The 72,089-nt window shown below is 37.1% G+C and overlaps 1 protein-coding gene across 1 annotated transcript; it reads left to right on the forward strand.

Annotated features, from left to right (window-relative positions):
* Positions 1-30,943: 30,943 nt before the first annotated feature.
* LOC145045997 (uncharacterized) lies at positions 30,944-33,038 on the forward strand. The gene is made up of 4 exons (XM_078994281.1): positions 30,944-31,150; positions 31,267-31,845; positions 31,964-32,177; positions 32,260-33,038. Exons 1-4 carry the CDS (start codon positions 30,944-30,946, stop codon positions 33,036-33,038), a joined length of 1,779 nt encoding a protein of 592 aa, XP_078850407.1.
* The last annotated feature ends 39,051 nt before the right edge of the window (positions 33,039-72,089 follow it).

A 72,089-nucleotide genomic window follows, 5' to 3' on the forward strand; every position in this document is an offset into this window, starting at 1 on the left:
TGTATGGCTGACATGAAATATCACATAGTTATGGCTTTGTTTATGCACTCATGTTTGTGTGTGATAATAGCTGATGAAAATAGGATTTTTCAAGCTAAACAAACAAACAACTAAATCCATATCATTATGACGTTTCTAATTTTCAAAACAATTTTAAAAATCATATGCTAACAATGGATTTTCAAATGAAAGGAGTTTTATTCTAAAATTCTTCAAGTTTTTGAAATTAGTAAAAATATGATAAATAGAGAATGCCTTACGGGAAGTTTGAATGGTTGGTTTAATAAATTTAGAGCTTAATGGTTTAAGCTATCCAGACACATCACCACAGCTTGGTTGAGGTTGCTACGATGTGGTGACCTGGTCAAGAACCATTAGTTATGTTGGTTTGCGGTCACGATGTGGCAAAGGATGCCACAACGTGGTGACTAGCTGGGTTGACTTTTGAATTTTAACTTCGATCAGGGTTTTGACCAAAGTTTGACCTAAGGGTATTTTGGATAATTTTTTGAGACAAGGTCATTATTTTTTGTATATATCACCCGTAGAGTTAGTATGCAGTGTTGTGGTGTAAACAAATGGTTTTAATCTGGATGATATCTAAAAACAATGATTTTACTTGATAAAAAATGAAGTTTTTTCCTTGATTTTTGAGATGTTACAAGTTGCTACCAGAGCCCTGGTTTGAGTGAATTGGATGAACATTCGTGTGAGTCCAGACTCAACCTAAGGATATGTGAAAGTTTTGAACATTCGTGTGTGCATCATAGTTGTACATAAAAAAGATTCTGTAGACTGAGAATGTTTGATTTAGCTTTATTTCCTATTATTTTTTGATAAAGGGATTACAGTAGAGTTAAGTATTTGACTGTCTGTGGGATCTAACGTTATATATGATTAGCATGCACAAGGGGCTATAAGGTTGGTGAAAGTTTCATAAGTGGGTGCAGTTCATAGATGGTTAGTGTGAGGAATGATTAGCCACTCTTGAGAGAGTGAGGATAGGATGAATGTGTATCCTAGATGCTTGGGCCTAGAAGTCAGGAATTTCATATGAGGATCTGCTTGATTTTATTGTGACTTAGTGCCAGTCGACTCTACTGCTTGGATGTTGCTTTCTTTGTGCTTTGTGGGACTTATATGGGTGAGACTTAACTATAAAAATGAATCGTTAAATTACATGCTACGAATTTTAAATAATCTTAGAGTGAAGGATTTGGTCCTATTGCGCAACTCTTGTTTGAGTTTGACCATTGTAAGGTTGAGTCTTTTAGTCGAAAGATTAATTAAATTTTGTTGAATGTAATTGTATTTATGAAGTTGTTAGCGGACATTAGTACGGGGTTTTTCAGCAACTGATGGTAGGGGAGGTGGGGAATCCTAGGAGATCCTAGGAAGTACATTAGTGTGGTTGCTACACTATGTAGCTGGTGTTGGAAGTACTATTATGAGCATATGACTTAGAGGATTCAGGATGATTTTTTAGGAAATAATGGATGGGTGTAGAAGGTAGTATTGGGCCCGTACTATTGGAAGCACATGATCCATACTCGAATCAAGGGAAGTCATGAGGATTCTAAGGATCTTGTTGATGGTAGATGGCATGGTTGGTAGCATGATTCGTGACAATGTTACTGTATGTGCAGATCTTTTGGTTATGGTTGTTCAGGACGAGGATGAGTTTGGTGATTGTTTGGGCCTTAGTGGCTATGTTATTTTGGGTTTGAATGGTGCAAACATGGGTGAGTTAGTCGATTTTGAGGTCTCGAGGGCCTTGCTTGAGATAGTGTCGGTTGAGTCGTAGGACTCAAGAAGGAAGCGTTTGTAATGATTGGCTCGAGGATTATAGCCAGATGCAGAGTAATTGGCAGATGGATTGGAATGTCACTATATTCGGCAGAGTATAAGTTCTTCTAGTTTTCCATGTTCAGAGGAGAGAGAGGAATACATGTAATTTTCAGTTGTGATGTAAACCCAACATGGGGCTCGATTGATGCGGTCTCTAACGGTAGAACGACAATATAGGAATACAAAAGGGAATTTTATGGTATGGTTGCCTTGAAATGAGATCAAGGGCTTTCTTAGGGTTTAGGTGGGGCAGGTGCTAGCTAATGGTTGCAGGTGATCAGGGAACTAAATCAGGAGTGACAACCTTGTTTTCTCTAATGCATTTCGACTATGAGAATGATTCCATTTGTATTTATGAGTGTCACTTGCGATGAATTGATGGTTTGGATTTGGAGGCGAGGAGTGTATGTTTCTGGATAGGAATTTGGTGTTTTACTTGTGCATTTGCCTAAAATTCTTGTTGTTAATAGTGGTTATAATTGGAAGTAACCAAGGTCTCCATCAGAGATTGAAAATCTTTTTTGGTCTGCTTAGTGTTAATCTAGAAGATCATTTTGCATTTTGTTGTGTATACCAAGGGTTAGGGACGCTATCATTTGGGTTAGCCGATTTGAGTTTTGGAATGTTTGCAACGTTAGTTGGTGGTGGTTTGAACCCTAAGCGGGGAAGAGCTGGATTCTCTGCTTAGAGGATTAACAATTTGTTCGAGTTTTGGGTCAGAGGAATTAGTGAAGAGACTATTGGGTTACCCAGGCTGAGTATCGATTGTTGAAGGATTTGTCAGCTTGTTCTTAAGAATGACATCTATAGTCTAGGTTAGGCAGTTGCTGATTAGATAGTTAGTTTCAGAGTTAGACATGTTTAGTAACACGTGTGTTTGTTGGATTAATGTCTAAGTCCATAACTATAATTGGTAAGACTTGACCCGACCCGGCATGGTCCATTTGGGTTGCATGGAATCATGCACTTGGATAGACTATAATGAGAGAAATAAGACACTTACGGTTATTAATATATTATAAGTTCTAGTAATAAGAATAATGAGATTATTTAATTAGTATTGATCAAGAATTAATCTAGAATTAATTAAGTGATCAAAAGAAGACTAATTAAATATATGGGTTGATTGTGTAAATCATTCATTCTTATATATGTGGGCTTGTGATCCAAGATTCCTTATGTTGGACTAAGTCCATGGGGTGACCCATGGATACTCCATGGAGGTTAAAATCCATGGAGCATAAGGAATGGGTAAAGTTATGAGTTACATGGTGTAACCCTAATAGCCACCATATAAAAGAAACCCATGGCTCAAGCAATCGTGACTATGACTAACACACTATGTGTATGTATGAGGGCTACACGATTTCATGAAGTGTTCTAATTTCTCTCTAAGTTATTCCAAGTGCTTATGGTGTTGTGTGAACCATTTGAGGTGTCACACTTGGGGCACTAAGCACTCAAGCTTCATGAAGACAAGCACTATCAAAGAGGTATGTATTCTATCTTGTTATATTGATAATATTGTATGCTAGATTAGGATAATACCTTGGATGTTCACATTTGCATGTATAATAGAGAAAAGATAGATCCAAGGTATTTAGGGTTGCATGTACACTTAGGAGTGTTAGAATGCTCATAACCCAACAGTGGTATCAAAGCCTAGGCTTGTTTTCTTGTTATACCTGCAATAGAAGCTGAAAAATCGAGTTTTGATGCTGTCAGCCCAGCTGACTCGCCGAGTCCATGAAGGGACTCGACGAGTCCAAGGCAAAATGCATCCAACTCGCCGAGTTGTGTTCATGCACTCGACGAGTTGGACCCCAGACAGCATATCTTCGAGGTTTTTGGCTAGAAATGGACTAGGAACATTACCCTAAGTTGTTTTGAACTTATAAACTTGTTTTTTAAATGTGGTAATGTTCATGCTAATCCATTTTCAAAGATAATTGTCAATAGATTCATGTTTTGTATTAGTTTAAAGGTTAGACTAATTACATGAAAAAGTTTGATTTGAATTATCTTGTTCTTATGAGTTGCTTAGATTAATAGAAAAGTTGAGTGAAAAAGTTGTTTTCAATCCAAATTAATCTAAGAGTTGAGTATAAAATGTGTTTGTGTAACTTATCCTTAAGTTACATGAAGAGTCACATTAAAGACTCATAAAACTCATAAAGTTGGCAAAGGTTACAAAAAAGATGAAGAGTCTTGTCCTTAAGTTATGGAGGTTCAAGAGTCACTTCATTAATAAATAAATAAATAAAATATGTAACCTTAATTAATTCCATAAGTTATAAAATAAAGAAAAAGGTTAATTCTTTATTAGTTTAAAGTCTTCCATAATTTGTCCACAAGTTATGGAACTTGAAGAGTTTTTGGATTAAAACTACTTTAAATACATAAGTTATGGAATTAATTAGTTTTGAATAGTTTCAAAACTTGCCCTCAAGTTTTGGAATTTGTAAAGTTTTCTCTTATGAATACTTTAATTCCAAGTTAGCCCTTAGAATTTTAAAAGTTAAAATTCAACCCTTATACTTTATAATATTATAAGTTAATAATATTTATATGTATAAGAGTAAAGTCGGTCTTACCGCTAGTACGCCTCATTCACGAAGCCGGTCTATAAGGTGGGTGTAAGGTTGTTGCCTATAAAATGGCAACTTAATGGGTGTTCACTCTCACCCACCGCTTGCTTGACTGGTGGAGGGTCGTTAGCCGAACGGGTTTGACAGGACTATAATTCTCCCTTCATTAAAATTATTAATGATAAATACTAAGTAACTAAACTCTTAATAATTCCCAATCTTAGTTACTTAGGAAAATGTGAATAAGGTGCTAATCCATGAAATTACACTTTGCACTTTGTTTGAGTCGGTTAGTGGAGCGCGTGTGGTTAACCGGCACACTAACTTGTATTTAACAAGGTAGGCAAAGGGTAACTTAATGTTTATCATAGTATCGATGGAGCGTGTGTGGTTAACCGGCACATCGATTGAGGGATAAACACTTAAGGGTACCCAGTAATTTGCATGGTTACTTCACACCTTGTTTTGTGATCCTCGGCATCCCAGTCACAAAACCTGAAGGGCACACTCGAGATTGAAACATGCCATTGAACAGTTCAATGAATCTCAAAAGATCTAGGAATTTCAAATCCAATTAAAACCTAATAATACATTTCGTTTATCTTGGTGGAAATTGGTGAATCGTCATTCACCTACCTTCAAATTGTTTTATAGCTTGGATTACGGCATACCTCTTCTAAGTTATAAAATAGTTTGTTGGGTCCTAGCCTTAATATTTCATATTGGGTGTCATATTAAGGACTTTAAGATCAACTATCTTGAATATCTCCCATAACATGTCTGGTTTAGACATTTATGATCTTCCCAAATCTATTGAAACAAGCATTCCTAATGAAGATGATGTCCCATGGATATCATACTTCTTTCTCCTCCTCCAATTATTCTCCCTACCCCACAAGCTCTTTAAAAGTTTAAAGTCACTCGAGCCCTATTGGCAAGTAAAGGTCTTGGTGTGGTCACATCTTGGAGATGTAGTCACATGTTGACAAGCCGGGAGAGTTGGGTGTCAAAGTCTTGAGAAAGTTGATGGTTCAATCACTTTCTAAGTCACATAGTGAGTTCCTTTGGGACACCTATGAAATAGACTATGACAAGACCCTTAATGATCTTATCTATTGTTAAGATCAACTTCCTGAAACTTTATGGACATTGACAATAGTGACATAGGAAATCCAGAAAAGCATTCTCTTCCCAATGGAAAGGGATCGGCCATAGTCAACTCGGTTGAACAAATGGTAAAGAGAAAAGCTAAGTCTGTGATAGTCCCGTGTACCATTATCAAAGGGTCCATATGTTTATATCGCCAAAGGAAGGGTCATTAGTTGCGAAGCTGCCTAATTTACCTAAGGATGTTAAAGTCAATAAGATTGACTCTACTTCAGGTAAAAGTCCACTACTCTAACTCTGTTAAGTTTCTATTCTGAGATTCCTTATACATGATGTGACTGGGTCACATGGTGATGTTTTAAGAATCAAAGAAAAGTAAAGGAACTTAAAGAAAGAATATGCTGAATCTGATCGCGTAGATGGATTTCTATCGCGTAGTTTGAAGATCGGATTCTTGAGCTAATTCTTAGGAGTTATAAGATATTGCTAAGGAATAGATAACAACAAGTTTTTCATATGGGTTGTAAGGATAAGTTTTTCCGCATAGTTTTAAAATAAAAGAAAGTTTTTGATTTTATTTATTTTAAAATATCCTTACAATGGCATTTGAGGAAAAATTGTTGCTTATATGATTCCATTAATAGCAAAAGTGGAAATATGAAATTGATTCTTTCATTTGTGGTAATGTCTAAATTTACCAAATAAGGAATGATTCTCATCATCCAAAGTCTCAATTGGACCGGGATTTGGAATCATGCAAATTCTATAGCATGATGAATGAGAACTTTCAAGTATTGGAAAATTAAGACTAATTACTTGTTCACATGGATGTGTGAGTCAAGTAATGGACTAAGGGATCAAGTACATAGTCATGTGTACTGATTAAGTCCACCACAAAAGATTAATAAGACTATTCGTCATAGTTTACTAAAGCTCAGTAAATATGATTATACTTACAAGCTTAAGTGTAACTCTGAGACATTGGAAAAAGGTTCCAATGTATGACAGAGCGAATAAGAAGAATCAACTGAGGCAGAAGGATAAAAGTTTCTCAAATCTGAAAAGATGGGAGAGTACTTTAGTATCAGCTTTGTGATCATCTTAATGATTAAGAAACCATATCAAAATTTGTTCTCTAAGAAAGTCTTAGTGCATTCTTATGACTAAGAAGAAGGGATCTTGAAATTGTTGAAATGGTTAAATCAAGAAGATGAGTCATACTTCGTTCCAATACAAGTCTTGGAGTCATACTCCAAGATTGTAATTTGAGTGACATGTCTTAAAGAAGGTTTAAAACACTTATCAAATGTAAGAGTAAAAGTTTTCTACTCTTGTACATTTGAAATTGGTAAGTTGTGATGTTTTGGATAAAACAAAGACCAACTTAGGCCAATTGTGTGAAGTGTTTGTCTTGATTAGAATCCACACTATCTCTTGGATGTTTGACAAGGGAGTCTTATAGGTCAAGAGGACAGTGGGAGTCTTAAAGGTCTTGAAATTCTCAAGAACTAATCAAGAATGAAACCTAAAGTTCTTCACTAGCACACGACTTGAGGTTTATAACCTATCGTGTTGACATATTCTGTGCCCATTCTAGTTAAAGTTGGCTTTGCATATGAGTTCTTAGAGTTCTCAATGTGTTTCACAACAACTTGGAAGCAATGGTAGGCCCTTGAGCTGCCAGGTGGCAAGAAGTTAAGATTGAGTTCAATCCATATGAGTTTGGGTTTGTCATAATTCTTGTCTTGTGACTATGGTTATGACAATTCACATGGATAAGAACTCATACACCATTAAATCTAAGTGTCATAAGTTTTCTTTCCGATTCATGAATAATGATGGTGAGGAAACACTTTCACTAAGTAGATTTTAGCTAGATAGCAATTGTGATATTTGCATTCTCAAAGTCGTTAGTGGAGCGCGTGTGGTTAACCGGCACACTAACATGGACTTGTGAGAAATGACAAAGGTCAAAACAATCAAGACTATGATTACGGCATCCCTTTTCATAGTTCTTAAAATTGTTTTGACACACCCATGAGCTATCTAAGGGAAGGTGTATGTTTTTTGATATAGTTTTATCAAAACAATCTAGTATCAGAAATCTGAACTTTGGTAAGAAAGTCAATAAAGTATTGATTTCTAGAAGTCGAGCTTTCTGAGTATATGTCAAAGCTAGTGGGAGCATAAGTGTTATGCTAATAATCATCATGTTAGTGGGAGCATGATAATTACGATAAGTATTGCAAGCTAGCAATGTTAATTATAGAAAACAAAAGGTTTCAATTGGGAAAAAGTTGTTTTGCTATAATTAAGGGAGAGGAAATTATACTTCATCTCAAATCTATAAGCTTAGATCGTGAGGTTTTAATCATTTAGTCAAGAATATATATGAATTTCATGTTGGAATGGCTCAACATAAGGAAATTCTGTATATGGGTCCATTATTTGCGTTCTTAAATTCGATTATGATTACGGCATCCCTTTTCATAATCTGAATTATGAGAACTTGGAAAATTGAAATGGAAATGTTATAGCAAAAGACTGGTTTAGTCTTTATGTGAGACATCATGAATCGTGTCCCATATGCTTCGGATATAGGATCGATTACATGTGCTATATTCATCCTTTCTAAAATTTTCCAAATGCCTAGGGCGTTAAGAATGCAAAAAGGTTTAGAACTGGATATGACTAAAAAGGATTAAACAATTGTCGAGGACAATCTAAGGTTTACCAAAGACTGGTTTCTCAAGGACAATTGGAAGTATAGTGATAATTCTGGAAGGACCATATTGACATAATCTGTAAGGAGGCAACTCTTGTTCAGAAGTGATAGTCGAAATGGAATCTGGAAATGTTTCAAAGTTAGAATTTTCAATCTGTGTAAGATTAAGGAAACTTAATGCAAGAAGGATGGTTCCAAGGACTTGATCTCCTTTGGAATGCTCTGTAATGATTGTTGTTAAGTCTTTCTGACTTTGTGCATAATCATTACAAGAGGATCAATGCATATAAGTTTAGAATCTAACAGATTTCAGTAAATGACATGAATTTGGAATTCTTGCATTTGCAGTAAGGAGTGTGAAAAGAGAATCATTGAAGTTATGTTCAATTGATCTAGTTCACAAAGTAAAGATCATAGACAAACATAGTATGCATACTTGGTGTATTGCATGGCTAGTGTTTAGAAAAACATAGTGTACATGCTTGGAGCATGGGACAACTATTGTTTTAAATTCAAGAATAAAGTTGATAGTTGAAACAGTATACATGAATAATGTGTAATCATATGGTGATAAATAAAAGGTGTTTTATTTATATTCATAAGTTCTGAGACCATATTGGATTCAATTATTCTTGTGTTTCATTTTGCATGTTTTGACTTCCCGAATAAACTAGGTTATTCTTCCGGAATGACTAAGTTATTCAAACCATCCACAGTCGGTCATATGTTGGAAGTAGATATGAATTAAGACTGTCATGGGTTGGCTTGTAGAGGTCTAAGTTGTTGGACAAAGGGCTACAACACTCATGAGTGCTCATAAGTTCTGAGTATTGGATTCAACCCGCGCTCATTGGAATCACTTCATGGATTTTATCACGAGTGATCATGAGACGATAATATCTTATATTCTTCAAACCTAGAGATATGATTTGTTACTATGAGTTGGTTGTACATTGATTGCACGAAACTGCATTTGGTAACTCGGTGCTATAAAACGTGTCTTTGTGTATGATTCAACAAGTAGTAGAACAAGCCATATGAGTCGAATTTTATCCATTCCTTTTACCTTCGGGATGAAAGCGATATCTGTGGGCCCCTCGATGATTTGATGATGACAAATGGAAGTGCTCGGCCGGGCCCGGACTAATTTGATTTGTTCAATTAGTCAGTCGTCATAAATCGGAAATCGGGAAACAACAAATGGACAGAGAGAATGATTAGAATCCATGTCTCAGTCTATATGATATCTAGAATGGAGGAATATATGATCCCTTATCTAATGGACAAGTCGTTGACAAAGATCAGAGTTCATCTACAAGGTCAGAGTTCGACAGAAGCTTTTGAGAGCTACGATTGCTAGTTGGTTCCTGAAGTCATACGCAATAATAGTTTTAGACTTATCCAAGTGGGAGACTGTTGGATTAATGTCTAAGTCCATAACTATAATTGGTAAGACTTGACCCGACCCGGCATGGTCCATTTGGGTTGCATGGCATCATGCACTTGGATAGAATATAATGAGAGAAATAAGACACTTACGGTTATTAATATATTATAAGTTCTAGTAATAAGAATAATGAGATTATTTAATTAGTATTGATCAAGAATTAATCTAGAATTAATTAAGTGATCAAAAGAAGACTAATTAAATATATGGGTTGATTGTGTAAATCATTCATTCTTATATATGTGGGCTTGTGATCTAAGATTCCTTATGTTGGACTAAGTCCATGGGGTGACCCATGGATACTCCATGGAGGTTAAAATCCATGGAGCATAAGGAATGGGTAAAGTTATGAGTTACATGGTGTAACCCTAATAGCCACCATATAAAAGAAACCCATGGGTCAAGAAATCGTGACTATGACTAACACACTATGTGTATGTATGAGGGCTACACGATTTCATGAAGTGTTCTAATTTCTCTCTAAGTTATTCCAAGTGCTTATGGTGTTGTGTGAACCATTTGAGGTGTCACACTTGGGGCACTAAGCACTCAAGCTTCATGAAGACAAGCACTATCAAAGAGGTATGTATTCTATCTTGTTATATTGATAATATTGTATGCTAGATTAGGATAATACCTTGGATGTTCACATTTGCATGTATAATAGAGAAAACATAGATCCAAGGTATTTAGGGTTGCATGTACACTTAGGAGTGTTAGAATGCTCATAACCCAACAGTGTTTTGGTTCAGCAATTCATTGGATCATGGGATCAGTTGTCAATGTATCCTTGATCGTTGGTCATTTCGTTCATCGTCAATAGCAGAAATTCTTTGGAAGTTTTAGGATGTATCACTTGAAGTGCAATGGAGGTGTCAACGTATCACCAAGTCCGACTTAGGTTTGTAGGATTTCCTTGGTGATTGCAAGTTTATAAGTTGGGACCGCATTGTTCAATTTTAGCAGATGTCCTTGGTAAGATGTCCTGGCAGGTGTGGTATTTGGATGGATTTAACAAGAGTTTTAGCAACATTTTTGGATAACTTTAAAAGTTCTATCGAGATAGTTACATGCTGATGGGGTCTGTTCAGTCCCAATCAAGGTGTGGGATCCTGTTTCAATCGTTCATGTAATGTTTTTTTTGTTAATGATAAAGGTTTGTCATCTCGTTAGATCTTATGGTACTTCACCTTTTTGGGCAAGGTTGTGGGATTCCATCAAGGGTTTGTATTGTGGTAAATTCATTTGGTATTGTCATGATGAATGTTTGTGGGCTGGACAAGATAGCAATAGGGCACTTGGTTCGAAGTATATGCATGGTTCTCAGTTGGGTTATAGCCTTTAAAATGGAACAAGAGTGTGACCATCTATCGCATTCTCAGGTCGCATGCGATCATGTTTTCGTTGGATTTTGCATTAGTAATAGCCTATACTGTGTAAGGGATTGTGTGTGGTAAAGAGTATGGCAGTGTTGTCTTCTATTAGTGTTGAGAGGGATGTTGATTGGGGTTCCTGCAAGGCAGTGGGCTGAGACTGAGTATATTTAGGCCCCATGGTGTTTGTTGTGATTTTTCAGGCAAGTGATTGGATGATGCCAAGATTGATGTAGTACCGTGATCTTATAGTTTTAGTGGTTAGAAGGTTTCATGATGAATCGTGCAATCGTGGCTGTATGTGTCATGTAGGTAGGGCCCAATGATCATGTTTTTTATTTTTTTTTATTTTTCCGCATATAGTACTTTGGATGTTAAAGCGTTGTTGGGAGTCAGGAAACTTAGGGACCAGCTGGTTTGGATAATGTGGTCAATAAAATTTTGTTTGGTTGATGTATTGGTTGTACATCGGAAGCCACTTAATGAATATTTACAATGGTAGACCCCATTTCCTTGTAGGTTTTTATTAGGAGTTTGGTTATCAGTGTTAGGTATTGGTTTTGAAATCTCGAGTCATGGCCTTCGTTGTAGATGTATCGAGTGATTTTTGAGGTGGAGGTTCACCTCAGATGATAAAGGATTTGGATGCAACGCAAAAATCTTAGATGGACCATCATTATGCTTATGGGAGCAGTGGATTGGTGATGATTTATCAGGAAGTCAAGTGTCTATTTAAGGTTTTTAGGAGCAAGTTCCAGATTTGAAGATTTGTTGGAAATTCATGACCGATGTCTTTTAAGTATTCTTTCTGCACGAGTTTGTGTTTTTCCTAGTCAAGGACTAAGGGTAGGTGTGGTATATGGATGATCATTAGTCTTCGGGTATGGTTTCTGAAGTTTAGATCGATGTGTTCCTAGTTTTGGGAAGTTTACTAATGGAGTTAATTTGTTGTTGTTTTTTTTCGATTTCTCCGTATGAGTGTTTATCTTTGGATGTTGGGTCTTAAAGTTCTGGTTACAGTTGGGCATTTTCAAGTTATTGAGTTATTGGTTGGCAGCTGTGGGATTTTGAATGGTTCTTTGAGTTTTCTTTATATGAAGCCTTAACTTTGAGGTGGTTAACGTAGTTGTGGAATATGCCGACCTTGTGTGTGTGTGTTTCTGTACAACAACTTTCTAGTAGAGACTTGTGTTGGTAGGAGGGTTTAATGATAGTAAATAGGTAATCAAGGCTTTAAATTTCTGGATTTCGGGCAAAATAGTAATGGTTATTCTTTAGGGGTTAAAGATAGTGGTCAAGGATTCATTCTTATCCAGGTTATGTGGTTCCTCTTAGAGTGTGTTTTGATTGTTGTACGGGAAGGCATTTGCTTGTAGGAGTCGAATTCTCAGTTCAGATCGGGTTTGTGGAAGATTTGTCTAGATTGTCGGGTATGTCCGAAGGTGGTAAGGAGTGACTTCAAGGATGAAGTCTATTTTAAGTGGGGGGAGAATTGTAACGTCCAGATTCCTGGAGATATTTTAATTGAATGTATTGTTTATTTTTAGGCAGGACCACATCATAGTGAAGGAATCCCACAACGTGGTGATGGATGATGTATCATAGGTTTTAAATGACCACCACGACGTGGCAACCTTTAACCATGTCGTGGTGGTGGTTAAATGAGAAACCCTAATCTCTGGGGTTTGCGCCCCTATTTAAGTAAATGCGATAGTTAGGGTTGCTCACCCTCAGACTCCATCACACTCTCTCAACCTCCAAACAAACCCTTACCTCCAACTTTCTTTCTAATCCTTTGGTGTTGATATTTGGGTATTAGAAGATAAAGAAGGTGACATTTGCGCTTGGATTCTGTAAGAAACTCTTCTCATATTCTAGTTGTGCATCTTCTGAACCTTTGTAGGTTCTCAAGCTCCATGCTTTTTATTTTATTGTGCATAAATCTAGGTTTCTATGCCTTATTCTTGATGTTAGGACATCTTAGAGTGTCCAGATTCCATAAACTTGTCAACTTTATGGATCCCTAGAGTCTTTTTGGGGTTAGGAGTGTTGGATAGGAATTTCATGGAATTCTGAACTCTTGCATGTGTTCTTGGCCCTTTCTAATCTATTTTGACCTAGTTTGGGTTCAAGACATGCATTGGAAATGTATGTCTATAAATCAACTACTTTTATGGTTCATTAGATGAGAGAATGCCATATGGAAAGTTTGAATGGTTGGTTTTATGGATTAAGAGCTTAATGTTTTAAGTTGTCCAGATGTATCACCATGGTATGGTTGAGGTTGCCACGATGTGGTGACCTGGTCAAGAACCTTCTCTTTTGTGCGTTTGTGGCCACAGCGTGGCGAAGGAGGACATGACGTGGTGACTAGCTAGGTTGACTTTTGACTTTTGACTTCGTTTAGGGTTTTGACTAAATTTTGACCTAAGGGTATTTTGGACAATATTTTGAGACAAGGTCACTTTTTGTTGCATAGGTGACCCGCAGAGTTGGTATGCAGATGTGCGATCGACAATCTTTTTTGATTGAGATGTGAGTTTTCCTCATCGTGCTTGCGGGTTAAAGGAATCAATGTTGGCCCACCGAGTTATATACACTGGTTTAGGGAATGTTTCCATATTGTATTAATCCGTTAGAAATGAGTCCTAGTATATATGACGTTATTATGTGATAGTGATATGTAGATATGCCTGAGAATCTATTGTCTAGCTATATGATTATCTTTCTGTTGAATATATATTATATGTTATATGCTATATGTCGATATAGTATGGTTGGGTTGAGACTGTACTGCTTCGTGCGGTCAGTCAACAAACCCTGGGAAATCCAACCCAAAGGTTGTGGGCCAGTGCAATCCAACAGGGATGTTATAGGCCAGTGTAATCCAATCGAGAGGATGTGAACCCAGTACGTTATTTGCAGGGAAATCCAACCAGGAGTTTATGGGCTAAGGTAATCCAACCGGGAGGTTGTGGACCCAATACGTTATTTTGTAGGGCAATCCAACTGGGAGGTTGTGGACCCATCATGCATTTTTTTATATCTTTTATGTTGTGTGGTGCTACTTTGGGGGAACCGACTAACTTTGGGTTACAATTTTTGTTTACTGCTTCAGGTACTTTTGATGATCGTGACAAGGTGAAGGCATGATCGTGCACATTTTCTAGGTTTTGATGATACGAATTTGGAGACACTCTGATATATGATTTCTATTTTTTCAGAATAATGTTTTTCAAAAAAAAAATGGTTTTAAATTGGATTATATCTGAAAACAATGATTTTACTTGATCAAAAATTATTTTTTTCCTTGATTTTGGGATGTTACACTATATACCATGCCAACACCAAGAAACTCAAACATGATTTGAGTGATTTTTATCTATGACATTGTCGTCTTGAACGTATAAAAAAGAGACAGATATCCCAACTTCAAAAGTGTGGTATTTTGAAGGTAAATGAGCATGCTTCATTTGATATGTATGATTCTTGTTTATGTGGAAAGATAACTAAGGCTTCTTTCACTGGTTCAAGTGAAAGAGCTAAGGATTTTTTAGGAATCATAGATACTAATGTATGCGGTCCTTTCAAGACCATGTCTAGAAATGGTGAAAGATACTTCATCACCTTCAGTGACGACTTAAGTTGTTATGGTTATGTTTATTTGATGAAACATAAACATGAAGGATTTGAAATTCTCAAACTATTTCAAAATGAAGTTGAAAATCATCTCAATAAAACCATTAAATACCTTCATTATGATATAGGACCAAAGTGTCTAATTGATGAATTCTTAACTCATCTAGAGAGTCATTAGATTATTTAACAACTCACTCCACCTAGAACACAACAAGCTAATGGTGTTTCTGAGAGGAGGAATTGAACCCTACTTGATATGGTTAGATCTATGATGAGGAAAAGCACTCTCCCTTTAACCTTTTTAAGTTACGTGTTGCTAACAGCTACCCATATCTTGAATATGGATCCAACCAAGAAAGTAGAAAAACACCTTTTGAGATTTGGCATTCAAAGGTTCCATCCTTATCTTACTTAAACGTGTAGGGATGTAAAGCTCATGTAAGACAAGAAACTTCTAAAAAATTAGATCACATGTGTACTAAGTGCATATTTGTGGGATATCCTAAAGATTATATAGGATATTACATCCACAATCATAGTGAAAACTAAGTGTTTATTGATAGAAAGGCTATGAATCCAGTGGGAGGCATGTGGAACTTGAGGAAGAACTACCCATTTATGCACAAGAGGTTAGCACTAGTACCCAAAAAGAAGTTGTTAAACCTAAACAAGTCATTAATTAGGAATTTAATGAAACACAAAGTGTTAGTATTTCTGGTAGAGTTTGTTTAGAACCATAGAGATATGGATTTCTCATTGATAAGATTTTTCTTATGCATTCTGATGATTCGATCAACTACCAGAATGCTATGTCAAATTTTGAATCCGAAAAATGGATTGAAGCCATGAAAACTGAGATGCAATCCATGCATAAAAATCAAGTATGGGAGTTGGTTGATCTTCTTCCTAATAGTAAGAAAATAGGGAATAAGTGGGTTTTTAAGAAAAAAAATGACATGGATGAAAATCTACACACATGTAAAGCTAGGCTTATGGTGAAAGTTTACACACAAACTGTAACATTCATTATTCAGATAATTTACAATTTTAACCTGTAGCATGAGTTTTATAGCGAAATTGGTCCCATGGTTGATTAATGAGTATCACACCTTTTGTCTAGTATGTTGGGCATACTCCTTGCACGCTGGTTGTACGTGACTAAAGGCAAACCGTATTATTTAGGGTTTGGTGACCCTATTTAGAAATCATTAACTCCCAATAGCTCTTCCCATCATTAGCTTCCATTGCTTACTTCCTGTATTTAACACCCTAATCTGCATTGGTGTTGTTTTGAGCTCATTTTTGGTGTTGGTGTCCACTTTTTAAGGAAGGAAACCATTTGAAAGAAAAGAAGGAACTCCAAGCTTGATGGATCTGAGCCGTACTGTCACACCCCGAAACCGATGGCGGAAATGTTCTGAGGCAGATGACGTCATGTAAAGTATCACAACCAATGTACATAGTAAGCCTAGTAAAGACAAAACATTACATTACATAGGAATCATTACATTTGTTTGAAAGTAAGGTGATACATGTTTATCTATACAATAGCTTGAACAAAAGTAAAGACGTGACTTCTATATGCTCTGTCTTCTCCAAAAGATCGTGGGTACTTGTCTAATGTGGACCTAAGAATACAATCAATTTGAAAATAAGCATAAAGCTGGTGAGTTAATAAGAGGTTTATTTTCTGAAAATGAACAAGTTTCCTTTGGTTTTTAAAAAAGTGGTTATCCAAGAAAATCCTATATTTTCTTATATGTAAAGTTTGGTTATCCGTTTGTTATACAATCTAGTTATGTACAGTTTATTATCCCAGGAAAAACCCTTATTTTCCTTAAAAGTTTGTAATCGGTTATCAGTTCTGAATGTAGTGTACAAGTATCTACCATACTTAAAATGTTCGTGTGATGTTTCCTGAAAACCTGGTTATCCTTGAAATTTATGTTAGTTTTAACACGTATATAAAACTATTGTGCGAAAAGTAAACTAATTCATAAGGTTATTAGTTTACTAGATCCATTATTACCAACAAGTAAATCTATCTTATCTAAATTGCAAGTTCCATTACCATACGATAGACTATATATGGCAATAAGTAGTCTTCATCATTTTATGACTTTCGTCACCCTTGAACCTTTCGGTTCGACTGTAGCTAGCAGCCAGGTGCGGGGTTGTCAATCTCGTAGAGATCTACACACTCAAGTCACACTCTCCCTCCAAGAGATTCTGGTTACGGGGGCGGTCCTCCACTCGCGTATCTCTGTGGAGTGTTTCCGAGGACGTGTCTCCAATTATTAAGATTAACAAATATACAAGTAATAATGCGGAAAAAATCCTGTTTGTGATTCTCGTTACAATGGGGGTCCTCCACTCGCGTATCTCTGTGGAGTGTTACCAAGGACGTGTTCTGATGTTCTAGGTTAATGATTTTAACATAAATGAAGTGGAAAATCATTGGTGAAACATACAATATAACACTGTATAATTAGGTTTGCAATTAGTTTGAAAACTAACTCTGCAAGTCATACAGTTGGTTAAAACGGTTTCCAGTGTTAAAAGTATATGAAATATGAACCATTTCAAATGAAACAATAACTTGAAGTACAAGATATTCTTGTACTTTTGCTTGTATTCCCCCCTTAAAAACATTGAAAACATGGAAAATGTAGGGTATGAACTCACTAGTTGAGAAGTGTGTCGGTTGGATGCTAAGTGTCAGTTCGGGGCTTGAGAACACGTGAGGTTCCTATGTAATATGAAGAGATGCATAATTGTATCTAATTAGACTTTGAACCACTAATTACATAAGACAGGACACTCCGAGAGGCGAAAACGCTTCATTTCAAGTGTTAGGAGTGACCCGGGTAGCATCTAAGGGTGTGTATGGCTTAAATATGGAGTTTGCTCTTCAAAAGTAAACTCATAAGGGAGTTTTCAGCCCTAGGACCATGTCCCCATGAGTTTACATCTGTAAACTCATGGTGGGGGTGTTCTTGGGTGCTTAATGGTCTTATAACTCTTGTGGGGGTAATGCTAGGCTTGGTTTTAAGGCATTGGAAGGGAACTTGAACAACATAAGGACCATTTGAGGGGTTTATGGCCATAAACTATTATGTAACCAACCTTAATGTGTTTTGGTGGTCCTAGGTCAATTACAAGAGTTTCTAGTCCAAATTCCAAGCCATGGAAGGAAGTTGGGGCATCAATTGACCACCATATAGGAGTTTACAGCCCAGGAACCATTCCTTGGGGGGTTTACGGCCGTTAACTCCTAAGAGGATGGTTTCTAGCATGTTTAAGGTCCCTAACACATTGTTAGATGGTTCTAGACTTTATTCCAAGGCTTAGGAGGTGCTTTAGGGGCATTTTAACTACTTTAAAAGGGTTTACGGCCTATGAAATGGTGTTTACCGTCCAAGCATGTGCTCAAGCTGTAAACTATTGTTTACCCCTCAAATGATAAGGTTTTGGTGTTCTAAGCCCACTATTGTAAGCCCTTAAGTCATATCTAAGCTCCAAAAGTGGTTTGGAAGGGTTTTGAGGCTCAAAAACCCCATCCATGTGTGTTTGCGGCCCAAGGGTGTTCCAGGGCCGTAAACACATGTTATTGGTCCTATTTCATGATTTTACCACGAATTTGAAAGCTAAACCTGTTAATCTATGAGCTGGGATGGATATCTTACCGATTTGGAGCTTGATTTGGGTGGTTTTTGGATCAAACTTGAGTTTCTAGAGAGAGTGTGAAAAGGCTTGAAATGAAGTCCTTTCCAACTTTAAATATGGTTCGGGTTTGAGGCTTGGTGGAATTCTACCCGATACTAACGTTAAACGGGGCTTTTGGTCGTACTCGATTAAGTTGTCGTAACCCGATGCGGTCGAAACTAAAAGTTTTTCAATTAATATTTTGGAATGTTTTCACGCATTTCTAATGTGTTCTGACACATATGATGTCAAAATAAGAAGTCCCAATTTTATTAATTTAAAACAAAGTTAACGGAAAAATTGGAACGTAACGGCTTTATTGATAGATATGGGTTACAGAGACGGAAAGTTTTCGGATTGTGACACGTACACTCCTTGAGCAACCTTTAAAAGGTATAAATATCTAAACTTGTTCTTTATTTCTTTAGATCTTTTTAGATGTGGAGTTTTGTGCTTATTAACCCCATAATATTGGTCCATTTGGGATAAGCTACTCTAGACCAAATGAGTTTTCCTTTCGGACATTTTAAAGTGTTTAGAGTGATAAAAATGAGATCTTGGCCCTTCTTTCCCTACCATGTAAAGGTTATGATGTCTTATTTGGTTAAGAGGTTAGTGTTTTAGGTTTTGAGCACTTAATAGCCATGCATGGTTATAAAGTTGAAAAATTTATGATTTAGAACACTATTTGGGACTAAAACTGGGATTTTGATGAAAGGAGTTAAAGAAATAAGCACTTAGTGAAAAAGTTTGCTATCAAATTGCGTATGTTGGGTGCACTTTTGAGTACGTTGTGTATACAAAATTGAGTCCCTATTTCTGGATAGTGAGCACACCATGCGTACATGCTAAGTACTGACGACATACTTAGCCTTAATTGACTTGCATTGACTTGTAACCTTTGAATTTAACAAGGATTTTGACCAAGTTTGATCTAGGGGTATTTTGGATATTTTTAGTTTTAGTCTGAGATTTGGTCATTGTTTGATGGATAAGTGACCTATAGAGCTGGTATTAGGAGCAGTGTTTTTTTCATATGTATTTCAAACTGTGAGGTGAGTTTTCCTCACTGTACTAGTGGGTTAAAGTCACCAATGTCAGCCTACTCAGTTATGTATCTTGGTATATAGGATGTTGTTATGCTGTAGTAATTTGTTAGATCTATATCCTGGTATATAGTATGTTGTTATGATGTAGTGATCTATTAGATATGTATCTTGGTATACAGAATTTTGTTATACCGCAATGATCTATTAGATCTATATCCTGGTATATAGGATGTTGCTATGCGCTAGTGATCTATTGATTTGTATATTGCATGTTGACTAGTTATATGTTTATCTAGTGTATATGTCGACATAGTATGGTTTCAGGTTGAGGGTTTACTGCTACGTGTGTGGGCCAACAAACCTGGGCAATCCAACGAGAAGGTTGTGGGCCAGGGGTAATCTAAACAGGAGCTTGTGGACCCGAGGGTATTCCAATCCGATAACTGATTGGACCTGTTGTATATTGGCATTCCAATCCTACCACTGACTGGGTTGGGGCAATCCAATGGGAATGTTCTGTGCTAGGGGTAATCCTATCGGGAGGTTGTGGACTCATGTATTAGGTAATGAAACAAAAAGGTTACGGGTCATGGCAATCCAACCGGAAGGTTGTGGGCCAGGGGTAATCCAACCAGGAGGTTGTGGACGTAGTATGTGTTTAGTATATGTTGTGTTGTGTGGTAATTGTGGGAACTCACTAAGCTTCGTGCTTATGGTTTAAGTTTTATGTTTAAGGTATTTCAGATGATCGGGGCATGGCAAAGGCTTGATCGTGCACATCATTTAATTTTATGAGATTTGATTTTGGGATGCTCTCATTTTTGACATTGACATCTAGGAAATTATTTTTGTAAACATTTTTGGTTTTTGTTTGTTTTTGAAAAGTAAAACTTTTACCTTCATTTTTGGAATGTTATAAGTTGGTATCAGAGCCCTGGTTTGAGTGAATTGGATGGGCATTCATATGAATCTAGACTCAAACTATGTATTTGTAAAACTTTCCAAATTTTTTTTTCAAATTGGTTCTCAAAACTGTTTTCAAAGGTAACCAAAGAAGGACGATATGTGTACGATCACCCGCAGCACGAAAGTGTACCCTAAGTTACCCACATTGTTACTTGTTTATGATGATTATGATAGGAACACATGCTAGAGATAGGCTAGGATACTTAGGAATTGCATGATAGAATTGCCTGACGTATGATGCCTGAGAGCCTATGAGAATTTCTAATTTGTTAGATGAAATTGACATCAGTACTCTAGTTGCTCAGTGTATGCATCATAATTGTACATAATTAAGATTCTATAGCCTAAGAATGTTTAATTTAGTCTTATTTTCTGTTCTTTTTTGATGAAGGGATTATGGTAGAATCAACTATTTGACTGTCTATGGGATCGATCGTTATGTATGATTAGCATGTACGAGTGGTTGCAGGGTTAGTGGAATTTTCATGATTGAGCATGGGTTTAGTAGGCCAGTTGTGGAATGTTAAGCCACTCTTGAGAGTGTATCCATAGGATATATTTGTATACTAGATGCTTAGGCCTAGTGGTAAGGAATTTCATATAAGAATTTGCTTGATTTTTATGGTGTATTTGTGCTAGTCGGTTTCACTACTCGAATATTGATTTGAGTTATCTATCAAATGAATATGTAAAGTTACATGCTATAAATGTTAAATAATTTTTAGAATGATTGATTCGGCCTTAATCTGTAACTCTTGTTTGTGTCTAACCGTTGTAGGGTTGGATCTTTTATTTGAAAGATTATTTGAGTTTTGTTGCATGTAATTTTATTCATGAAGTATTTAGTTGATCTTAATAGGGGTTTTTTAGCACCTGATGGCAGGGTGAGGTGGGTATCCTAGGAGAACCTAGGAAGGGCTTTAGTGCGGGAGCTATGCCGTTTAACTGATTTTGGTAGTATCATTATGAGGAGGTAACTTAAAGGATTAGGGATGATTCTTGAGGAAAGTATGGATAGGTGTTGAAGGTAGTATTGGTTCTGTACTACTAGAAACACATGATCCGTACTCGAATTGTAACGCCCGCAGATCCAGGCTAGTCACGAAGATTCTATGGAGGTGGTTGAGGGTAGATGACATGACTGGTACCATAATTGATTACATTTTTTTGTATCTGTTGATCTTTTTGTTATGGTTGTTCATGCTGAAAATTGTATCGTCCGCAGATCCGGGCTAGTCAATTTAGAGACAATAAACATCAAAAATGAGTTTTTGATGGAAGATTATTTATAAGGATTAATCTTAACCAAGTTTTAGTATGTGTTACATCAAGAACGCCGAAATCCGAGTTATAACGAAGAAGTTATGACCCGTCGAAGTTTTTCGGCAAAACCGACACGACACCAGGAGACGTAAATAGTGAATTTACGATATATGACTTTTTAGCCTTAGTAATATAAAAAAAGTCATAGAATATGTTAAACTGAGAGTGTCCATGAAAAGAACGCCCAAATCTGACTTCGTATGAGTAAGTTATGAATTTTCTAACATTTGGCATAGCAGTGCACGGCCCGAAACTCGAATTTTAGTTTGAGGGGTTTTTGGCCTATGCTACCTAAATGAGAGTTGAAGATCTCATTAATAGGAACTCAAAGGTAAAAAGACAGACAAAAACAGATTTCGTATGTAGAAGTTATAAATTTTACGCAGACATTTAAAGTATAATCTCCTCCTACTGTTAAATTTAAGATCGGTCGAGAATTAGCCGAATGAGTCTAAATGAAAGTTTTATATCTTCTTTTTAGCTATGCGCGGATATAAAGAATGTCGAGAGTAGACCTCGTATGTTAAAGATATGGACAAAACTTGGTCCCTACTCTTCGAGCATGATAAATTCAATACAGTTTTGAAAATCTGGGATAGAATGCGAATTAGCTGACGACGTCTAAATGAAAGTTGTAGTACTTGTAAATACCTACGCATAGATATAAATAATGTCAAAAATGGAGTTTGTATGAACGAGATACAAATTACAATAGCTTATTTATGTATTAAAATAAAGTATAAATCATATATACGTACACATATATTTACAAATGTATATATCATTAGAAAGGTATCGATGATGCGGTTATTATAAGACTAGTGTTGAGTACTTTCGATATTAGTTTAGTACAAATATCGTTAAATCTATTTAAAATAGTATTATGATGGGTGTTTAGTCGTTTATATAACTATAAGGTCATTAAGTAATTATGGAGGGTAGTTTTTGTAAATTCAATTACTATAAATAAGAGGCTTGGGCTCTCATGTTTCTTGCACCATTGTCTTGATTTAAGAGTCATTATCTTCTTATCTCCCAAGCATTTCGGTCACTCGTGATTTGACTTTTCATTCTATAGTTTTAGTATAGTAAGGTGAGCGCTGAAGTGCTTCACAAATCTTTCTTAGAAAGATTCAGCGACGAAGTTATGCCCCTGCAGAGCCTGACTCCTAAATAAGACCCCCTTGTAAGTAAGTTATGCTTACCCTATTTCAATATAACTTATATTTAAAATTAGTATTATGAACTTATAATAAATATTTGAGATATTATTATATAAGTGTCGTTATAATATCTTTTTAACTACTCGCGGTACGGGGAATTTGGTTTAAAAGGGCCGCATAGGGTTGTTGGATTTCAGAAGTGCTATATGCCAAAATGGTCATGCCCTCCGGTGTTTTATATCTGGCCCTTGTGTGTAAATAGTGGTCGGAAAATATTGTTTAAACGCTTTTATAATAATAATAAGACTAATAATTAGTCATGGTAAATATTAGACTAAAATCTAGTGGTAATAATACTAGGTTTCGTCGAAGGAAATTATTTTAATGTAAACGAAGTGCTGTCTGAGTACCGAGTCACCACCTTATCAAGTGAGTGCATGGTTCCTTTCATCTTACACATAGATATGAAGTATTTTATATAAACTATGTTCTATGTGTGCATATTATCCGTATAATTGCTATCTATGCTGGATGAATGATTTTATACAAGTTTTATATGATTTAAATTGTATATGTATTTATATCTAAATAATATTTTGGGTAAAACATGGGTAGATTAAATATGAGTTAGATGATGAGTTGTGAGGTGATATAGACCATGAGGTAAGGGTGAGAGGTGGACGATGTGAGAATCCTTGTTCCCAAATGTCGGCCCCGTCATCGAGCAGAGTATGGATGACAACCACGGACTATTCTAGACAGTCGAGTGGAACACTAGCAGGCTCGCAACCTGTAGGTGTTGTGAATGATTTGTTCACCTGGTGTACTCTAAACCTTTGCAATCATGCAGACTTGATGCCTAAACCTTGGTGACTATGTAGACTTAGAGCCTAAACCTTGGCGATCATGCATACTTGATGCCTAAACCCTGGTGACTATGCAGACTTAGTGCCTAAACCTTGGCGATCATGCAGACTTGATGTCTAAACCCTGGTGACCATGCAAATTTGGTGCCTAATCCCTGGTGACTTTGCAGACTTAGTGTCTGTTGTGTAAACTGTGGCAACGATGGACTTTATGCTGATTTCTTAGGATGATCCTTAGGAATAAATGAACGAGGAAAAGCTGATTCTAAGGGTTGATCCGTAAGAGTAATGAAGATAATGGGGATGGGTAATTGGGTTGATTGTTTGATATTTAAACATAATAATTATATTATTGTGGGTTGAAAACCCTATGTACTCACCAGGTTTCCCAACCTGACCCACTTTGTTTATTTATATCATAGGTGTTGATATGAAGTCACATTACATTGAGAGATTAAGGAGATATAAATCACTAGTGATAATGAATGTAGGTTCTGTTTATGCTTATGTTTCTGTATTAACGATGACATCCCAAATGTTTTAAAAAGAATAAAAATATTTTTCTTCGAAAATGGTTTGATAACGTATTTATCATGGTTTATTGGGAAGAAATTCCGCAACATTTTTATTAAAAGAGGTACTTTGATTTTTATAAAGCATAAACAAAATCGGTCTTTTCTGGCCGTGAAAATGGGGATGTTATAGATGAGTCTTGTGATTGTTCGGTGGCTATGTTAGTTTGGGTTTGATGGTGCATACCTAGCTGAGCTAGATGATTTTGAGGTCTCGAGAGTCATGATCGAGGTGGTGTCACTTAAGTCGTTAACTTAAGAAAGAAGTGGTTGTTATGATCGATTCAAGGTTTGCAATCGGAGGCTGAGTGGTTGGAAAATGGATTGGAATGTCCTATCTACGACAAAGGATATGATTCTTTCATATTATGCACAAAAGGGAGAAAGAGCATACATTTGATTTTCAGAGTTGTGATACAGACCCAGCTTGGGGCTATAATTTTATAGTTTTGCGACAGTATGACAGTGTTGGAATGAACAACATAATTCTTGTGGTATGGTGGCCTTGAGATGAGATCAAGGGTCTGTTTTCTTGGATATAGATAGCTCAAGTACTAGCCGATGGTTCCACGTGATCCGGGAAGTGAATCGGGAGCGAAATCTTTTGTTATCTCTAGTGTATCCTAATTACCAGAAGGATGGCTTTTTGTATTTTTGACTAATTTTTGTGATGAATTTTTGGTTGGAATTTGCACGCGAGGAGTGTATTAATAAATTTATTAGAAAGTTGGTGTTTTTGCTTGTACGTATGCATCGAATTCTTGATGCTAGAAGCAGCCATGTATGGGGAGTTTTTAAGATCTCCATCTTGGAATCATATTCTCTTTGAGTTTTCTTGGTCTTTATTTGAAGGACCTTCTTGTATGGTGTTATACATTTGAAGTGCTAGGGATGATATGCATCTGGGTGAGCCGGTTTGATTATTGGTTTGTTTTTAATGACATTCGGTGGTGTTTCTAACCTAAGAGGGGGAGAACTGGACATTCTGCTTAGAGAATCAACAATCTTTTCAAGTTATGGTTTCAGAAGAGTGGGTCAAAATGGAACTGTGGTTAAGTTATTTAAAACTTCAGTTCAAGAATAGGTCAAGAGGCGGGTGGGTCGCCCATGTTAAGTGTCGATTGTTGAAGGATTTTTTTAGCATGTTGTATAAATTGATAACTTTAGTCTAGGTTAAGTAGTTGCTGATTAGCTAGTCAGTTTCACAGTTGTTATGTTTGGTCGTTCATAGGATTCATCCAGTACTGTATTGGATCACTGAATTAGTTGTCAATGCACTTTTGACTATTGATAGGAGAGGTTCTTTAAAAGTCTAGAGTTACATAAGTTGGAGTTCAATACATACATTAGCTTATCGTCAAATTTCATACCAGGTACATTTTGGCTCATATGTATGGGTATCAGAATTATTATTCATATAGTTTTTCAAGTTATGGGATCTTTATTTCACCCATTCATTGGGATGAATCTGGTAGTGGTTGAAGTTTGTAATTCTGGATAGATCTACAGGTACCACACCCTCTAGGTAAGATTATGGGGGGAAAATGAATGCATTAGATCTAGGGTTGGTTATGTGATCCCTTGCGGTTGTATGTAAGCTAGGTATGATAGCATGAGAGTACTTAGCTTATGTTATTGTAACGGTTCTTAATTAATTCGTATCCTTTGAATTGGAACAAGAGTACAACCGCCTATCTTATTTTGGTTGTGTGCGATCATGTTTTCATCTAATTTCACATTGGTAGTAGCCTGTATTGTGAAAGGAATTATCTGGGCTAGAAGAGTATGGTTGTGTTGTATTTGGTTGGAATTAAGGAGGGATGTTGTTTAGGTTCCCGCAAGATGGTGGATTGATGGTTGATTATCTTTAGGCCCTATGGTGCTGGTCATGAGTCTTTAGCCAAGTAATGGGAGGACTGCAAGATAGGCATAGTACCTTGAGCTTATTGTTTTGTGGTTAGAAGGTGTCAAAATATATCGTTAATAAGTGGCTGTATGATTCATATGGGTGAGATCTGATAGTCCTTTGATTGAGAGTCTTAGGTTTCAGATCATTAGTTTTCTTGGCATGTTTGGATATTAGTGTATTGTGAGAGTTAGGAGACTCAGTGACTGGCAGGATTAGATCCGGTAGGCAGTTAAATGTTGTTAGGAGTAATATTTATGCATTAGGAGCCTCTTAGAGTATTTTCATTATAAACCCTGTATGCTTGCAGATTGTTTATTAGGATTTTTGCTACCAATGTGGGTTATCGATTATGGATTATTAAATCATGAGGTTCGTTGGGAATGTCTTGAGTGTTTTGTCAGGTGGAGGTACACCCGAGATGATAAAGGATTTGGATGTATCAAGAAATTCTTGGATGGACCATCAGTCTTAGAGTATGGTCTCTGAAGTTTAGAGATGATGGGTCCCCAGTTTCGGGAAGCATATTGATGATGTTGATTTGTGGTTGTAGTGTTAAGAGTCCCAACTATGTTGTTCCTACTAGAAGTTAAGTCTTATAATAGAAAGAGAAAGATAGTCATTATGATTGAGTATTCTCAATGTATGTGGTTGTTTGTAGGCAGTTGAGGGATTTCGAGGGGTCTCTCGAGTATTTTGTATATGATGCCTTGATTTGAAGTTCTCAAAGGGAGTTGTGGAATATGTTGGTGTTGTGTGTGTTTCTCTACAACGGTTATCTAGCCGAGACTCGTGTTGAGAGTTGCCTTGTTTTCAAATGGAGGGTTCAATAACAGTGATTAGTTAGGGGATTCTATGGTATCAACAAGGTAATTTACGGTCGGAAGGGTTCCGTATGGTTTGGGTTGTAAAGTAGAGGCGTATTGATTTTGTTTTAATATGGTTTTGCTTGCTTGCGAACCAGACAAGGTATTGGATTTCCCAATTTCGAGAAGATTTGTGATGATTATTCTTCAGTGGTAAAAGTTAGTAAGTCAAGGATTCATTATTAGTCGGGGTACATGAGCTTCACTAAGATTGGATTGATTATAGTATGGGAAGGCAGTCGCCTGTATAAGTCTACTTTTTAGTTCGGATCGGGTTCCGGGGAGGATTGTCCTAATGGCCTGGGGTGTAGTAGGGAACAATTTGAGTACAAAATCTAATTTAAGTGGGGGAGAATTGTAACATCATTATTCAGTTAATTTACAATTTTGACCCTTAGCATGAATTTTATTGCAAAATTGGTCCTATGGTTGATTAATGAGGAATACGACTTTTGCCAAGTACGCTCGGTGTACTCCTTGTATGGTGAGCGTACGTAGCTGAAGGCCAAACCCTAATTTTTAAGGTTTGGAACTTATTTAAACATCATAAATTTCAAAGACCTCTTCCCCTTATTATCCTCCATTTCCCACTTCGTCCCTTTCAAACCCTAATCTCCATTGGTGGTGTTTTGAGCTCTTTTGTGGTGTTCGTGTCTACTTTTGAAAGAAGGAAACCATTAGAAAGAAAAAAAAGGAACTCTAAGCTTGATGAATTTGAGTCCTACACTCCTTCAGAAAGCTCTAGAAGGTATAAAGCTCTAAACTTGTTGGTTATTTCTTTACATCTTGTTAAATTTGGAGTTTTGTGCTTATTAGCCCCAAAATCTTGGTCCATTTGGGTATAAGATACTCTAGACCAATTGAGTTGTCCTTTTGGACATTTTAGAGTGTTTAGAGTGATAAAAATGGGATCTTAGCCCTTCTTTCCCTACCATGGAAATGTTATGATGTCTTAATGGGTTAAGAAGTTAGGGTTTTAAGTTTTAAACACTTAATAGCCATGAAAAGTCATAAATATGGAAACTTTATGATTTAAATCACTATTTGGAACTAGATCTAGGTTTTGGACGAAAGAACTAAAGGAAATAAACACTTAATAGGAAATAAGCACTTAAAGTAAATAAGCACTTAACTTGATATTTGATCGTGTATGCTAGGCGTATTTTTGAGTACGCTGTGTGTATGTAATTGAGTCCCCGTTTCTGGATAGTGAGTATTCTATGCGTACATGATGACTATGTGGTGTGTATTCAACCCGAGTTGACTTAGATTTACTTATGACCTTTGACTTTAACCAATATTTTGACCTAATTTGACATAGGGGTATTTTGGGTACTTTTGAGCTGTAGTCTGAGATTTGGTTAATGTTTGATGGATAACTGACGTATAGAGTGTTGGATTAGGTGTCTAAGCCCATAACTATAATTGGTATAAACTTGAATTTATAGTAGCACAGTCCTTTTGGGTTGCCTTCAGACCTGATAATTGAATAGGATAACTGCTAAAGAGAGAAATATGATTTATTAATTTTTTATTTGGTTAATAAATTAATTAGAATACAAAGTAAATGATATATTAATGTATTATGGATATAATATATTAATTAGAAATCATATTGTTTAATTAATATTTAATCATAAATTAAATTGGAATTAATTTTGGGATTAAAGGAATTAATTGAAACTAAAGGTGAGAATGTTCAATAGTTGAGCATTGGGAAATTCTAGAACATCCCTATAGTAGGGGGAAATGAAATCTAGATGCTCCTAGGGTTTTCTTTGGCTCTAAGGGTGCCTTAGATGCTTTAAGGAGGAAGATAAGGGATTAGGGTTACCTTGGATACACCTACCTTATCCAATACCATCCTAACACCTATATAAACCCTCCTTAGGGCTCGATTTCATCAATGCACTCCTAAGAAAGGTTTAGAGCTAAAATTCTTTTTCCCTTCTCTCTCTCTCTCTCTCTCTCTCTCTCATTCTATAGTATTCCTTGATAGCTTGAGTTTGTTTGAGAGCCATTAGAGGCACGACATTGGTGGCGCTTGCTACCAAAGGTCTTTCAAGCAAGGATTCAAGATTGTTTACAATAACAAGACAAAATTGCAAAAATGGTCCCTGTGTTTGGCAAAATTATGCGACTTTGGTCCAAAACGATACTTTGATGCACCACTGGTCCAAAATTGGATTTTTCCATTGTTTTTGGTCCCTCCCATTCACTTCCGTCCATATACTCCGTTACATGCAATAAAGACCAGGGTATTTTCGTCTTTCCACCTCCATATCATCGATTACCGCCATATTGAATGATATACACAGTTAATGACCCTTCACTCTATGCACTAAACCCAACTTGTTGATCGAAAACCCTAATCGTTCATTGAAATCTTGCATTTGATCATCATTCGCAATCGTAAGTTTGAATCCACGAGTATGGTCCAAATGTGGGAAATCAGGCCAATAAATCAGTGTTTTGATGCAATCCGAATTTACGGTAACATACTCTGTTTCTTACATATTTCTTTGAAACAAAAAAAATCTTTGACAATCCATATAAAGTAATTTTTTTTGGTTTGGTTCATGATTTTTACAGAAGGATATCCCACGATGTTCACTATTGAGCTCCATCATGGAGGGAGGTTCACAAAATTCCCAGGGATAAGCTACATTGAAGGAAAATTAGACCACATTGACTTGGTAGACATGGATGAGTTCTCTGTGCATGAGTTGGACGAGGTGATGCTGAAGCTTGGTTATGATGTACCACCAGTCATTTACTACCACTATCAATTGTCAAATGGAGATTTGGAGTTTGGTCTTAGAGCTCTAGGGAATGATATTGATGTACTTAGTCTTGCACAGTACATTGAACATCATAAGATCATCAAGGTATACACTGAACATAATGAAACTAAGTTACTTACATACTTTATGTCTCTAAGAGTTAAACCTAGGGTCATAATTGAGGAAATAGCAGATGATGTGCCCACTGCAACTGTTGGTGATCAAGATGTCCTAAATCTTGAATTGTGTTTAGTAAGATATGAGACACCCGAATACAATTCAAATAAGAGATTGAGGTTAGTTGATGGGAGTCAATCATGTAGTAAGAAATTGTGTTTCAACTTGGAACACACTGTAACTGTTGGTGATCAAGATGCACATGTTGAAATTGGTAATGAAGGTGCAAATATTAGTGAGCAAGGTGCAACTGTTAGTGGTCAAGATACACATGTTGAAATTGGTAATGAAGGAGCAAATGTTAGTGATCAAGGTGCAGCTGTTGGTGATCAAGATACATAAGTTCATGATCAAGGTGCAAATGTTGGTGACCAAGAAGTAAATACAAGAGAGTTTGATACCTTTGATGACCAACCATTTCAATTTGAAGACTTTGATCCTTTCTTTGACCAATATACTTTTAATGATGGTAATGATCAGAGTATGGGTGTTGGTGCAAAACTTGGCACAGGACTAGGGGAAGTTCAATTTGAAAGTGAGGGAGTTTGTGAAGGACTTGGTGAAGGAGGTAGTGAAGGGGGTAGTGAAGGGAGTAAGGAAGACAGTGACTTTCTTGAAGATGAAGAAAACTATGTAAGTGATATTGAGGTGGACATGAGTGATTTCTATATGAATGTTGATCTAGATGTTGAATATGTTGACAGAGGAAAAGGTGTTGAGACTGAAAATGAAGTTGTTGATACAGAAGATGTTGAAGATGTTGAAGTAATTGATAATGATGAATGGGACTAATTAGGTGAAGATAGTGATGATGAAAGAAGGAAAGCAATATTAAAACAGATGGTGAAGGAGAATAAGTGCTCTCTTGGTGAAGTCCATACAGTTACTTTTCAAGTGGGTCAAAAGTATAAAAGTAAAAAGGAAATTAAGGACAAAGTCAACAAACTTGCCATTGAGAGTAGAAGGAATCTTGGTTTCAAGAAAAACAACAAAACAAGGCTTAGGGTTGTGTGTAAAGGTAATGTACCTAATGTAAATGCAAGTGGGGTAGGTAAGGGTAATAAATTAAATTGTTCTTGGTCAATGCAGACTTCACGGTCAAAAGATAGTGATTATTGGTATGTGAAAACTTTACTGGACAAACATACTTGTGTTCAAACTAGAAAATTAGGGCTTGCACTGCGAAGTATATATCTGCAGAAATCTTAGACATGGTTGAGTCTAACCCTACAGTACCCCTTCGAAGCATTCAAGAGCAAGTTCAGAAGAGGCTTCAAGTTGGTGTGTCCATACACAAAGTACAGAGAGCAAAATCAACAGCTACAAAGCAAGTGAGTGGTGACTACACAAAGCAATACGAGGTGTTAAGAGATTATCTTATGGAACTACAAGCAACTAATGTGGGTACAACTGTGAAGCTTGAGGTTGTTAATGAGCCTAACAGTACTAGAGAAACAAGGCAGTTTAAAAGGGTGTATATTTGCTTAGGGGCATTAAAGAAAGGGTTTAAAGCAGGTTTGAGAGATATTCTGGGACTAGATGGTGCTTTTATGAAAGGACCCTTTCTAGGCCAAGTACTCACAACAGTTAGATTGGATTCAAACAACGGCATATACCCACTTGCATATGCCATTGTTGAGACTGAAAATATGAGTAGCTGGAAATGGTTTCTAGAATGCTTGGGAGATGACTTAGAGTTGTACTCAAATTCCAACTTTACTTTCATGAGTGATAGACAAAAGGTACTATTTTCTTCTTTTTGTATTACTAATAGTTTATTTGTATATGATTGTTGCAATGATTATGTGAAATAATCCTTTACATGGACTCTTACCTGCTATTGCACAACTATACCCACAGGCTGAGCATCGATTCTGTCTAAGACATATTTATGAGAACATGAGGAAAAAATGGAAAACAAAAGAGTATAAAGATCACTTATGGCAGTGTGCAATAGCAACCACAGTACCAGAATTTGAACACTACATGAATGAACTTAACAAGTTTGATAAGGATGCTTTTGAGTGGTTGAAGAAAATCCCCCCTCACCATTGGGCCAGAAGCCACTTTTCAGGTTACATTCCCTAACTTAGGTGAAGCTTTACTAGTGCTCATTGTATATGGTTTAGTTCATATAATTTTCTTGTTTAATACAGGTAGAGCAGGATCAGATATATTGCTCAACAATTTATGTGAGGTTTTCAACAGTAAGCTTATTCATGGTAGGAATAAGCCCATCATAAGTTGTCTTGAGTACATCAGGCAGTACCTTATGAAGAGGATTTGCAATGAGAAGAAAGTGATGTCCAAAGCTCCAGGTCCACTCACTCCAACAACATCAAAGTTACTTGAGAGAAATAGGGAAGCTTCAGTCCAATATAGAGCTAGATGGAATGGGACTGCAAAGTATGAAGTTTATGGTCCTTGGCATGACCAGCATGTGGTTGACATGACAAATATGTCATGTACATGTAGAAGGTGGGAATTGAATGGGATTCCATGCAGGCATGCCATAGCTACAATACATGAAATAGCTGATAGTGGAGACAAAGTTGGGGAGCTTTACACTTATGTCAACAAAGTGTATTGGCTTCAAACATGGAATGAAGCTTACTCTTACATTGTGGACTCTATAAAGGGTAGAGCCATGTGGCCAAAAAGTACCTGTCCATTTCAATTAACACCACCACCACATCACAATCAACCTGGGAGACCTAAGACCAAGAGAAAGAGAAGTACAGATGAAAAATATGATAAACAGATGCAAAATCATGGTGCAGGTGAACCTGAAAAACTTACCAGAAAGTTTGTTAGTGTGAGGTGTGGGAAATGCAACAATAGGGGTCATAACTCAAGGACGTGCAAGGGTCAAGGTGGGAATGCAGGAAGAAATGAAGGAGGGAATGCAGGAAGCAGTCAAGGAGGGAATGCATGATGCAGTCAAGGAGGGAATGGAGGTAGCAGTCAATGCAGGAATTAGTGTATTTTGTTTAAAAACTTATCTTTTGGTTTAGCACAACTTTTGTGCATTTGGATGTAATGGTTTAAAACTAGTTTGTTGTAATGGTTTTATTTTGGTCTTTTAGCCCTTTTGGTCATGAAACTAATGTCAACCTTTTATCATTGTTGAAGAATGATGTTTATGGTTTATACCAACTGTTGGTTGTCATGTTTATGGAACACATTTTTGGTTATAAGAACTGTTTTCTGAAACAACAAATAAACATTAACATTCGGTGATAACTGCAATACATTGTCATTATATCCTTGAAAACGTTACAAATTTCTGAAGTTGTCCAAAATAACCCTAAACTGAAATTACATTATCAAATACCAAAAACTACCACATTCCTTTGTTACAATTTCATAAGACAAAAAACACCCAAAAATTACATGCAACTACAGGGGTTCCTAATTGCTTATTACTAAATGAAAAGCACCCAAACCACCACAAATAGTAACCAACTTGCAAACAAACACATCTTCAATCTTGCCACTTGATAGTTTACATTGTTGATATTCCTCAATAATCCGGGTATTATCAACATAGATCGTGCACACATGGGAGGATCAATCCATCCTAAGAATCGGCATCTGGAACCCTTCACATAAAAAAATAAACCCTAAACATGAGGGTGATTTTCCAAAATGAGGGTAAAATAGAAAAATCGAACACTTACCTTTTGAAGGCAGGAAAGAAACCTCCGACCAGGGTTTGCTGATGTCCAGGAGGTGCGAACCACCGCTTCCCTACCACAGAAACACATCACCATTTTAATTTTTGATCTCTAAGAAATTGTGAACACAGAGTAGGAAGAGTATGAAGCTCGTGAAGTTGAAGAAGGAAGAGTGATGTAGCTCTGCTTTTATTTTGAATAAGGTTGCAAAAAAGGTCCCTGTATGTGGAAAGACGAAAATACCCCGATCTTTATTGCATGTAACGGAGTATATGGACGTAAGTGAATGGGAGGGACCAAAAACAATGGAAAAATCCAATTTTGGACCAGTGGTGCATCAAAGTATCGTTTTGGACCAAAGTCGCATAATTTTGCCAAACACAGGGACCATTTTTGCAATTTTGTCCAATAACAATCATAAATGTATGTAACTAAACACTAATTTTCGGTGGATTTCGAAAATTATAGTAGCATACTAGGGTTTCTTCTTTTGTGTTTATTGTTTGCATGTTCAATTAGAGAAAACTTAGATCAAATCAATTTAGGGTTGCATGCACACATTGGATTTGTTGTTATGCTCAAAACCCATCAGTGGTATCAGAGCCTAGGATTAGTTTTCTATTAAATAGATGCAATTGGGATCTTGTTCAAAGGAGAAGGGAACAAAATCGACATTCTGTTCAATGAACTCGTTGAGTTGCTGCGTCTGATGCTTATTCGGATTTCCTTGCCTAACTTGATTTACTAGGTTAATACCTGGTAATTATCTTTTATTAATTCTGTCATAATCTGATTTCTGGTAATATAAGATAATTTAATAAAACCTAAATGTTAGGAGATAACTATGGATTAGATAATGATGAGTTATTTGATTGTAATTATCTTTATGGATATGGTTAATGATTTAGTTAATTGATTAATTAAAGGATATTTATTATATCCATAATTGGTTATTAGATATTTATTAATTGGACTTAATAATTAATATTTTTGGGATTGTTTGAAATTTAAAATTAAATGTATAACTTCTAAAATATAAAATGGAAAATCCTAAAATATATCATTATTGATTTTATTAATAATTTAATTAAAAGATTAATTAAAGGATAATTAATAAATCCATATGTGGTTTAAATTTCATTAAATTAAATGTTTAATTTATTTAAAGATTAAACCCTTAATATTTTAAAATGTTTAAAATACACCTTATACTATATGTAAGATTAAAAGTTTAATATTTATTATATATATAAGACGAGTCATTCGAATCGCTAGTACGCCTCATTCACGAAGCCATATTATAAGGGGAGTTTAAAGAAACAACCTATAAAATAACCGCTATTGGGTATCCATTCTTACCCATTGCTCTCTTGTATGGTGGAGGGTTATTAGCCAAACGAGTTTGATAGGACACTTAATCCTCATTAAAAGTATAATGATAAAGTAACTAAACCGTTTTCTAAAAATCCAATTCTTATTTACTTTAGAAAAAATATGAATTTGATGCTAACCCATGAAATTGCACATTACACCTTATTGGTTGTTAGTGGAGCATTTGTGGTGAACCACCACACTAATATGGGACCAATATTGTTGGTAATGGGTGTCTCATAAATTATCGTTGAGATAATGGAGCACGTGTGGTTAACCGGCACGTGAATTTCAGATGATAAATCACACCGAGAGTACTAAGCTAATTTACAGGGTTATTCACATCTCATTTGTAATCCTCAGCATCCACATCATAAAGTGAGAGTATAATCGAGATTAAACATACCAGTGAATAGTTGAATCTCAAAAAAATCTAGGAGTTTCATTAGATTGAAACGGGTAAATGCTTACCTACCTAAAATATATTCGAATTTGATTACGACATTCCTCTTCAGAATTCGAATCGAAAATACGGATCCTAGCCTATGCTATCAATAGCGCGCTATAGCGGTGCTATAGCAATGCTATAGTGTTTTTTGGTGTTACTGAACCGCTATTTTGAAATAGCGTTTACGAATAGCAGTGACGCTATTAGCAACACTATTGAACGTTATTTACCGCGAACCTCATCAGCACTATAGCGATGATACACTTGCTTTTACAATTTCGTACATATTGGGCTACTTTAAGAAAAAAACGATTGTGTGTGTTATTTCAATATTATATCTTTATTTTTTTTAACTATCCCACTACACTTTTTATCTTAGCAAGTCCAAATAATAAATATAATTAATTACAAACTACAAAGCATTAAATGACAACTTTCCTATCTCGTCTGTTTCAATACTAAGAAACCACGAACGACTTGAGTTGCGATGATATTTTGACACTTTTTAGTTTCCATATTACTATACTAGAATATTATATATATAAATTATGTTATGTTTTTATATGATTTTTTATGGTATTAATTCTATATAGTATTAATAATCTAATATATATATATATATATATATATATATATATATATATATATATATATATTATATAAATATATAATATAAATTATACATAATATTAAAAAACCGCTATACAACTGCTATACTACCGCGATAACCGCGATTTCGAATAGCAGCATGTGACCGCTATTGAAATTTCGACCTTAATAACTACTTAGATCCTAGCCTTAATTTAATTTTTTGGGTTAATAATTAAGGATTAATATCAAATAACTTGAATTTTCTTTTCTCCCTTTATAGATGTCTAGTTCTAACAAAAATGGTCTTCCTCGTCCTTCTGGAAATGGCTTTCCTTCTGAAGATGATCTTCCACATTTTGATCAAGGTGAAAGAATGTTCCCTTCTTCGAGCATTGGCGGAACTAGAAATCGTACTTATCCAACTCTTCCTCCACCTCCTCCAGTGATTCTCCCTGGCCCAAGTTTTCGTCAACTTGAAAAGTTCAAAGTTAGTCAATGCCCTTTTGGCATGCAAACACCAAGATGGAGATTTTGTTTGTGCGCATGTTCTAAAATTGAAGTTGTAGATTGACATATTGGGAATGTTAGGTGTCGTTTTCCTAAGGGATTTGGCTGTTGACTTGGTTCTGCACTCACTTCCTGAGTCATATAGTCAGCTCGTTAAGTACTACTATATGACTGGCCACGACGTGACCCTAATTGATCCGACATATTTGCTAATTGCTACTGAAGCAGAAACGTTGAAGAGCATTGGTGAAGCAAATGTGTTTGAAGGATCTGTCTCCTAAAACTCCATGGACAGTAGCAACAATGGTAGTCCAGAAAAGGTTTCTCTTCCCAATGGAAAGGGATTGGCCAAGGTCAAACCATTTGACCATATGGTAAAGAGAAAGGCTAATTCTTAGATAGTCCCATGTGCCATTCCTGAAGAGTGCATTTGTTTCTATTGCCAATTGAAGGCACATTGGATGCGAAATTGCCATGTCTACCTGAAAGATCACAATGATAAGAAAGTCATGTTGTATGACTCTATTTCAGGTACATCCATTATCTAACTCCATTAAGTTGCTATTCATATATTCTTAATACATGATGTGATAGTCACATTCTAATGTTTTTTTGCAGGATCTACGAGAAAGAAGGAAGCTTAAGAAGAAAAAGCTAATTATGATCGTCAGAGATGGATTTCAGTCACATGGTTCGATGATCAAAATTTAGAGCTGCTACATAGGAATTATGATATATTAATAGATTGCTTGGGAAACATCTAGAAACATAGTTTTCATATATATATATATATATATATATATATATATATATATATATATATATATATATATATACATACATACATACATACATACATACATAGTTTTCTTATTTACTTTATATTTCCTTGCAATGGTATTTATAAAAATTGGTGGTTATATTTATATTATTAGCAATGTTAAAAATGGATTTTATTCTTTGTTATATCATTTGTGGTAATGTCATAATTGACCAAGTGAGAAGGAATTCTCATCACCCAAGTTTCAAATGGATAGATACTTGGAGTCATACAATTTGATTGTGTGATGTATGAGAATCTTGATCATTGGAAGATTAAGACTAATTCCTTGATCACATGTTTATGTGAGTCAAGCGAAGGACTAAAGGATCAGTACACATTAATGTGGACCGGTTAGATCCACCACAAAGAATGATAACTATATTCATCATGGTTTACTGATATTTCAGCGAACATGGTTGTGTTAATAAGATTAAGCATAATTTTAACACCTTGAAAAGTTTTCAAAATGTAATAGAACAAATAAGAAGAATCTGTTAGGAAGAAAGATAACGATTTCCACAATCTGAAAGGAAATGAGAGTACATCAGTATCATGTTTTATGATCGTCTCAATGATTGTGGAACTATGTCACAATTGATCATCGAAGAACATCTTAGTATAATTGTTTGACTAAGAAGAGGAATCAGATATTGATGAAATGGTTTAATCGAGAGGTGAATCATACTTCATATCAAATCAAGTTTTAGAGTCATACTCTAATAACTTCGAATCGTATCTTAAGCATATTTCAAATTAAGTAGGTTTATAACACCTCATGATATATGGAGTAGAAGAGTTTTTTTTTTTTTTTTTTTTTTTTTTTTTTTTTTTTTTTTTACTATAGCACATTTGAAATCGGTTGTTGTGATGTTTTGGTTAAAACAAAGATAAACTAAGACTAATTAAATAAAGTGTTATCTTGAAAATAATCTACACTAACTTTTGAATATCTGTTTAGTTCATCAAGGAATGTTCCTTGAGGAAATAAACTTATATGTCAAGAAGTCAGTGGGAGTCTTAATGGTCTTGAAGAATTTCAAGAGTCAATTAACAATAAACATTTTAGTAATCACTAGCACACTACCAAAGGTTTATAACCTATCATGTTGACACATTCTTGTTTCTATGCACCTTCCAGTTAAGTTGACAATTCGTATGAGTTCTATGGTTCTCATTTGACTGCAAAAGGAAAGACACGTTGGTCTGTGATAGTACATTGATCAATATGGAACTGAGCTGCATAAAAACTTGGAAGAAATGGTAGGCCCTTGTGCTACCAGATAGAAAGAATTTAAGAATATGCAAAGTTCAGTCAATGAAACCTAAATTTGATTTTGGTTTCATCCTCAACCTTATCTTAGGATTTGGTGTAATGTTCATAAGTACTTTTGAAATAGGGATTTAAGTATTAGATTAACCCACGCTCAAGGAATTACTTCATGGATTTTTTCACGAGTAATTTTGAGATGATAATATCTTATATTCTTGAAACGGAGACATATGAGTTGTTGTTTATGAGTCAGTTATTCATTGATAATGCATAAACACATTAGTAACTTGATGTTATAAAACATATTGTTATGCGTGATTTGCTGAGTGAATAGTGCAAGCATATGAGTCGAAGTGTATCCTTTCCTTTTGCTCTAAATAGGAAAAAGCAATATTTGTGGGACCCTCGATGATTTGATGATGACATCTAAAGCGCTTGGCCAAGCCTGGACTGAATTGATGTGTTCAATTAATAGTCTGTTATCAGTTGTCATAAATTAGAAATCAGGAAAAAAATTGTAACACCCAAAGTCAGGAAGGCCAAGAAGGAAAGAAAACCCTAAGTCAAAGGGGTCAAATCACCGAGTCCAAGGCGAAACTCGGCAAGTCCGAGCGGGATCCAGGTTCAGGAATTAGTGACGGACTCGACGAGTCGGCTAAGGGGACTCGGCGATTCTGGTCTAAATGAGTAAAAACCCTAATCCCGGGAGTGTATCCTATATAATGCGTGTTATGTCCCTCCCTTAGCGTCCTTATCATCCTAGAGAACCTGTAAACCCTAGATTTCGTGTGAGCTTCCATCATTTGAGAGAAATAGCTTTGGAGGAAGGAAAGTTTGGAAAGGAACTTGAAGATCAAGAAGGTTGCTTCAAAGGGGAGGTGAAGATCCGGGATCTACTTCAGTTGGTGTTTATCTTGGAGGTAATAAGCTGTTATCTTCCCTCGTTTGCATCTAGATCTACTTTTGTTATGAGATTTAGGGGTTTTATGGTTGTTTGAGACCCAATTCGAGTTTGGGGCCTAGATATGTTGTTTCCACTTTAGATCTAGTGTTGGGATGGCCTAATATGTCATAAAGCATTAGAAGATGAGTAGTTGGTAAAGCCCTTTTGTCCCTAAACCTAGCCCTATAGTGTTTTAAGCCTTGATCTCTTTGGTTATACGTAAAGTTTGCAACTTTACGTGAGTATTGAGCTTTGGGAGTATGGATCTATGAGTTAGATTCCCTGCATGGCTCGAAAAGCCACTGTATGGATTAAGAACTGGTGCAACTCGGTGAGTCACATGGGTGGACTCGGCGAGTTGTATGAAGTTGGGCAGGAACTCGGCGAGTTGGAAGAACAACTCGGCGAGTCTGTTGAAGATTGCCTTGGACTCAGCAAGTCTGTTCTTGGACTCAGCAAGTCAAGTCGCGAAACCCCAAACCCTTTCGAGTTAAGACTCGGATCAGTGAGTTGAGTGGGGACTCAGTGAGGTGGACAGGTCAGGACTCGGAAATCGGTGAACTCGGCGAGTCAGCAGGCAGACTCGGCGAGTAAGGTTGACCTTGACCAGGACTTGACTGTGACCAGAGTTGACTTAGTTGACTTTTGGGGGATAGTTAGACTAAGTGTTGCATTGATATGGTAGCTCGGGGAGCTATTGGAGCAGGAGTTCAAAGAGTTGTCGGGCAGCAGCTAGAGGGATTATCAACAAGTTCAGCAAGTGCAGGTGAGTTTTCCTTTGTGTGAATGGGTCTAAGGCCACAATACCCACCATGTAGATACGAGTAGGAAGACCCGGGGGTTAGCCCTGGGCACAATATGCTAGTATAATATTCAGGACGAGGTCCAATGATAGCGGGCAGGTGCCCAAGGAATGGTTTATATGTTAGTTTATACTTGTTGTCTGTGTAATACATGTATGTGCCTGGTAGGGAGGTGAGTGTGGGCGAGGTCCCGTATCTCACCGATAGCAAAGTGTGGATGGTGTTCCACATTTCATTAGCAGCAGACTAGGGGCAAGGCCCAAGTTAGGGAAAGAGTGAGTGTGGGCTGGGCCCGTATCTCACTATCAGTAAGGGCATGGATGGGGTTCCATGACTCATCAGTATCAGGACAAGGGCGAGGCCCAAGATAGGCGAGTTCTCAAGACATGATTTGTGAGTATATGTTAGCTTATGTATTGTTATATGCTTATGTGCTATTATATGTTAGCGGCTGGGGCCCAGTGATAGGCGAGGCCTAACTTAGACAAATATGTATCTGAGCGGAGCTCGAAGCCAGGCTGGGCCTGGAGCGGCGGGGCCGTTGTGGCGGGCGAGGCCTGAGGTAGGGGGTGAGGCCCAAAATAGCGGGCGTGGCCCAGTATGTGCAGTATGTGGTTATGCATGGTATGTGGTAGGGTGGGGAACTCACTAAGCTTCGTGCTTACGATTTGAAGTTTTGGTTTCAGGTACTTCCGATAGCGGAGGGAAGAGCTCGGGGTGATTGCATGGCACACACCATAGTTTAGACAGCTTGGGCATGTTTTACTCTGATAACGAACATGTGTTCTGGAAATTAATACTCTGTTTATGTTTTGGATTGATGATTTTTCTTTAAGTAATGTTTTATTAAAAGAAGTTTTTAGTCTTGAATTTTGGGTCGTTACAGTTTGCTATTAGAGCCTTGGATTGAGGGATTCGAACATGCTCTCGGGTGTGTCTAAACTCAAACTGAGGAATTGGTATAAAGATTTTCAAAATGAAAAGACAGATTGTAAAAAGAAAGTTTTGAGAAAGAAAACAGTTTTAGAAAAGCAAAAAGAATTCAGAAGGAAAAGAATTTTGATAAGAGAAAAGGGTGTGGTGCATGCAATCAGCCGAGCTCATGTAAGTACCCCAAAATACCCATACAAGTTTATGTTATGATTATTAGTTAATAGAACAGCATGCTAGATTAGGACTAAGGATCTAGGGAGGATGCCTTATGTGCCTGTTATATGTGCTTTAAGCTGCATGATAATGCTGATTAGATAGTAGTAGGATAGCATGTTTAGGTTATGCCTGAGATTATGAGTTTGTGTTGCATGCTAGTACAGATTCTTGGTATGATATTATGATTGCTTGATTATGTTATAGTTAGATTTTTCCCATTGTCTGAATGTTGCTTGCTTTGTGAATTGTGGGATTTCGAGTGATGGGAGTTAGTAATTAGCTGGATACGTCATGTCACATGTGATCAGGGTTGAATAATCTCAGAGTGGTGGATTTGGACCTATTACGCAGCTCTTGTTTGACTCCAACCGTTGTATGGATGAGTCTTTTACTCGAAGGATTATCTGAGCCTCGTCACATGTGATGGTATCCAGGTAATGGATAATTGGCATCACAAGGAGTTCTTCAGCAGCTGAGGACTGGTTTGGTTTGAGTCAAAGGTTTCCCTAGGGCAAGCCTAGGATGAGGTAGTGCTGGGAGCAGTAGTAGTAGAAAAGGAACCTGGTGGAGTCTAAGTAGTTCTCGAGGAAAGGACGTACTCGATTCAGGAAAGGTCGAGACAAGACCGGGAACTTGGTAGTGTGTGTATTTGGTCTCGCAGTGGTGATAAGTATTCTGATAGTGGTTGTGTTATATTTTCGGCATCGTGACGCTGCGAGAAAGACCAGTGGGCAGATCAGGCGCTGGAGAGGGATCAGGCTCGGGTTCAGTAGCCGAGCAGTTTGAGGAGCGAATGAGGGAGTTGATATCAGATGAGGTTACGTGCAGCATACTAGACCAGACTCGCGTGATCTTTGGCACGGTCAAGGAGGGTATATTGGAGATTTTGGATGAGAGGCTGGGAGCCTTTCCTACCGAGATGATGGATTCGATGGGAGCGCGTAGTTTGACATTTCGAGAGTTCAGGGCTTTCGGGGCACCAGATTATCATGGGGCTAGGGACCCCATCACTAGCAGCAGTGGGTTGGCTGATGTTGCCAACACATTCCGTACGAACCGGTGTCCCGCAGGGGAGAAGGTCAGACTCGCTTCCTATCTTCTGAAGGATAGAGCGAGGGATTGATGGGAAGAGATTGGTCATGCTTTGGGTGGTGATGTCGCGTTGGATGCGATGACATGGGGTGATTTTTCAGCCAGGTTCAGGGTGGAGTTTTCGCCAATTATTAAGGTGCAGCAGTTGGCACGGGAGTTTCAGGATTTGACGCAGACCATTGAGACTGTGGTGGAGATCACCACCAAATTCAGGGAGAGGGCCCTTTTTGTTCTGCAGTATGTCGCAGATGAGGAGATGAAGAAGGCCCGATACCATGAGATGTTGAGGGATGACATCAGGCAATTTGTGAGCAGGTCCAGCTGCAAAACGTTGGAGGATATGATCGCGCGAGCTAGAGAAAGGGAGATTGATTTGGAGCAGATCCGGAAGAGGAAGCCGGATGAGATTCAGATAGCTTCGGGTTCAGGCAAAAGGCCGAAGGGATCAGATTCGAGACAGAGGGATTATTAGGACCGCAGCCAGTGCGGGAAGTGTGGTAGGGCGCACGGGGGCACGTGCAGGAGTGGTAGCGGTGGTGAGTCTGGCTGTTTCAAGTGTGGTCGGACTGGTCATTTTATTAAGGATTGTACTGCTACCACCACACAGGGATCCGATTTGATATGTTTTGACTGCAACCAGCGGGGCCACAAGTAGGCCCAGTGCACCAGTTTGGTTTCGGCAGGACGGGTGATGGTACCTACCCCTGCAACCTTGAGGATCACAGACGGCCATCAGAGCCGCGTAGAGGCGCCTGCAGTAGGAGGCAGGGCTTTTCAGATGACTACCCTAGAGACGCGAGCAGCGCCGGACATTGCAGGTATGCGACTTCCGTTTTCAGTCCTTTTATTTGTGCATGATTATATTGTTATGGTTCTGCATCATTATCGGTATGAGTATTTTACTTTGTGCGGCTTGATTGTCATCGAGTTATATGCCATCTACATACCTTGGATATTTGAATGGTAGTTAGGGGATGTGCTCTATTGGAGAAGGTTACTTAGGATGCAGTAACTGTAGCATGACTTGGAGGGACTTGATATGTCTCGCTAGTTCGGAGTTGTATAGTTTCAGAAATGGACTGGTTAGATCCCTAGATATGGTAAGCTTGGGGTTCCTCTGCAGATTGATTATGGAATGGTAGCAAGGATTGGGAATTCTTTTCGAGCGTTGAGCAGCGAGGTGTAAGCGAGATCGAAGTGGGGGAGGATCCTCCGAGTGTTCCAGGGTAAAAGCACGCAGGTCCAGGATGATTACGCGATCTTTGAGAAGGAAAATAAGTAGTACAACATTCGATGGATTGAGGAGTTCAGGGTTGGGATTTTGAGAAACTCCCCATCAGTTAGTGCATGAATTGGTGATGGTCAGTACGGGGTTGGGAATCCCGGTTAAAGCATGGTAGAGAGGCGGTAGAGCTGAAGCTTCCTCCAGCAGCGGTTAGTGGTGGAAGGTGATGTAAGACTACGGGGCAGCTGTAGAATTCACCAGCATTCAGAGATGGAAGGTGATGTAAGACTGTGGGTAAGCCATAGCATTCCATAGTAGCTTCGTTAGCGGAGTTGGGGCGAGGCCCTTATCTCCTAGTGATTAAATAGGGATCAGGAATGGGTAGTGGATGAGAATAGTAGGAAGTTGCTTGTATCGCCCTAGAAAGGTGAGACTTTGGGAGAGGCCGCTCCAGAACGTAGTTGGGTGAGACCCATGGGCGAGGCCCGTATGAGAGTAGCAGTATAGGTGAGACCTGAGAGCAGGGTTGCTCAGTAGTATGGTTGGGTGAGACTAGTGGGTGAGGCCCGTGCGAGGGTGGTTAGACAAGTGAGACTAGAAGGATATAGGCAGGTGAGACCTGTGATTTTTAGTAGCACAGGTCAGACCTGGTAGGGACCATAGTGTCGGATAAGGGATCAAGGATCCCAAGAATGTAATGCCTGAATGACAGAATAGATTTAGCAGTTATAGGTAGTCGTAGTATCTTCGAAAGTCGCTGGGAGCAACTAGGAGTTACGTTGGGGCTAGCGACCGGTGGGAATCGGTAATCCATATATTGATAGTTTGGTAGGGACCAGGGTGGTCTTACTTCATCTGGAAGGCAGGTAAGGAATAACAGAAATTTTCAGTCAGTAGCAGTGCTGGTAAGCAGTCTAAGGTGGAATTCAGTTAGTAAATCGTGGGGTGCTTGACACCAAAGTATAGTAGAAGGAAATGCCTAGTGGATACTGGCGATAATGAACCATAATGGAGGTAGCGGGAGGAATGGATTTGGTGAAGGATAGGACCTTCACAGTGACAAAGGAAATAGTTGGTTATGGACCATCACCTTGGGAAGGCAAGAAAACGCACAAGAAAGAGGGGATGAACCCCTATGGGTTCAGTTGCAGTACTCGGACAATACCAAAAGGATTGTTAGTTGAGTAATTTGTGTTTTCCAGAATGTTCAGGGTCAGGGTTGACCCGAGATTATTATTATCCGCAAGGGTTAATGGTCTTCAGGAGGACCGGGCGAAAGGCTAGCGAAGGTAGGCAGCGGGTGTTGGATTAATAGTAGGGTATTGGAAGCAGATCGCAGGCGGTGGGCCATAGCAAACTTCGAGGACGAAGTTTAGTTTAAGTGGGGGAGAGTTGTAACACCCAAAGTCATGAAGGTAAAGAAGGAAAGAAAACCCTATGTCAAAGGGGTCAACTTGCCGAGTCCAGGGCGAAACTCGGCGAGTCCGAGCGGGATCCAGGTTCAGGAATTAGTGACCGACTCGGCGAGTCGGCTAATGGGACTCGGTGAGTCTTGTCTGAACGAGGATAAACCCTAATCTCGGGAGTGTATCCTATATAATGGGTGTTATGTCCCTCCCTCAGCCTGCTTATCATCCTAGAGAACCTGTAAACCCTAGATTTCATGTGAGATTCCATCATTTGAGAGAAATAGCTTTGGAGGAAGGAAACTTTGGAAAGGAACTTGAAGATCAAGAAGGTTGCTTCAAAGGGGAGGTGAAGATTCGGGATCTACTTCAGTTGGTGTTCATCTTGGAGGTAATAAGCTGCTATCTTCCCTCCTTTGCATCTAGATCTACTTTTGTTATGATATTTGGGGGTTTTATGGTTGTTTGAGACCCAATTCGAGTTTAGGGCCTAGATATATTTTCGCCACTTCAGATCTAGTGTTGGGATGGTCTAATATGTCATAAAGCTTCAGAAGATGAGTAGTTGGTGAAGCCCTTTTGTCCCTAAACCTAGCCCTAGAGTGTTTTGAGCCTTGATCTCTTTAGTTATACGTAAAGTTTGCAACTTTACATGAGGAACGAGCTTTGGAACTATGGATCAATGAGTTGGAGCCCCTTCATGGCTTGAAAAGCCACTGTATGGATTAAGAACTAGTGTAACTCAGCGAGTCAGACGGGTGGACTCGGCGAGTTGTATGAAGTTGGGCAGGAACTCGGCGAGTTGGAAGAACAACTCGACGAGTCTGTTGAAGATTGCCTTGGATTCGGCAAGTCTATTCTTGGACTCAGCGAGTCAAGTCGCGAAACCCCAAACCCTTTCGAGTTAAGACTCGGATCAGTGAGTTGAGTGGGGGCTCAGTTAGTTGGACAGGTCAGAACTCGGAAAATCGGTGAACTTAGCGAGTCAGCAGGCAGACTCGGCGAGTAAGGTTGACCTTGACCAGGACTTGACTGTGACCAGAGTTGACTTAATTGACTTTTGGGGGATAGTTAGACTAAGTGTTGCATTGATATGGTAGCTCGGGGCGCTAGTGGAGCAGGGGTTCAAAGAGTTGTCGAGCAGCAGCTAGAGGGGTTATCAGCAAGTTCAGCAAGTGCAGGTGAGTTTCCCTTTGTGTGAATGGGTCTAAAGCCACAATGCTGACCCATGTAGATACGAGTAGGAAGACCCAGGGGTTAGCCCTGGGCACAGTATGCTAGTATGATATTCAGGACGAGGTCCAATGATAGCGGGCGGGTGACCAAGGAATGGTTTACATGTTAGTTTATACTTGTTGTCTGTGTGATACGTGTATGTGGTTGGTAGGGAGGTGAGTATGGGCGAGGTCCCGTATCTCACCAATAGCAGAGTGTGGATGGTGTTCCACATCTCATTAGCAGCAGAACAGCGGCGAGGCCCAAGTTAGGGAAAGAGTGAGTGTGGGCTGGGCCCATATCTCACTATCAGTAAGGGCGTGGACGGGGTTCTACGACTCATCAGTAGCAGGACAAGGGCGAGGCCCAAGATAGGCGAGGCCTCAAGATAGAATTTGTGAGTATATGTTAGCTTATGTGTTGTTATATGCTTATGTGCTATTATATGTTAGTGGGTGGGGCCTAGTGACAGGCGAGGCCTAAGTTAGACAGATCTGTATCCGAGCGGGGCTCGAAGCCAGGCGGGGCCTGGAGCGGCAGGGCTGTTGTAGCGGGCGAGGCCCGAGGTAGGGGGTGAGGCCCAACATAGCGGGCATGGCCCAGTATGTGCAGTATGTGGTTATGCATGGTATGTGGTAGGGTGGGGAACTCACTAAGCTTCATGCTAACGGTTTTCAGTTTTAGTTTTAGGTACTTCCGGTAGCGGAGGGAAGAGCTCGGGGTGATCGCATGGCACACACCATAGTTTAGACAGCCTGGGCATGTTTTACTCTGATAACGAACATGTGTTTTGGAAATTAATACTCTGTTTATGTTTTGGATTGATGATTTTGCTTTAAGTAATGTTTTATTAAAAGAAATTTTTAGTCTTGAATTTTGTGTAGTTACAAAAATCTTGGACAGAGAGAATGATTATAATCCATATCTCATGTCCATATGATATCTTGTAGAATGGAGGAATATTTGATCACCTATCTTAGGACACGTCACTGAATGGTTGAGAGTTAGATAGCGGCTTTTGCTAGCTACAAGTTGCTAGTCAATTTGGTAGTTATACTAGCAGTTATAGTTATTAGACTTATAGTTATAGTAGCACCGTCCTTTTGGGTTGCCTTGAAACCTGACAATTGAATTGGATAACTGTTAGAGAGAATAACTATTTATTAATTTATTATTTGCTTAATAAATTAATTAGGAATCAAAATAAATGATTTATTAATGTATTATGGAGATAATATATTAATTATAAATCATATTTTTTTAATTAATATATCTAATTAGAAATTAATTTGGAATTAATTTTGGGATTAAAGGAATTAACTGGAACTGCAAGGACTAAAGCGATAATGTTCAATAGTTGAGCATTAGATAATTATAGAACCTCCCTATAGTAGGGGGGAACGCAATCCATATGCTTCTTGGGTTTCCTTGGGCTCTAAGGCTTCCTTGGATGCTTTAGGGAGGAAGATAAAGGATTAGGGTTATCTTGGATACACATGCCTTATCTAATACCTTCATAAAACCTATATAAACCCTCATTAGGGTTAGATTTCATCGATGCACTCCTAAGAAAGATTTAGAGCAAAAATTCTTCTTCCCTTCCCTTCTCTCTCTCTCTCTCTCTACAGTATTCCTTGGTTGTTTGAGTTTGTTTGTGAGCCATTAGAGGCAAGACATTTGTGGCGCTTGCTACCATAGGTCTTTCAACCAAGTATTCAAGATTGTTTACAATAACAATCTTAAAGGTATGTAACTAAATCCTAATTTTCTGTGGATTTCAAAAATTATAGTAACATACTAGTGTTTCTTCTTTTGTATTCATTGTTTGCATGTTCAATTAGAGAAAACTTAGATCGAATCAATTTAGGGTTGCATGCACACATATGATATGTTGTTATGCTCAAAACCCATCATAGAGTTGTGAGGTGAATTTTCCTCACTCTACTCGTGGGTTAAAGGTACCAATATCGGTCCACTCGGTTACGTAGGATGTTGTAATGTTTTAGTGATCTACTATATCTGTATCCTGGTATATATGATGTTGTTATGATGTAGTGATCTGTTAGATCTATATCCTGCTATATAGGATTTTGTTATGTTGTAGTGATCTGTTAGGTCTATATCCTTGTATATAGGATGTTCTTATGTTGTAGTGATATGGTATCTTTGCATCTTGGTATATAGTATTTTGGTATGCGATAGTGACCTGTAGATCTATATGTTGCCTGTTGACTAGTTATATATTTATTTGTTGTATATGTCGACAAAGTACATTTTTGGGTTGAGGCTTTACTTCTACATGTGTGACCTAACAGACGGGCAATTCAACGAGAAGTTTACTAGACAAGGTTAATCCAATTGGGGAGTTGTTGACCCGAAGGTATTTTAGTCCGATGACTAATTGGACTCATTGTATATTGGAATTTTAGTCTGATGAATGACTGGATCATGGAAATCCAAATGGAAGGTTGTGGGTCATGGGTAATCTGACCAGGAGGTTGTGGACACATTATGTATTAGGCATTCCAACCGCAAGGTTGTGGGCAAGGGGTAATCCAACCGGGAGGTTATGGACCCAGAGTGTGTTTAGCATATTTTTTGTTGTGTGGAAATTGCAGGAACTCATTAAACTTCGTTCTCACGGTTTAGGTTTTATATTTCAGGTACTTCAGATAACTGGGACGTGGTGAAGGATTGATCATGTACATCTTTTAGTTTTGTGAGATTTGATTTTGGGATACTCTGATTTGTAACTTTGACATCTTGGAAACTATGTTTATAAACAATTATGATTTTTTGTTGTTTTTAAAACTAAAAATTTTACCTTGATTTTTGGGATGTTATACAAACTCAAGGTATTGACTATGAAGAAACCTTCAGAATCGTGGTTGTGATCAAGTCTATAAGGTTATTATTTGCCATATCAACATATTATGTCTATGCGATATGGGAAATGATTGTCAAAATGGGTTTTCTATGTGGAAACTTATTTGAAGATGTCTATATGGCTCAACCTAAGGGTTTTATTGACCCAAAGTATCCTAACAAAATGTGCAAGCTTAAAAATCCATTTATGGATTAAAAAAGCATCTTGAATCTGGATCATTCCTTTCAATTATAAAATCAAAGAGTATGGTTTTATTAGAAACAAAGATGAGTAATGTGTTTACAAGAAAACTAGTGGGGGCATTTTCACATTCCTAGTTCTCTATGTAGATGACATATTGATTATAGGAAATCACATTCTTTCTTTGAAAGGAGTTAATGCATGACATGAGAAATGTTTCTCAATGAAATATTTGGGTGAGGTAACTTATACTTTTGGTATAAAGATCTATAGAGATAGATCAAGATGATGTTTAGGTTTAAGTTAAAGTGCATACTTTTCGAAAACCTTGAAAAGGGTCAAGATAGAGAATTCTAAACGCTGATTCTTGCCAATACCACATGGAAGTATATTAAGCTCATCTCATGCCCTAGCAAAACATTTAAGCTAGAATGAAAGAATGGAATACCATATACTTCTACAATTGGATCCATTATATATGTCATGTTATGCATGAGACTGTATACATCATATGCTTTGAACATGATGAGTAGATAGCAACAAATGGACAACTGATACAACACCTAGTTACACCAATTGAAGCTTTGTGCTTATTGGAACTAAATGTTGAATGGTACTTCTTCACGTGCTGTTGAGGGAAGTGAAATGTTGCTAGATGTTCACTACTATCTATATCATTTTATGATTTAATCTTGAATAAGTGGGATATTTTTGGTTCTATATGCTCAAGAATGATCATAAATCAATATTGCTAATAACATATGATCCTATAGGGTCACACTAATAACAAGTAGACACTAGAATTAATATTTTGGTATATGAGGTTGATTCATATTAAAATATTAGAAATCTTGGAATTATTATTTTATAATAATAATATTAACAACAACAACAACAACAACAACAACAACAATAATAACAATAACAATAACAATAACAATAACAATAACAATAACAATAACAATAACAATGATAATAATAATAATAATAATAATAATAATAATAATAATAATAATAATAATAATAATAATAATAATAATGTAATTTATAAGTGTAAGAATTATTATAAGTTTGGTACTTATATCTTTAAGTATTAAATGATTTAGTTTGTGTGAAATTTATTTATTTAATTTAAAGTGTTGGATTAAATAAATAAAACTAACAAATATATGTATATATATTTGAAAATCTTTATAAAATAAAAAAGCTATTTTTATAAAATAGAAGACTTGGAGTATTAAAGAGGAGAGAGAATGAGTGTTTGACTAAATCTCCCTTCTTTCACTCACGATTTCATGTAAGCACTCCTAGTACACCTTTATGGATGGTCCAATGCACGTAAAATCTTTTGTGTTAGTCATGGTTGAGTTTTACATGCGTAGAATGATTAAAATGAGTGAAAGACTTTTATTTCTTCACAAGGTCTTTCTTTGGATGAAATTAACTCTTACAAACTCTATCCCTTCTCTCTCTAAGTTGTTAGTAGCTAAAAGAAGAGAATACATACTCTTTTGAACACTAAAATTTGTTTTTGGTGGTTCAAGGTTAAGTGGTTGTATTATCAAGAGTTGAACTAGAATTCATCTAGTGTTGGAGCTTGATGGTGGACTTTGTCTAATGGGATTCTACTTTGGGTTCTTTCAATCATCATCATGATCATTCAATATCCTATGAGGACCAAAGAACAACAAAGGTTGTTAATCTTATCCTTTTGTGGTTTTTGATTTAAATCTTGCATGTTCTTGTAATTTGATCCTTTTGTCTGATTCTATGTTGTTCTAGTTTTATATTAGATTCTTCCATTTGAAACTAAAAAGTTTTATGATTTGAAACTTGATTTTAAACACCCTGTTTCCATCAAAGGTATACCTCATTGGTAGGTTGAAATGAAGAATGAGATTGGTGCTTTAGCTGCAAATAACACATAGGAATTAGTCAAATTCTTAAAGGGAAGAAATCCATTTCTTGTTGTTAGGCTTAGAAAACTAAGATTAAGGTAGATATATCTAAAGAAACACATAAATCTCGTCTAGTAGCAAAAGGCTTCACTCAAAGAGAAGGAGTTGATTACCATGAGACCTTTTCTCTAGTTGTCAAATTCACAACAGTAAGACCTTTGGTTTCACTTATTGTTAAAATGAACTGGAATATATATATATATATATATATATATATATATATATATATATATATATATATATATATACATACATATATATCAGTTAAATGTGCACAATGTATTCCTTCATGGAAATTTGCATGAAGAAGTTTATACAAAAATCCATCCATGTGTCATTGTTTCTTCTCCTATAGTTGTATGAAAAGTAAAAAAAAATCCTCTTCGTGGATTGAAATAGGCATCCAGAAAGTGATATGCAAAGTTAGCAATGACATTACAATTAAAAGGATACACAAAATCTACAAATGACTATTCTTTGTTCATTAAAAGATCTTTAAATTATATCATCATTGTAGCTATTTATGTTGGTGGTATATTAGTTCCAAGGGATGTATATATTGAAATTAAAAGTTTGAAAGATTACCTTCATAAATAATTCCAAATCAAAGACCTTATTCATATCAATCTATTTCTTAAATGGACCTAAATTCAAAAGGACCGATAAGGGAATTGTTCTTTTCTTTCAAAGAAATATTACAATTATATCCTCAAATTGATGCCCTGAATACCAAATCACATTTGCCATCAAATATTCATCTTTTACAAAATATGCTTGATCCCTTAACACATCCCATAGTTTACAGATAACACATTGGTAACTTAAATATCTTGTTGCATACCATGTAAGATATTGTTTTTTCTATTCAGTATCTTAGCCAATTTAAGCAAACACCCAACTAGTCACATCTTGATGATGTTTTACATGTTTTGAGTTATTTAAAAAACACTTTTTCAATAAGGTTTATACTTTAATACATATCTTGCATATAAAATTAAAGCCTTTTGTGATTCCAATAGGGCATCTTATCCCATTACTCATTGACCAGTCAATGGTTACTTCATACTTTATAGGGGGAGTTCAATTTATTGGAAATCCAAGAATAGTTAACTATTTCTTTATTCATTAGCTAAAGACGAGTATCGTTCTATGAAATGAGTGCTAAAGGTTGTTTTCCCGTAATCAATCATTCATTAAGAAAAAGTATATATACAAAATACAAGCCCTTTGGGTCAAATGCACAATCTAATGGGCTAAGTAGAATCGCCTAGATTACAACGAGAAGAGTACATAAATAGGTATCCGCTAACATCCCCCAACAGTTGGATCAAGAGGATAATTTCGAAAGTTCAAACTGGTCTTGAAGTCGTTGAAGAGCTTCGAATGAAGGCCTTTTGTAAAGATGTCGGCACACTGAGCGGATGAGGGGACATGAAAGACACGAACAATGCCCCTGGCGACCAGGTTACGAACAAAATGAGTGTCAATCTCTATGTGTTTCGTACGTTGGTGTTGTACTGGGTTATATGTCATATAAACAAAGATGATATTGTCACAATAGATGATTGTGGCTTTGGAGGGAGGACATCGAAGTTCATGAAGTAAATTATGAACCCAACAATTCTCGGCAACGACATTGGTAACACTGTGATACTCAGCCTCCGCACTAGACCGAGAAATAACCCCTTGTAATTTAGAAGACCAAGAGATCATATTATCTCCAAGAAAAACATAGTAGCCAGATATGGAGCGACGAGAGACTGGACACCCACCCCGATCTGCATCAGAGTAGGAATGCAGATCCAATGTAGGGGAGACATGTAATTGCAAACCATGATCCAAAGTTCCATGAATGTAGCATAAGATACGCTTGAGACCATGAAGATGAGGCTCTCAGGGATCATGCATGAATAAAAAAATATGTTGAACAACATAGGAGTCTCAGTAGGCGTACCGGTTGGACTGTACTGAGTAATATATGCCCGTTCTAGAATTTCAGATGCGTACTTTCTCTGTGAAAGGAAAAGACCATAGGAGGAGCAAGTCATAGAGATCCCCAAAAAATAATTGAGAGCTCCAAGATTAGTCATGGTTAACTCTCTGCTAAGCTGATCCATGATAGACTGAAGAAAAATGGAAGATGAAGCTGTCAAAATGATATCATTAACATAAAGTATGAGGTATGTAGTGTCAGCTTCGTGATGATATATAAAGAGAGATGAGTCAGTGAGACTGTGCTGAAACTCCAGGGTAAGAGCATGTTGAGCAAAATGCTAATACTAGACCTGAGGGTCTTGTTTTAAACCATAAAGCGATCGATGAAGGTGGCACACGTGATCTGGATGCTGTGGATCTCGAAAACCAAGAGGTTGGTGCATGTAAACAGTCTCCTGAAGGTAGCCGTGAATAAATGCATTCTTCACATCGAGCTGATGTGTCACACCCCCGAACCGGGATGGCGGAAACGTCCGATGGCAGTTGACATCATTGTATAGTATCATAACAATTGAATATGAATGAAACATAGCAACCAAACATCATACATTGGAAATACATACTTACGTAGTTTACATATTGAACTTGTTCATCAATTACACAAAGGTAAGAAAGTAAAATTTCTTGAAGTCGCACCACTTGATCTCATAGTCGTGCTTAATACCTGCCACTGGAATTCCTGAGAATGCAAGCCATTTTCAAAAGACTCAACTAAAAAGTTGGTGAGTTCATAAGCAGTTTTGAATAAAAATGGTTTTTGTACTTGTTTAGAATAGTTTTCATAGTGCTTTCAGAAATCCGATATTTTCTAAAAAGAAATGGTTTGAAATATTTGTGTCTGATCTTATATTAATGCACGTGTGTTAATGTTTGCGAAAATAGATAGAGAATGATTCCAGATAACCCGATGTTGTCTGCGATAGATAATACTTAATTCTCAACTCCCGTGGTTGAGTACCGGTGCTTATAGATTGTGGTTTTATAAAAAAGAAGGTTTCCCGTTTTATCCCAAAAAGAAAAATAGAATGGTTTCTTGTAAATCTTATAACGTTAATTCCTCTAAGTGAGCCATTATAACCATACTAAATAACGACAATTTCTCATGTCTTGGAGCAAGGTACGGTTTGTCACCCAAGTTGGCCTAGTCTAACTATAGTGAACAGCTCAGGTGTGGGGCGTCACCCCCGTAAATATCTATACACAAACTCATGCTCCCTCTTCATGAGACTCTGATTATAACTATAGACTACGATCGTACACTCAATAAGTTTCAACATACACGTATCACTAGATCCTTAATCGAAGTTTACACGGAAAAAGAAAAAAACATATAAAACTCATTCCCGGGCCCAATGAACCATGTAAGTGAACCACTAAGGCATCGCTAAACATGTAAGTCATTTCAAGGACCGATAGGAATGAGGTTATATAATATGAGCCAAAAATATATGTAAAAGGACCACTAAGGCTCATTTCACTTGTAAGGTATTGACAGGCTTAAATAGCAAGGATTTAGAATCCAAGGTCCATCGCACATGCTAATGGGTCAATGAGGCCCAATAAACATATAAATGGTATTCATGACCTATTAAACATATTAATGGGTTACTAAGGCCCAATAAATATGAAAATAACCTAATTGGCCACTTTGTTATTATATTGCTAGTTTTAGCTCGATTATTTACAAAACTGATATAAGAAGCCCACTTTTTGTAAAAATGACGTTCTTGGCCCAATAAGCCACAAATTTTCAATTAAGACTCAATTTTAGTAAAAATAACACTTTAGTCCCACTTTTGTCCAAAACTTCTATTTATTGCTAGTTTTTGGTAAATATAACATTTTTAACACATTTTTATCAAAAATATCATTTTTGGATTGTTTTTGTGAAAATACAAATTTTTCTGGTTTTTGACTTTTCTGACACGATTGTTGGAAAATTTGTAGAAAAATCATCGTAAGTCAAAATTTGGATCCGTAAACTCTGGAAATTTGGAAACTTTTTCTACTTTGTTCACAATTTTTATCATAACTTTTAATGGCCTCAAACAATTGTGAAATTGCTTACCTTCAAAGGTTGGTCAGAGATTATCTCAAATATGATAGGCAGTTTTGTAAAATTCGCCAAAAATTGTAGAAAAATCGTACGAAAACGTGAGGGTTTTCATTTAAAGGTAATAACCTGAACGTTTTGCATGTAAAACAGTTTTGAATAATATTACAATTAAGGGGTCAAAACAGTCCAAGATTAGACTAAAATTTTTCTGTCAAAGGCTGATTTTTGAGTTTAAGTTATCCAAGTTGGTTCACAACACTTGTTTTTGCTATCTTAAGTGTATAAATCCCAGATCTACAAGTTTACATGTATTATATGTGATATCACATACTTTTTTCAAGGTTTTATGAATATATAAGTGATAAACTTCATGTTCAAGTAAAGATCTAAAAGTTAAACACATAAACATGCGCATATACATAGATCTAACACAAAAGCACTTGTATCCTCCCCTAAAAACATTATAAAACCGAAAACAAGGGGGTATGAACTCACCTTGGAGGTTTTTGAGATGTGGATGAGGAAGAAGAAGATGAAACTTTGAACCTAGCTTGAGCTGTTGATGAGATTTGTGTTGTTTTGATGTTCTAAGAGAATTATCACGAAAAATGGAGTTGTAAGAGCAAAGATCTTTGTAAAAACTTTAAATAAAAAAAATGGAGTTTATCATGGACTTACCAAGGAGCTTAAGAATCACCCTTTGATGATGAAGAACTCAAAAATGCTTGAGAGCATCTTGAGAGAAGAGTGAGATGAGAGTAAATTTTGAAAATGAATGGTGGAGAGGGGAAAGGAAGGTGGGTCGATTAAAGGGAGAGGAGGGAGGAGAGTGCGCTTGCATATTTTGTTGGATAATAATCATTTGCATGGATGTATGTAGGACATAACCTTGTTATTTGTGGTGTATTATTAAGGTGGCATGCATATAAAATTCCTCCTTTTTTTTAAATGGGCTAATCAACCCAAAAGGAGGTTTTGGGGCCCAAGATAAAAGGGTTTTCGGTTTTTAAAGCCCAAAGATAGGGGGTTTTGGCCCAAACAAGGTTGTTGGATTGGGTATTTGTGTTTAAGGACCAAAAATTATTGGACATTGCTTTATTGATCGAGTTATGGGTTTATATGAGATTTTTTTGACCTAAATGTGAATATATAAAGTTGAATTTTAATGGTATTGAAGTTTTGAAGTTTGCTAGATGAGATGTTGTAAGGTTACACAAGGGGGTTATATTGTACATGAATTCACATTTTAATCTAATTTTTCCAGTTATGACATCATCCCCTCGTTAGAGGGAATTTCGTCCCGAAATTCATTCTAAAGCAGCATCTTAAGTACTAAGGGAAAGTTGTGGGTATCTTAGGTTTGCTTTCCTATGTTCTTCCCAAAGCTTATTATCTCTTTCCAAATAGGGCTTTTAGTAGCACAAGGTCACTAACTTGGAATTCCAAAGACTTCTGTCATTTACTGAATAGTCCTTTTGTCAGTTCCTAGATGTCTTTAGTCATGCTCGAGTTTATGTGATCTCTTCCGTTGCCTCCCTGGTGTTTCAGGGCAGGTGACAGTGTCATCGGGTACTTGCCCTTCGGCTAGTTATGTGTTGGTCATCTCAACCCAACGTAGAGGCATTCTTCTTTTGCATCCTATATGGCGAAGTGAATGGATGGTCACTGTTAATGAGGATCACGTATCTGACGCCCTAAAAGTAGTGCCTCTAAACCTTAGGGCGAACACTGTTGTTGTGACAACCCAATATTTCAACTCTTTGTAATGGCCTAATAGGTCAAGTATTGTAAACATTTTTGAGTTACTAAAATTAAATTTGATAATAAAATGTCCAAAAAGTTTCTATTTAAATTCTTCTATGTTTAGATATCATTAATCCATGATCGTACGTAAAAAGAACGCCCAAATCCGACTTCGTATATTGAAGTTATGATTTTTCCAAGTCCAGCTTAGCAACGGACAGCTAAAAACTCGAATCGGAGATCGAGCGACATTTGGCCGAAATGACCTAAACGAGAATCGAAGGTCTCAACAATGGTATTTCAACGGTAAAAAGTCTAGCAAAAACCGACGTCAGAAAAAGAAGTTATGAATTTTTAAAGAAATTCCTTAATCACGTCATTTTAATAAATAAATAATAAAAATAATTTCGGAATTTTCCAACGGAATCTAAACGAAAGTTGTAGATTGTAGTCTCACCTTCGCGGGGATATAAAGAACGTCGAAAACGGAGTTCGTATGAAGGAGATATGAATTTTTGAAGTTTGATAAATAATTTATATATAATTTTTATTAAAAATTCGGTATTATCCGAAGAGGAGTCAGCCTAGGGCCGAGGTACGCGCCGCGTACCCTCGTACGCCCTGCGTACTCGAGGCCACGACCTCGGATCATCCATGTCGCCCTATGCGAAGCTACCCGACCCGCCGTCCCATCCGACCCGCCCCATCCGAAATACGTAAGCGATGATGTCGCGTACGTGCTGCGTACGCCAGTACGCCCCGCGTACGGAGGCAGTTTAGCCCCCTATAAAAGGGATGCGAGCCTTTCAGAAAAATTTGTTCATTTTCTCCCTTTCTCTCACGATCTTGCCTCGATTTCCGTGCCCGTTCAAACCCGAAGCTCTGGTCTTTTTGCTCAAGTCCCGAGAGTCGATTTTACTCCCGAGATTCCCGAGAATCCCGAGAAAAATCCGTTTTCCGAGATGAAACTCTGCCCAGTTTTCCATCTCGCTATCTTCAAACTTCCAAATGAGTTCATACCCCTTTATTCAACCTTTGAAATGCTTTTAAATGTTTTAAATACTTTATAGGGGGGGGGGGAGAATACAAGTTAAACACTTATAGTTAGTGCTTCGATCACATGTGATTGCATTAATCACATGTGATTAATAACTAGGAAACCAATGATTTTATCACTGTTCAAACTATTTTTCTTCAAAATATTTCACAAACTCTTTTACTTATCAAATGCTTTTATTTAAACTTTGTTTTACTACTTATAAATTGCATGCCCATATATGTATAGATATATAAGTAATGTTTAAAGGGCATAGGAAGGCCATCCGCCCTATTTCCTTTTCGCGCACTGAGATGTGGTCTGGTGGGATTTCGGGTGACCATCCGAGGGTCGTTACAATATTAGTTATATATCATATATACATGTATAGACATAAAAGTACTTCCATATTCATACTTATCAGCACATCATTAGTAAGTTACCATCGGGGTAACACGGGATCATACTACTACAATTTCTAGATCAACGAGTCAGTTCATTCAAGAGTCAATACCTATTACTAGGAGAACATATACAATGATACTAGAACAAGTAACATTATATTGCATATACACGAATACATTAACAATTGTGATCCACTGTATGGGAGCATGTCTTAATTGTCATGACCCGAGTTGTAGCCAGAGTCTCTTGGAGGGAGAGCGTGAGTTTGCGTATAGATCTATACTGGATTGACTATCCTACACCTCGTTGCTAGCTACAGTGGGACCGACAGGTCTGTGGGTGCCAAACGTCATACCTTACTTTTCGACTATACGTTGTCGTTGTTACCAGTCGATAGTATGGTGCAATTTATCACATGATACCTTAATATAAACCCAGTTTAAGGTAGTTAGTACAGCAGTAGTTCCTATAAAACAAAACTACAGTACTACAATAATTTACCCATTACATTTTGGTGATAACCTCACTTAAACTTTAATGTACAAACTATATTTTGTTAAAAGATAGTTACACTTGGGAAATTACACACTTTTACATCAGACGAGCATACAAAACAGTTAAGCCTTGGTAGAGGGCTACTTTAACAGAAAATATAGGTTTTTCTGAGAGATTCAAACTTTTACAAACACTTACATACATTTACAACTCATACTTGCGACAGGTTCAAACGTTTTGATAACAAACATCGACACTAAAATACTTATGAATTCACCAGCTTAATGCTGATAAACTCTTTCAAAATAACTTGTATTCTAAGGTCATCAGTAGACAGGTACCGATGCTAGCTTTTGAGAAGATGGAGCGCATTCAAGACTCATCATATTATTTTGATTCACATTATATTTTTGGTGTCTAAAACTGTACGGAACACACTTGTATTAAAATTTTATATTTAATGCAATGGATGATGTTGTTTGCTTATTTACATTTACTGTGTTGTGATACTTTACATGACGTCCTCCGCCCCAGAACGTTTTCGCCATTTTTGTTTTTGGGGTGTGACAGTTGTTGCTAAAGTTAAAGTTTTGTACGGTATAGTTGGCCTCATACTTCTTAGGTTGCCATGAGATTTTCTTACTGCATGTTCCCAACTAGTGAGAGGTCAATCTTTGCTTGTTCCTGAGGGCAGGTCGAGTAAGTCTTCGATTCAGGATGGGGGATGTTGATCCTTGAGGATGGTTTCGTTTGATTCGTAGTAGATAGTGGTCCTATGGACACTCAACCTTTCCTATTTATGAGTCAGATAGGCTTTCTCGGAGGTTTAAGTATTGGTTTGATAATTCTTATAATTACCGGGTCGTTCCATCGAATGGATACCTTCGGTGTTTAAGTTGGTGTTGAGTGATCTTGGTGGTCTGGCTAAAAGAATGGCTCTATGGATTGAGTCGAGCACCAAACTCAACTTGGCATACAAGTGATATTTCCAAAAGGACTTTGAAAATATTTTAGGGGGGGTTACAAATCACTAGGTTACCTTTGGTGTCCTTTGCTCCTTGTTTCTTATCCCTATTACGGGCTAGGAAAGAGCATGGTATTTCTTGCACGGGAACCTAATGGTCTAGATGTCCAGAATAATTCGAGGATTGTCGTTATAAGTTGTTAGGGTTTTGTAAATCGATTGGTCAAGGCAAAGAGCCTCATTGGCACATGAATTCTATATGGTGAGGATCAAGCCAGCCCATGTCAATTGACACCGTTGGGGGCTTCTTATAGTAATAGATGTTGGTTTGATCTGCATGGGATGGTTGTTTGAAATGATAGTATGTTCTACATATGCATTCGTAATGTTACCAATTTCGTCCTTGGTGTTATTACTGTGGTTACTTCGTTCTTAATTTTTTTTTTGGCAAAAAATTGTGAAAATGAGATGCTTATTTTTTGTTGTTTTGAAACGTACCGACAATCCCAGTAGGGTTTGTTGCTTCATCATTTCCTGTTGTTAAGCTCCTTCCACTCCACCGTCATTCATCTCTATTGGGAAATCTCTCTTGAAATGCCCTGTTTCACTGTAGGTGTGGCATACTGGTCTCACTTCTGGGTTGGTGGTTGGAGTGATGTATGGGGCTGGGGTCCTACAGTAGCGAGAGGTGTGTGCCTTCTTGTTGCACCTTTTTCAATGCATTTCCCATCATAGTCCCTGATGATGGTAGTTACACTTGCTGTAGAGTGGGAGGTTTCCATGATATGGTCTTCTCGGTGCTGAGGTGGGAGGCTAGTGGGAGTATGGTCTGCTACCACTTTTTTTCTTTTGGTAGACCCTTGAGTTGAAGTGCTTCCTTTCTTGTTCCCTAGTTTTCGCTTCATCCTCTTAGGTTTGGAGTTTGAGGTGTCTTGCCAAGTTGTCCCTTGTTGGTTTCCTTGGTTGTTACTATGGTTAGGATTTCTGACACCATTTCCATTTCTGTTTGGGTTGTTGGCATTGAGTTGTGCCATGAAGGCTGTCACGACAACTGTTATAGTGGCTTGGAAGGTTGCAGGGTCCATCCGTAGAACTGGTGTTTTGTCGGCTAGCTAGTTGTTTCCATGGGCAGGAATGATTCTGTTGCATGATGAGAAATAGGTTCATGAGTAACTATGGTTATATCTAGTCATATCTCATCTATGATTATAGATATGAACTTATGCATGTACGCGTATGATCACATGTTTTTGTTGCACGATTCTCTTTGTTTCGACCTACATCCCTATGATGTATTAGTGGTAGTATGTGGAAATAAGTATTGTACAAATGTTAAGTTACCCTAATAGATTATAGATATCAGATCCTTAAGTTGGCTTAGGTTACATGAGTTCTTGTAGGGCGTACCTCTCTTGATTTACTACCACAAGTTGTGAAGAAATAAATGGTAAACCTAGGACTTAATGCAAATAGTGTGATGATTCTCATATGCCTAAATAGCATAACGGTGTCCAACCATTTCGCTCATTTCACGAGTGGCCTCCTCTGCTCTCTTCTATGCTAAGGCTGCCCTAGCCTCAGCTTCCTTGAGTTGTTGTGTTAGGGTGGTCACCTCCTCTTCTAAGGGGTCGAGATGATTGGTAAGGTATTCCTGTTCTACATGTTGGTTCGGTATTGCTTCCGAGGGGTTAAGGCTCGCTGAGGATCTCTCTGGCACCTTCATCCATGTCCGACTCCTTATCAGAATCCTTTCCCTTGTGGTTCATCTCTTGGTATTCTTCAGGACCCATTTTCTGGGTTCTCCTTGTGCACTTCCTCTGGTTCTTCCTCAATCCATTCGTTGGCTATTACCATAGGGTAGTAGGGGTCTTCAGGGTGCAGCTCAGTCATGTTGTCTTCACGAGAGTGGAGGTATGTGATACATGTAGAAGATTTAAGCGTGGAGGTCATATGGTATTCTAAAATGCTACTATAGTATTACATGTTTGATCCTAGGGATTCTTAATTGTACGAAATCGATACGTTATTAGACTTGTTGTCATTGTTTAGTATCATAAAATACTCCTATAGTATTTTATACCTTAGGTGTGGTTCTAATGCTCCCTTGCATCTAGGGTTTGTATGTTTTAGACTTGTTGCAGCACCACCATCACTCCCAAACACATGTTGGTCGTCTCTCGAATAAATACAATTGATAAGGCTCTATTTATTCCAGATATGATTACATAACCGCCCAGGTTTGACTGTAGTGTTCAACATCTAATTACTTTTGTTTTGTTCTTATTAAGATAAGGTTCTAGCAAGCATGTATACTTTTAGAAGATACTTATATTCTTAAGGTATACTTTTAGTCAGAGTGTTTTTAGCCCCATTATATTTATAGTTGTATATCTTGTATGGTTAGATATACTAGTTCACTATAAACAATTCTCTGATACCAACCTGTCACACCCCCGAACCGAGACGGCGGAAACGTCCGATGGCGGTTGACGTCATTGTATAGTATCATAACAATTGAATATGAATGAAACATATATACTAAATATCATACATTGGAAATACACACTTACATAGTTTACATATTGAACTTGTTCATCAGTTACACAAAGGTGAGAAAGTAAAATTTCTTGAAGTCGCACCACTTGATCTCATAGTCGTGCTTATTACCTACTACTGGAATTCCCGAGAATACAAGACATTTTGAAAAGAGTCAACTAAAAAGTTGGTGAGTTCATAAGCAGTTTTGAATAAAAATGGTTTTTGTACTTGTTTAGAATAGTTTTCATAGTGCTTTCAAAAATCCAATATTTTCTAAAAATAAATGGTTTGAAATATTTGTGTCTGATCTTATATTAATGCACGTGTGTTAATGTTTGTGAAAATAGAAAGACAATGATTCCAGACAACCCGATCTTGTCTACGATAGATAATGCTGGAAACTCAACCCCCATGGTTGAGTACCGATGCATATAGATTGTGGTTTTATCAAAAAGAAGGTTTCCCGTTTTATCCCAAAAAGAAAAATAGAATGGTTTACTGTAAATCTTATAACGTTAATTCCTCTAAGTGAGTCATTATAACCATACTAAATAATGACAATTTTGCATGTCTTGGCGTCTTTGGGTCGCCGGCGGAACAAGGTACAATTTGTCACCCTAGACTGGATAGTCTAACTGTAGCGAACAACTCAGGTGTGGGGCATCACCCCTGTATAGATCTATACACAAACTCACGCTCTCCCTCCATAAGACTCTTGTTATAACTATAGGCTACAATCATACAATCAATAGATGTCAACCAATACGTCTCACTAGATCCTTAATCAAAGTTTACGATGAAAAAGAAGAAAAACATATAAAACTCATTAACAGGCCCAATGAACCATGTAAGTGAACCACTAAGGCATCGCTAAACATGTAAGTCATTTGAAGGCTCGATAGGAATGAGGCTATATAACATGGTCCCAAAATATATGTAAAAGGACCACTAAGGCATATTTCACATGTAAGGTATTTACAGGTCCAAATAGCACGCAAATAGAAGCCAAGGTCCATCGCACATGTTAATGGGTCAATGAGGCCCAATAAACATATAAATGGTATTCATGACCTATTAAACATATTAATGGGTTACTAAGGCCCAATAAATATGAAAATAACCTAATTAGCCACTTTGTTATTATATTGCTAGTTTTAGCTTGATTATTTACAAAACTGATATAAGAAGCCACTTTTTGTAAAAATGACATTCTTGGCCCAACAAGCCACACATTTTCAATTAAGGCTCAATTTTAGTAAAAATAACACTTTAGTCCCACTTTTGTTCAAAACTTGTATTTATGGCTACTTTTTGGTAAATATAACATTTTTTACACATTTTTATAAAAAATATCATTTTTGGCTTGATTTTTGTAAAAATACACATTCTTCTTGTTTTTGACTTTTCTGACCCGATTGTTCGAAAATTTGTAGAAAAATGAAAGTTGAAATTTGGATCTGTAAACTCTGGAAGTTTGGAAATTTTATCTACTTTCTTCACAATGTTTCTTATAATTTTTAATGGCCTCAAACAAGTGTGAAATTTCTCACCTTCACAGGCTGGTCCGAGATGATCTCAAATATGATAGGTAGTTTTGTAAAATTCGCCAAAATTTGTATAAAAACGTATGAAAATGTGAGATTAGTCATTTTAAAGGTACTAACTTGAACCTTTTTCATGTAAAACAGTTTTGAATTATATTATTACTAAGGGGGTCAAAACAGTCCAAGATTAGACTAAAATGTTTTTGTCAAAGGCTGATTTTTGAGTTTAAGTTATCCAAGTTGGTTCACAACACTTATTTTTGCTATTTTAAGTGTATAAATCCCAGATATACACGTTTACATGTATTATATGTGATAGAACATACTTTTCTCAAGGTTTTTATGAAGATCCAAGTGATAAACTTCATGTTCAAGTAAAGATCTAAAACTTAAACACATAAACATGCGCATATACATAGATCTAACACAAAAGCACTTGTATCCTTCCCCAAAAACATTATAAAACCGAAAACAAGGGGGTATGAACTCACCTTGGGGGTTTTTGAGATGTAGATGAGGATGAAGAAGATGAAACTTTTAACCTAGCTTGAGTTGTTGATGAGATTTGTGTTGTTTTGGTGTTCTAAGAGCATTATCACGAAAAATGGAGCTGTAAGAGGAAAGATCTTTGTAAAAACTTGAAATAAAAAAAATGGAGTTTATCATGGACTTACCAAGGAGCTTAAGAATCACCCTTTGATGATGAAGAACTCAAAAATGCTTGAGAGCATCTTGAGAGAAGAGTGAGATAAGAGTAAATTTTGAAAATGAATGGTGGAGAGGGGAAAGGAAGGTGGGTCGATTAAAGGGAGAGGAGGAAGGAGAGTGGGCTTGCATATTTTATTGGATAATAATCATTTTCATGGATGTATGTAGGACATAACCTTGTTATTTGTGGTGTATTATTAAGGTGACATGCATATAAAATTCCTCCTTTTTTTTTAAGGGGTTTTTGGTTTTTAAAGACCAAAGATAAGAGGTTTCAGCCCAATGACATTCTAGGAATGGCATTGGCCCAAACAAGGTTGTTGGATTGAGTATTTGTGTTGAAGGGCCAAAAATGATTGGACTTGGCTTTATAGATCGAGTTTCGGGTTTGCATGAGATTGTTTTGACCTAAATGTGAATATATAAAGTAGAATTTTAATGGTATTAAAGTTTTGAAGTTCGCTAGATGAGATGTTGTAAGGTTACACAAGGAGGTTATATTGTACATGAATTCACATTTTAATCTAATTTTTCTAGTTGCTACATGATGAATTGGATAATGTCTGGAGATAGCTAGACTGTGAACAATCCGTATGGGGGCCGATTTTACAAATGGACGAAACATCATTGGTGCATTTAAACAGTCTCTTGAAGGTGGTCGTGAAGAAAGGAGTTCTTCACATCGAGTTGATGAATCGGCCAGTGTCTGGATATAGCTAGACTAAGAACGGTCAGTATGGTGGCTAGTTTTACAACCGACTAAGCATCTCATTGTAATTAACGCCGTGTTGTTGACTATGTCTGTTTACCACCATGCGTACTTAATAACATGATAGACGCGCTTTATAACATGATAGAGAGCCATCATCATGAAATTTCTGTTTGAAAAGCTACATAGATCTAACGACATTCTCCCCTGGGGGTCACGGAACAAAGACCCAAGTGTCATTTGTAATAAGAGCATTATACTCCTCATTCATGGCTTTATGCCAGTTTGGGTCTTTCAAAGCCTGTAAGTGAGACCTCAGGATAGAGGAAATGGATGAGGTATTGAGGTTGAGGAGAGTGATTGGTTTAGAAATGCCATTTTTTTTTCATTTTGTGAGCATATGATGAGTTGGAGGTGGAGGGGGTGATGGTGGTTAGTTATGAATAAGATTAGAGACATTGGGGGACGAGGTAGGGATAGGAGATAAAATTTAACGAAGGTTTGGAGATAATTTAGAGTCATTGAGGAAATCGTAGGATGGGGGATTTGAGGGAGTAACCGTACCAAAAGGGAATATGGTCTCGTCAAAAGTGACATGATGAGAAAGAATGATTTGTTTAGTGGAAAGATCGTAACATCGGAAACCATAATAGTAGGTGGGGTAGCCAAGGAAGATACAGGGTGTGGAGCGTGGTTGGAGTTTATTTGTAGTGTTTAGGTGTGGAAAATAGAGACAACCAAAGATACGAAGGTGATCATAGGTGAGATGGCATTGAAAATGCCGATAGTGGGGAGCGTCATTGGATATGGAGGCGGATGAAAGAATGTCGAGATAGTGGGAAGCCATGTGAATGGATTCGGGCTAGAAAGTGTGTGGGGGGGGGGGATGGGAATGAAACAATACCGTATGTATCATGTTATTTTTGGTACGAATCATACGTTCAGACCGACCATTTTGTTGAGAGGTATGAGGGCATGAGAAATGGAAGGTACTGCCATGAGATGCAAAATTATCATGAAAGGATTTATTGTTGTATCCCCCCCTGCGGTTGTCGCATTTAAATTGTTTTACGTTGCCTCCAAATTGGGTTTTGATTATATTAGAGAGATGAAGAAAATTTTCAAATACTTGAGATTTGTGTTTCAGAGGGTACATCCAAAGATAATAAGTGTAATGATCTAGAAATAAAGCATAATAACGTAAACTCCATTACTAGTAATAGGAGATGTCCACAAATTAGAATGAAGTATTTCAAAAGGTTTAGAAATAATAGAATGTAATAAATAAAAAGGTAATCTAGTATGTTTGCCATGTTGACAAGCTTAACAAATAACATTTTTTTTATAAAGAACAAGAAATCGAGTTGTTAGATGCTAACTGCTTCAAGACTTGACCGTCAGGGTGACCGAGTCTTTGGTGTCAAGTAGAGGAGGAAGTGGAAACAAAAGCGTGACTACTAGATCCAGTAACATGATATAACGGTCCAGAGCTGTCACAACAGATGAGAGGGAAAGATTTCTGATAATCAAGAATAGTAAATCCATAAGGATGCAAATCAATAAAAAAAATATTTATGTGAAGTAAATTCTCGGACATAAATGAGATTTTTAATGATGTTGGGTGTTACGAGAACATTTTGCAAGTGTAATGGGCGGTATGGGTTTTGGATAGGGAATGTCGTATGTCCCAATGTCGTGACAGGAATTGCAGATCCGTTACCGACAAAAATAGAACGAGACATATCATGATTACTATAAAAAGAATCGAATATACCTGCGTTGTTATTGACATGGTCGGTGGCCTCGGTGTCCATAGCCCATCCGCTTTGTGTTGGGTCTGAGAGAGTCATGGCACAGAACATGGATGGGAGAGAAGTAGGTTGATCCATGTCACCCAACCAAGTCCAAGGAGGTTTTTGGGATGAAAATGAATGGATTGTAGTCTGATGGGCCCGAGGGAAGAATCCGCTAGGTGGTGAAAGTGAAGTGGGCCTGTTGCCAAGTAGACCATTGTTGCTGAAATTGGGCCTGTTCCACCCTTAGGCTAGCTGTGAAATATTCGAACTAGTCCACTTGACTGTATGTGGTGTGACATCCCCAATTTTCTTAGCCAGAAAAGACCGATTTAATTTATGCTTTTAAAATAAAATCAGAGTAATTTTCCAAAAGATGTTGTGGAATTTGTTCCCAAAACAAAATATAATAAAAATTTAACAAAACGTTTCTTAAAGAAATGAATATTTTCATTATATATCAAAAACCTCGGGATGTCATGTTCTAAAACAAACCAAAAGCATAAACAGTAAATATTAAGCTTTACAACAAATATTTACAACTTCTGGCTTATAATTCAAAAATCCCTCTACAACCTTCAAACTAAGCTCGGGGTCCACTACCTGTAATAAAGAAAACTGAGTGGGTCAGACTTGAGAGCCTGGTGACATAAAGGGTTTTCAACCTACAATAAATAAATTTATTAATTTCATCAAACAACAATAACCCGATTACCCATTCCTGTTATCCTCACTTTATGTCCCTAAAACAACTATCACAAGGGACCTAACCTAAGGATTTTCATCGGGCGACAACACTTCTTTGGGGGTTTCCCAACAATTTATGTCAAATAAGGCAACCATGTGAGGGATGGAGTACAACAAATGAACACCCAAGCTCATTAACACCTACAAGTTACGAGCCTGCCAACGTTCCACAGGACTATCTAGAAAATTCCGTGGTCATCATCCATACTCCACTAGATGACTGGATCACAATAACATCGAGGCCTCTCATCATTTTATTTCATCACACATCAATTATCTACCCATGTTTTACCTAACATTTTTATAGATAAAATTCATATACAGTTTAAATCATTTTAAAATCTGCATAAAACATTCATTTAACACTCATCTCAAATAAAAAAACAATAAATATACACATAGCACGTATTTTATAGAAAATACTTCCTATCTATGTGTAAGATGAAAGTGGTTATACACTCACATGTTAAGAAGACGATTGGACAATACTTCGGCTCTAAAAATAAGATTCTTCAATGAAACCCGAATGTTTTCTCAAAAATCAGGATTCATACGGGCAGAGTTTCGGCTAGAAAATATAATTTTCTCAGAAACTTCGGAGCGTTGAGACTTGCTTTGGGTGTCAGGACAATATCGGGGCTTCGGGGGTATAACTTAAATGTAGAATGAATGTTTAGGGGTGAGGGAAATGAAAATTAGCAACAAAATCCGGCGAACCTCGAGTTCTATTTATAGGGGCTGGAACCTTGATTTACATTGGCCGTAAATTTAGAGTACGTTGGGCGTACGGAGAGGCGGTCCAGTACGCTGGGCGTAGTAAGTGGATTAGATCGGATACGTCAGGGCTTTGGAACCGAGGCACTTAAGTGATGGAGTAGGACGACGTGGCCCAACTCAGCCCATGAACACAGGTACACTAGGTGTACTCCCAATTTTCAAACATCTAAAATTCGTATCTTTCACATACGAGCTCCGTTTTGATGTTATTTATATCCACGCGTAAGTGAGACTATGCTTTACAACTTTCGTTTAGACTCTGTCGGCTAATTTGAATTTATTTTTAGAGTTATATTTTTAACAGGTCGGGACATGAAAAGTCTGTTAAAAATTCATAACTTCTTCATCTGATGTCTTTTTTTGTTTCTCTTTTTACCGTTAAACTACAATCAACAAGGTCTTCGATTCTCATTTAGATTGTTTCGGCTAAAAATCACTCAATCTAAATTTCAAGTTTTGGGCTGGCTAAGTCAAATCTTCGAAAAATCATAACTTCTTCATACGAAGTCAGATTTGAACATTCTTTTTATAGACGCTCTCGGATTAACGTATTCTACGATTTTCATTTAGACCACTAAGGCTAAAAAGCACATTAACGAAAATTGACTTTTTACGTCACATAATGTTGTGTCGGTTCTGTCGCGAAACTTCGACATATCATAACTTCTTTATTATAACTCGGATTTCGTTATTCTTTATATCACCGAAATCCTTATCTCAACCACTACAACTTTCTACATAGATATCAGCTTTATCTAATATATATTTTCGACGCTCATTTTTATTCGTAATTCATTAAATTATAATAATTAAGCAAATAAACATATAATTCACATAATATTCACCTAATTCCTCTTTATTACACCATCATTAATGTTTTAACCTAGAAACACGGGTATTACATGTGGTGCGTGTGACCCAGGAGAGGAGTAGCCTCATGGGTGGGCAAATAATGTCCATGGTGGAGGAACAAAGAACTAGCCATAGTTACGATTCCCAAATGCATTTGAATTGGATGGTGACGATTATTGGAGGCGTGATTCCCTCCTTTGCGAGATTGATTGCCCCCACGATTAGTATTCATGTCTCTTCCTTGATTTGATGAACTGGAGCCGATGTGGAGAAGGGAAGGAGAAGAGGAGTGACTAGCGTTGGACGGAGTTGTAAAAGTGGAGGAGGCGAGACGAGTTTTGTCAACAGAGAGAGTGGTACGCATATTCGAGAACAAGGGAACAGGATTCCGATGGCGGAGGTGTTGGAATAGTGTCTAAGGCTATAACTATATTCGGTGGTGCATGGTCCTTTTGGGTTGCCTTCACCATAGCAACTTGAAGGATGATTTGTTAAGAGAGAGTAAATATTATAAGGAATAATATTTAGCTATTTGATTAATATAAGTCATAAATTAATTGGTATTAATTTGGTGACTTAAAGAGATTAATTAAATAAGAGGGTATAAACTGTCAATTGTTTGATAGTTAGACTTTAGACTATAAATCCATTAGGATGGACTTTGGACGGTTTCTAAGAGCTTTAGGATAGCTCAAAATAGTCCATAAGGATATCTATGGAATGGATTTTGGATAGCCTTAAGTGAAGATTATCCAATTAGGGTTTAGGGTGAAACCCTTAAGGAGTCTAAAGGTATAAATAGGCCCTTGGGGTGTGGAATTCGTGTACAAGCTTTCAGAACCTAAAGAAAGGAACCTCTGGCCGAATTCCATCCCCTCTCCTCTCTCCCAAATCATCTTGCTTGCTATTGGTGTTTGTGAACCATCAGAGGAGTGACAATTGTGACTCTAGAAGCTCCAAGACAAGAAGATCAACAAGGAACTCAAAGGTATGATTCTAGATCTGTATTAATGTTATTGTTTAACCTAATTAGCCATTAGAAGTCTTGGATTCAAAAGCATGTTTGATAGAAAGCCTAGATCCAAGCAATAGGGTTTTGCATGCGCACATAGGAAAGTTCTTATGGCTAAAACCCAATAGTGGTATCAGAGCCTAGATTGGTTTTCTACAAATTGTTGCTTGTATAACTGAAACAAACCTGCAAAATTCGATTTTTTGGTTTTTGAGTCACTGACTCGTCGAGTTCCAAAGTGGACTCGGCGAGTAGGCTTGACTCGGCGAGTCCATTTGTGTACTCGGCGAGTCCAAGCGTCAGGAAAGGCCAGATTCGGGATTTCTTTGTGTTTATCTTATCCAAACTTACCATAAACTAATTAGATCAATATGAATCCGTTTTTTTGATAAATATAAGTGTTATATTGATCTAGTTAAAGGTAATTATCAACTAATTAAATATTTAGTTTCTTTATATGATAATTAATTAATTGTTTCAATTATTTTTGGTAATTATCTTCAAAGAAATCAAAGATAAATCAAATAAAGATAATTAAGATATTAATTGTTAATTGAAATTATTTGTTATTTGATCCTCCATGTTTTTAAATGTTTAAAACCTACCCTATAGTTTTGAAATTTAAATTTGTGATTAAAAGCTTTAATTTAGACAACTTAAATTTCAAACCCTAGATTTTGAAAAGTTTAAAATGCAACCCTATACTTATATGACATTATTAGAATAATATATATATATATATATGTATAACTAAATGCTAGTCTTACCGCTAGTAGGCCTCATTCACGAAGCCGATCTATAAGGTGGGTATAAGGTTGCGGCCTATAAAATGGCGCTTAATGGGTGTACACTCACACCCACCGCTTGCTTGATTGGTGGAGGGTCGTTAGCCGAACGGGTAGGATAGGGCAACCTCATCCTCTCATTAAAAGTATAATAAGAAATACGAAGTAACTAAATTTTTTTTAAATTTCCCAATCTTAGTTACTTTAGGAAAAGTGAATTGATGCAATTCCATGAAATTACACTTTGCACCTTGCTAAGATGTTAGTGGAGCGTGTGTGGTT

This window comes from Lactuca saligna, chromosome 5 (assembly GCF_052625555.1).
Source record: "Lactuca saligna cultivar CGN05327 chromosome 5, ASM5262555v1, whole genome shotgun sequence".
Taxonomy (NCBI): Eukaryota; Viridiplantae; Streptophyta; class Magnoliopsida; order Asterales; family Asteraceae; genus Lactuca; species Lactuca saligna.

Excerpts from the sequence above, each read along its gene's own strand:
- LOC145045997 (XM_078994281.1), top strand. The coding sequence starts at position 30,944 with ATGGTGAAGGAGAATAAGTGCTCTCTTGGTGAAGTCCATACAGTTACT. Across the intron at positions 31,151-31,266 it reads CTAATGTAAATGCAAGTGGG|AAAATTAGGGCTTGCACTGC; the intron begins GTAGGTAAGGGT and ends TGTTCAAACTAG. Across the intron at positions 31,846-31,963 it reads TCATGAGTGATAGACAAAAG|GCTGAGCATCGATTCTGTCT; the intron begins GTACTATTTTCT and ends CTATACCCACAG.